We start from the raw sequence: 72,089 nt of genomic DNA, 5'->3' as shown, positions 1-72,089 counted from the left end.
GCTTCTCCCAAGCATTCAAAAGTCAATCAGCTGAGAGAGTGTGCTTGTGTAGCACATCATGATGCTCATTTTCCATAGTTTGACTTGGGAATTTTCTTACTACCTTGTGCTGGTATAACATGGAGGACTCTTGCCTCCACTGGAGTTGCTGATATAAAATCTCCATGAGGATCCAGGTGGTACTGGAGAGCAAGCACTACTGTACACCCTCCATCTGGTGTGCATTGCTTACTGACAGACAAAATAAGAGGAACCCTGAAGCACTCAGGAGTTGCCCTTAGTGTGTATGACTTCCTTCACAAGACTCTACAGACAACAGGCCATAGGCTTTTCACAAGCTAACCACATGGAGATGTATAGTGGCCAAGAAGTGGAAGAGGAGGACCAAGTCATGCCTTGAATGAACACTTTGTCCACTAGTAGGCAAATCTCAGTGCACAAAGTTCAACCCAAAAAGTTAGCTACTTCTCTGCCACCTCAGCAGGAGTCAGAGGCAACAGAAGTGCTTCCTCATATCCCCTAAGGGGAAGAGAAACAAAATCCATCAGCCCTCCACCCCATTACATTCGAAGACAGGCCCATCAGAAAGAAGCACAGATACTTTCCCTACAGGCTTCTAAACACCTGTGATGGAACTTCACATCTTGAACAAACAATGTTCAATTCCATTGTTGACCTCCCTGTCTAGAACTCAAGGCCACCCCTGTAAATAGTGTTGAAGGTGATTTGCACACGGTGCTTAGAATCACCTTCTCTGGGCATGAAGATGAGCAGTAGAGCATCTGCTTAGGGTGTTCAGGGCCTTGGATGGTGACCCAAGGACCACAGGAAAAGATCAACTTGCCCTTCCCAGTGTTTGGAGGTTGTATATACTAACACTCTTACCTTTTCAGGAAGATTCTTCTTTAAGTGAACTGTTCCTATGAGCAGACACCTGGGAGCCCCCATTCCAGCTTTTTAAACAGCCCCCAAAGAATTCCAGTTTATGTGCATATAACCTTGACTATATATAAAATCAAGGTGTGTCATCAAACATCTCCTGCTGAATGCCTTAGGTACTTGGATTTCAGTCACTTGCCCTTTTGTCTAGCTTTCTGAACTGTTCACACTGCCCTTAGTATAGGGTATGTACACACCACGTATGTACATATCAGTGACAGATGAATGACTGAGAGATATTAAATAATATGGACAAATGATAGATGACACATAGATTTGATCCATGAGAGATCCATCTCCTGCCACAAAACAAATGCCCATGGAGTTCGTGCCAAAATTTTTATTAAAAACATAAAATCTGGCACATGTAGGCCCTGTCCTCATTAACAAAAAAAAAATGTACTCCAAGGTTAATATCACAATTTACACAACTTCCCAATAGGAAAATTGGCTTTTTCTAAGTGTAATTATGAATTCTGAAGTGTTACTTTATTTTGTTGTTGTTGTTGACCTTTTGGGGGATTTTTGTTTGTTTGGTTTTTGTTTTTGTTTTGATACAGGATGTCACAAAACTCAGGCTAGTCTCAAACTGCTATATAGCCAAGGCTGGTCTTGAACCTTCTGTGCCCACCTAACAAATGCTGGGATTAGAATTGGTATATTCTAATATATGACCCTGAACTGTTACTTTATTTTTTAGTTGTTTTTCGCCTTGGTGCAGTAATTTGTGAAAGCCTAAGTATGTGGTCTCTTGACTGCAATATTTGTATGTTGTCTTCAGTGTGTCTGAAATTACTATACTTATATATTTCTAAATTATAGATCTTTATTACTTGCCAAACTATGATCAAAAACATCAATCATTTTGATTATCACTCATTGCAAAGGAATAAAATATTCTAGAATTAGACTTTTTTTTTTTCATTAAGTTGTTCAGGATAAAGTGGGCAGTGTTCTGGAATGTAATGGCACAACTAAGTTCTAAATAAACCTCCTGCATCAGACAGCAGACTGGGAAAAAACTTAGCAAAGAAACAGCACCATTGGGTTTACTCAGAAGACTGAGAAAAGTGAATGCAGCAGATGGTCTTTGCAACAAATGGCACTGTTTGCCCTGGTTCTTTATACATCTCCTTAGACCCACCACCTTTTCAATCTGAATCACACTGAAAATGTGGCCAACAGACAAATCAGTTGGAAATGAAATTGTGCCAGTTTCATTCAAAACTTTACAAGTATCCTGTAGGTTTCTGTTCACTTTGTGGTTTCACTATCTCTAGAAGTTAGTGTCTGGGTTTCCCTAGTGATCTCAAATACTTCACTATCAAGCTACTCCCAGCAGCCAGCCTAGATTTCCTGACTCTAAACCAACCCACAAACACACAAGTGGGTTTAATCAAGATAAAAAACATTAACAGTGCAGCCAGTCCAATTCAGTAGACTCCCAGATGGTCTGCAGACATATGAGGAAAATATGGCTTATCATTTCAGGCCACTGAGATTTTGAGATTGTTTTGTTATATAGTATTATTTAACTGATACATTCTATGTAGCAAAATATGAAACTCTAGGCAAACCTACTTAAGTTTAAGATTTTTTACTTAAACTTCCCAAGTTTAAGTACATATAACACTTTGAAAGTTTGTTTGGAAACATTAACTTCTAACTCTCCTTTCAAAATTAAAGCTGTCAGACAGAAGCAAAATATGAGATGAAATGTGATGGAGCAATCAGCTATCTTGTATTTCATATTTCATTTCATTTACTTGTTTGGAAAGGGGTGCCTCAGCACATGTGTGGAGGTCAGGGGACATTTGCATGAAGTCTGTTCTTTCCTTCTGTCATATGGGTTCCAAGGGTTGAATTCAGGTCATCAGACTTACTATCAAGTACCTTTACATATCTTGCCAGCTTACCAGCCATGTACTATGTATTTAAAGAAAAATGAGAGGTGAGGACACAGAACTCTAAGAGGCTGGACACAGATGAAGAGAACCAGAAATCAAGATATAATTACAATTTTTTGATCATGTGGTAGAATTCAGCAAGTACATCTTTGCACATGACAGATTTACAACTTACCAGTGACTTGGTCCCATCTTACAGTTTGGAAAGGATTACTTTGTCCCATTTCAACAACTTTCTAACAGAATTTCAAACTGAAGGCCGGGCGGTGGTGGCGCACGCCTTTAATCCCAGCACTCGGGAGGCAGAGCCAGGCGGATCTCTGTGAGTTCGAGGCCAGGCCAGCCTGGGCTACCAAGTGAGTCCCAGGAAAGGCGCAGAGCTACACAGAGAAACCCTGTCTTGAAAAACCAAAAAAAAAAAAAAAAACAAAAACAGAATTTCAAACTGAACAGATCATCCATATCTGTATTGTGTGATCTAATCAAACTTTGTAGAAGGAAAAGTCATCAGAAATCATGATAGTGATTGGACAGTTACTTTTAGCAATTGCTGCAGTTTTGGATCAGAACAGTTACTCTCATGGGCATTGATGGCGAATGGCCATTCCTCTGCTGTTGGTGTTATTTTGGGAAGTTGTGGAACCTTAGGAGAGAAGGCCAAGCTAAAGGAAGTAGGTCAGTAGGGGCAGATATTTGAAAGGAACCTGATCCCTGGTTCCTATCTTTCTTGGTCACCACTACTTCTGCTGCCATGAGAGCTCCACCATGCCATCCCTATCATGAGGGACTGAAACCCTCTGAGCTTAAAAGCCAAAATAAATCTTTCCCCTCTCATTTCTGTCAGGGACTGAAGTCAACACAATACAAAAGAATATTTCAATTTTTTTCTTAGAGTAATTTATTGTGTTTGGAAGTATGTATGTACATATATATATGTGTGTGCCATGGCACACAAATGGAGGACACCATACAGCTTGCAAGAGTCCATTCTCTCCATCATGAGGAACCAGAGCATTAACTCAGGTTATCAGGCTTGGTAGAAGACTCCTTTACCTACTGAGCCACTTCATCAGATGTTCCATCTTGATGTGGTCATGATCCACATAAAAATTAAGTGGTAAAGAAAAAGTCAACATCTATATTCCCCTGGACCATTTCCACATGTCACTCACTAGAATTAATTAGCAAACATGCTCAGTCCCTGAAAGTCTCCCAAATAGAAAATCATTAGTGCTAAGTTTTTATCTTTTCCTTGTCTAAGCTGAAACAAAACCATTCCACTGATGTCATGGTAACAAATAATATAAAAATGTTTATGCAAATTAAATTAAATTAATAACATTTTATCTGATGACAAGGTATCTCCAATTACCAACTGTGTCAAAATTAATGAAAAGGTGGTATTTCCTTAGTTTGTTTTAAATTGATTATTGTATTCTCAGCTCTATGAAGGAATATTAACCAATTAAATATTTATAGATATAAATAAATTTAGAAGAATGAAAGATGAGGGAGCTAATTTTCACATGCCAAATAGCTTAGAATTTCATATTTAAATTTACTAAAAATGTTCTGAACCATTCTAAATCAATAAGCAACCACTCGATCCTTAAGAGTTAGAATTACTGTAATTTTACTCACTGGACATGCTGTGATATCTGTAAAATTGAGTATAAATATATGAAAGACCACTTTTGCCTTTAAAAATCTGTTTTTTTTTATCTTAGCTATTCTTGCAGGTATAAGAAGGAATATCAAAGTAGTTTTGATTTTCCTTTTCTCTGATGGCTAAGAATGTTAAACATTTCTTTACATATTTGTCAGCCATTTAGGTTTCCTCTACTGAGGATTCTCTGTTTAGGTCTGTACTATATTTTAATTAAATTATTTGTTTTCTCAATATATAGTTTTTTGAGTTATTTATACATTTGACGATTAGCCCTCCTTCTGATGTGGAGTTAGAGAAAACCTTTTCCCATTCTATAGGCTGCATTTGCCCAACCAACAGTGCCCTTTGCCTTCCAGAAGCTTCTCAGTTTCGTGAGGTCCTATTTACTGATTGTTATCTTAATGCTTGTGCTATTGGTATTCTGTTCAGGAAGTTGTCTCCTGTGCCAATGTGTTCAAGGCTATTCCCCACTTTCTTTGCTATCAAGTTCAGTGTATCTGGTTTGATGTCGAGGTTTTTGATCCACTTGGACTTGAAGATTGTGCAGGGTGATAGATATGGATCTATTTGTATTCTTTTATATGTGATATCCAAGTTAGACCAGCACAATTTGTTGAAGATGCTTTCTTTTTTCCATTGTGTATTTCTGGCTTCGTTATTGAAAATAAGGGTCCAGGTCTGTAGATGTATGTCTGGGTCTTACTGAAGAGGATTTGGATCAAGGGGAACAAGCCTCCATTGCTGGTAGGAGTGAAAACTCATACAACTACTATGAAAATCAATATGGCAGTTCCTCAGAAAACCATGAATTGATCTACCTCAAGACCCATCTATACCACTTTTGGGCATAACCTAAAGCATACTCCATCCTATTACAAAGATACTTGCTCAACTATGTTCACAGCAGCTTTATTTGTAGTAGTAGCCAGAAACTGGAAACAACCTACCTGTCGCTCAACCACAGAATGGAGTATTAATTACTCAGCTGTTAATATTTGCAGGCAAATGGATGGAACTGGGAAAAATCATCTTGAGTGAGGTAACCCAGACCCAAAAAGACAAACATGGTATGAACTCACTTATAAGTGGATATTAGCTGTTAAGCCATTGATAATTGTGCTACAATTAACAGACTCAGAAAGGCCAAGTAACAAAGAAGGCACTAATGAATGGATCTGCCCAAGAAGAGGAAATAGAATAGATTTTTTTTAGGTGGACAGGAGATGGGTGGGGATGGGAACAGGAGGGATCAGGTATGGAAACCTAGTCCAGTAGAAACTCTCAGGATTCTACAATAGTGACCCTAGCAAAGACTTCTAGCAATGGAGGATTTGGAGCCTGAATTGGTCATCCTCTGTAACCAGCCAAGGCTTCCAGAGGTGGGTCTGTGAAACCAACACTGCCACAAAACCTTTGACTCATAGTCTACCCACTTGCAAAATGTACTGGTGCAATGGAGGCACAGAACTTGTAGCCAACTAATGTCTGGTCTAACTTGAGATCCACACCATAAGAGGAAGCCCATGCCTGACACTATCTGGATGACCAGGACTGGATGTCCAGGCTGGATAGCCCAGAGATCTATGATAGAAAAAAATCAATAAAATGCTTCTTAACAATATGCTTATATACTCATAGACTGGTGCCTAGCCAAATTGTCAGCAGAGGCTACCACCAGCAGCCAATGGGAGCATATGCAAAGACCTATAGCCAAACACTTAGGCAGAGAGCGAGCCCAAATTGAAGATATGGATAAGTACCCTACCCTTGGAGCTCAGAGAACCCTGTGGAAGACAGGGAGGAAGAAATATAGGAGCCAAGGGAGTGGAAGAACCAGGAGAACACACAGAAGACTTCCAACTAAGCAGAGCTCATAAGGGCTCACAGAGACTGAAGCTGCAATCATGGAGCCTGCATTGGTCTATGCTAGATCCTCTGCATGTATGTTATGGGTTTTGGCTTGATATTTTTGTGGGACACCTAACAGTGGGAATGGGGCACCTCTGACTCTTTCTTTTGCTCTTGAGACCCTTTTCCTCCTACTAGGTTGCCTCGTTCAGTCTTGATATGAGGGTTTGTGCCTAGTCTTATTGGGTCTTGTTATGCTGTGTTTGGTGGCTATTCCTGGGAGGCCTGCTCATTTCTGAAGGGAAACAGAGGAGTAATGGATCTGAGGGAGGGGGAAGGTGGAATAGAGGGGAAGAATGGAGAGGAGAAAACTGCAGTCAGGATTATTGAATACAAATTTTTATTTTGTTTTGGTTTTTTATTTGTTTGTTTTTTTCAAAACAGGGTTTCTCTGTGTAGTTTTGGTGCCTGTCCTGGATCTCGCTCTACAGACCAGGCTGGCCTCAAATGCACAGAGATCCTCCTGGCTCTGCTTCCTGAGTGCTGGGATTAAAGGTGCGCACCACCGCTACCTGCCGAAAACAATTTGTTTTAACAAAATGGTTTTTTGTTTTTAATTGTTTCATTTGTTCAAAACTATTTATTATACCTTGTCTCAGTGGGGCTTCCATAGGAAACAGACTGAGTCCCCAAACTGGGACATTTTAAAGGGAGATTCATTACAAAATTGTGTAGGGAGGACACAACAAGGAATAGTAACTGTGGGTGCAGCAGAGTTGCAGGCACCTAAAACCATAGATGCAAAGGAGCTTTGTCAGCTTGGCCCAACCATCTTCCTATCTCTGTCCTACCTTTTCCATTCCCCTTTCATTCAAGCTCCTTAAGTCTACTGCCATGCTGCTAACTTTATTTCTGGACTCTGCTAAGGTGGATCCTGTCCTAAATGCTGGATCAGCCACACTTCTTGGCTTTTATAATAGGCATAAATTGAAGATTTTAAAATCTTAATATTGTGTCTTTTTTCAGCTATCACTTCCTTCTTTGATTTTTTTTTTTGTGTTTTCAGATGGGCAATCATTAGTAGTTGTCTTCAGTACTGTGCTTTGAAATCTCCTCAGTTAAATGTTCAATTGCATTACTCATAAAAACCCACTTCTATAATCTCCAAGAACACAATTCACTCAATTTCTTTGTCACTTCATAACAGGACTATCCTTCTCTTCATTTCCATCACAATGTTCACTAAAAACACCCTTGATGTCTATGTTTTGTCTCATACTTCAACGTTTTTCAAAGCTCTAACCATTAGTAAATTTCAAAGTTGCTTCTACATGTTCAGGTGCTTCTCTATCAGCACCCGACTTTTTCATCCCCAAATCAGTGTCTCAGCTCCATGACAAAATATTGCCTTATCACAACTCTGGGGGCTGGAAGTACAAGGGATAGTACTATCGTGACTGAGTTCTGGTGAGGATTTTCTTCCTGGCTTTCAATGAGATGGCTATCTGATTACTGACCCCTCATATAAAAGGGAGAAAGAGAAAGAAAATTGGAGGGAGAGGTATTAATCCCATCAGGAGGTCTTGTGGCCTTATTTAAACCAAATTCTTTCCCAAAGGCTTCATTTCCAGCTATCATCATGCAGGGGCTAAGATTTCAACATGTTAATTTCAAAAGGTCACAATCCATAGTAAAAGAGGAAGATGGAGCTACCAGAAATCACAAGGAAAGTGTCTGTTAATAAGCATTGATCATAAGTGAGACACTCACTATAGAAAACAGTAGCCCAGAAGCCATATGAGGGGAGCCAGTAGCCAAAGCCATAAAAACCCTCTTCTTCCTTACTAATGCTCTCTCACTGGGGAACAAAAGGTACAGTGATGAATGAGATGCAGAAATTATCACTATCACTCAGGACATTTCAGTCAAAGGAACCACAATAATTCAATCTGATATGTGTTCTGGAGAGAAACATAGCTATGTAGTATCACAAAGAGCTGATAATGGAGATAAATTGAAATTTTAATACAACGATCAAGGAAGATATTGTTGTAAACACGGTGTTGAGTGATGATCTGATTGGAGTGAAGGAGCACACCATAGAGACAGAGAGATAGCTAAAAGCTGCAGAGTGAAGAGCCTGCCTGGTCTGTGTGAGGGACATCCAGGAGGCCACTGTGACTCAAGCAGAATGAAGGACAGGGTATGAGTATAAGTGATTATACTTGTTAGTGATATACTTACACACAAAGTACAAGTGATTGGGTTGGTCTTTATAAGCCACTTTGAAGACTTTGTCTCAACATTTGAAATGGGTTGTTAAGCAAGGACATAATTTGATTTAAACTTTCTTAGTATCTCTCTAGCTCCTCACTTGGGGATATAAAAGAAATACGATTGGGCCAGAAATACTAACTAGGAGATAGTTTCAGTGAAGGTAAGAAGGTAATAAACTCTTAGTGAAGACATTGAGAAGTGAAGTTCACTCAGGAAGAGTACAGAAAGAAGTTCTCAACCTGTGAGTAAACTACCCCTTTGAGGGTCAAATGACCCTTTCACAGAGGTTGCATATCAGATATCCTGCATATCAGATATTGATATGATGACCCATAACAGTAGCAAAGTTATAGTTATGAAATAGCAATAGAAATAATTTTATGGTTGGGGGTCATCACAACATGAGGGACTGTATTAAAGGGTCACAGCATTAGGAAGGTATAGAACCACTAATATAGAGGACTTTATTTAGAGGGATGTTGCTGTTTGTTTGTTGATGCTACCAGAGATTGAACCAGATTGATCTGCCACTGAGTTATATCCCTCCCCTCAGTGGTGAGTATAAAAGTTCTAAAGGTGATATTGAGCACTGCAATCCCTGGACACATAGCTATTTCATAATATATATTTCATGAAATATGTGTGTGTGTGTGTGTGTGTGTGTGTGTGTGTGTGTGTTAAAAGAAATTAGGCCATTTGGCTTAACAATGCCCCTCAAGAGCCATAAACTAATGAAAACCTCAATACCAGGCACAAGAAGCTTCCTTTAGAATAGTTGGTCAAAGTAGTCCAAGTAACTCCCAAAACAATACAGATTGTCAATGTAGCCCTTGGATGTCTCGTAAAGATTGAGGAAGGACACCTACTGCTGAGGACAGTGCACACTTATGACTAGGACTCAGGTGATTTGAGCTGGATCTAACCCAAAAGCCTCTTTCCTGTAGTCTAGCTTCCATGGTTCCAGAGTATTCTATGCAAGCTGCCAAGGGAGAGAAGCAATGAAACAGTCCTACCTAGCTGCAACACATATGAACCACAAGAATTACCAACATGGTAAGATATGCATAAGGATGCAGTAAGTGGCAGTCTCATGTCAGAAGCAATGAACAGGTTTCTGATTGGACTTAAGTCCCGCACAACAGGAGGAAAACCATGCAGTACTGGAAACACAGCCAGCTAACCCAGACTTTTCTAAGTAGTCATTACGATACACATTTTAGGGTTTGGAACATAAGTATGAGGACCTGCATTCAGATCCACAGCACACATATAAAAGTGGGGCACAGAAGGCAGTAAATATCCGTAATGCCAGCACTTGGGATGCAAGTAATCTGGTCCCTAGAGCTTGCTGGCCAGTTAGCCTCGCCAAATGGAGAGATCTTGCCTCAAAATATATGGTATAATGTAATGAAGGAAGGCATCCAATGTAGACCTCTCACCTCCACACACATGTGCACCTGCACACACATACACATACATACACACACACACACACGCATGCACACACACACACACTACACACAATCATACACACACATACTACACACAGTCATGCACACATGTACTACACATACACACAGACACACACACACTTAAATCTATATTATTCTCAATCCTTTAGAACATAGTAGAAGGCAAAATGAGCTATTAATAGTACTGAATTCCCATTGAAAGAAGCTGAGCATTGGGTTCATTCACTATTCCATGCCCTCTTTAGATTTCTCTAAGCTCTAGTAGGTGACAGGGTGAAAGCCCACCATGACAGTATCTTGGCATTAGAGAGTATTATGAATTATGCATGTGGGGGACCCCAAGGGTATCCTGTGTGTGCAGGGAAACATGCTAGCATGCTGGGCAGATGTAGCAGAGGGCAAGCAGATGACACATGCCATGCAGGCATGGTGGCAAGGTAGGTGGACATTCACAACCCAGACGCTGCACCCACATGGAAATTGTTTATTATAATAGAGAGACAAAGAGAAGATAGGAAAGAAGGAGAGAAGAGAGAGAAAGGGAGAGGGAGAGGGGGGTCGAAGGGTGCACACCTCATGGGAGTGGGGAGAGAGAGAGAGAGAGAGAGAGAGAGAGAGAGAGAGAGAGAGAGAGAGAATGGAAAAGAGAGAGGAAGGGGAGGGTTTTTTTCTTTACATCGGGACGCAGGATTTCAAGGGCAGGTTGGAATATTAACATTCCTCCGTTTTGATTATTATAAAAAGAGGTGAGTTAGGGAAGAAAGTGGGGGAATGTTGAGTTCTTAAGAGTCCTTAAATGGATTTTTAACCCTTTTTCCATGATGTAAATCCATTCCAGCTGTCTTACAGATACCTACAGGCTCCTAGGAAGTTTTGTTACTGCATCAAGAAATCTGGTCTGATGAAAACTAGCAATCTCCAGGGCCCATTTCTGACTCCATCTAATATATATAATTATTTTATTTTACAATACCATTCAGTTCTACATATCAGCCATGGGTTCCCCTATTCTCCCCCCTCCCACCCCCTCCCCTTACCCCCAGCCTAACCCCCATTCCCACCTGCTCCAGGACTGTCAGACACTCACAGTAACTACCTCTTTAAGCTTTCATGCTTACAACCTCATTATACATTTGAGATTCTTCTCCTAGAATATTTTCTTTCCTTTTCGCAAGTAAATGTACCTTAATCATAGAAAGCTGACAGTAGAGAAATATATGGGTTTATGTGCTTGCAGCCAGCATTTTAGTTCTGTTCTATATGATGAACCTGTAATTACACTGAAAGAATACTGCAACTTCCTTTCTGATTGACACCCTTACTTTTTCCAGTCTTGGGATAATGACACAGAATCATTAATGATTCTTTTTAGAGGAGCTTTTATTCTTCAGAGAAAAGTGATTTGTAGAGGTTTATAGAAACAAAACCTTAAACAGAAAAAAATACAGTTTCAACATCTTATTCTCACCCTTGGTGTCATTTTTTTCTGATGAAATCTGAAGTTGATGGCTACAAAAATGATGCTTCTGGTGATGAGAAGTCACAAGAAATATGTGAAATCAACCTGTCATAGTAAGTGACAAGATGTGTACTGGATATGAATGGATAGATGGATGACCGAGTGAGTTCAATCAGCACACGGGTAGCACATTTTGATGAAACTGAGACTGCCTGCTTTTTCCAGTAGGCAAATAGCCAAAATCTTCACCAGAGCACTGAGGGTTAATGTCTTCAGAAGCCTGTGTGTAAAAGGCATAGTCTCTAACTTGGAGCTTCAGAGAAATGTGGGAACTTTAAGAGGTGGGGCCTGGTGAGAAGTGCTCCACTCACTGGAAGCAAGCCCTTGAAGGTCCCCTCCTGACCTTGAATGGCTGCTTACAGGGCCTAGCACTGGCACTTTCCAGCAGCTTTTGTTTTATTACAAAGGGGCTTATGTTCCTTATGTTACATAGCTCACAAGAAACACCACCCTCTGTGGTCTCAAGACAAAGCATGTTTCTGAAGGACTAATGTCAGCAATACTGTGGAGTAGAAAGTCCCAGACTCACCTCCTCTCCACAAACACGAGCGCTGCAATAATTCACAGGAGGTGCCCTTAAAGGAAAATATCAGTAATTAACTGAAAGCCCTCTGCACCCCAGAAGAGTGTGAAGATTCACTGAGGCTGGGAAAGAACATCTCACCAGAAAGGAAGAGCTCTCTGGCTCCCAGCCCCATGAGGAAGGAGTTGGTTCAGTGTAACCAACTCCTCAGCCTGGGGGCTTCTTGGAAAACTGACTTCTACCTCAATAGTCTTTGTGTTCTGAAGAGTCTTGTATTGTTCTTCCTCTCACCTCAGGAAAAAGTTAGCAGAAAAACTGTTGTACTCAGCTTCCCCAGGAATGAATTGGTTCCCCAAACTCCTTGCAATTGTGTAAAACCCTTGTCTTGAAATCCCCAAGGCCTGGAGCCCTAATAGGCCCATTGCAACCAGCTCCAGGAACATGAAGGAGGCAGCTCAGGCTGGCAGGTGCTGTCTCTCAGTGCAGAGCAAGCAGATAAAACCAGAGCTACCTGCTGCTCCATGCAGAGGCCACAGAATCCCTGACTGGGTTGATGGGCTATGGTATCAAAACCACATTCAAAAATTACAAATTAAAAACAAGCGAATACGTGAGACAACTAAAATGTCTGCATAACAAAAATAACAATCAACAGAATAGCAAGATTCATAGCCTAGGGGTGGGAGAAATGTCCCTGTGCCACAAATCTCTTCATCAGAATCTCACATCCCAGGAATGAAACAACTAATAATTCAATTAAGAAACTGAGCTAAGGGGAATGGAGACATGGGTCAGTGGTTAAGAGAACTTCTTATTTTCCAGTGAACCAAAGTTCTGTTCCCAGCATCCATGTCAAGTAGCTCACAACCACCTGAAACCTCAACAGCGGGGGATCTGATATCTACTTACAGCCTCCATGGACACCTGAACCTGGCATCCATTCACAGACAAATGCATTGAGATGTGAATAAAGATAAATATTAAAGAAAAAAAAACAATCTAAGGACTGAAATCCATAATTGTCCAAAGACACATGGACTAGTCTACGGAAATTTCCTAACATCACTAAAACTCAGGGAATGCAAATCAAAATCACAGTAAGACACCATTTCACACCTTTTAGGGTGGCAAGTCCCCGAAACACAGAAGATAACTAACTATTGGGAAGAAGGAACAGTGATTGAAAGATTTGCATACTGTTAGCAGGTATGAAAAGTTGCATACTTCATATGAAAAACAGTATGATGTTTCTTCAAAATACTCAGAACAGAATGAAAATATAATCCAGCAGTCCCATTTCTTGATGTCTCTCCAAAAGAAACAAAATCAGGCTAACAAAGGGATGTTAATTTTTATAGTCTTTGAAGAACTATGCATAATAGTCGAGATGTGGGGGAAAATTTAAATATCTATTGTCATATAACAGATAAAGAAATGTGGTGTATACACTGAGAGTCTCATTTTAAAGTTAATTCTATAATATGCAACAAATTGAATAACACCTGATGATGGTACACTAATAATGCAGTCACAATGTTAACAGTACTACACAACTCCACTTATATGATGTGTGCACAAAAGTTGCGGTATTTGCAGAGGATTGGGAGAGGGAAATGATGAGCTAAAAATCAAGGGGCATATAGCTTCAATCAAGGAAGGTGAATAAGATCTACAGATATGCTGTATATACACCATGGCACATATACTCAAGAATGTCAGACTGCACACTTAAAAAACTCTCCTGGCAATAGATCTCATGTTAATTGTGCTTACCATAACAAAATTTAAATAATAAAATATATGCATATTTTTAGGAACAAAAAGTTCTTTGTAAAAAAAACAGAAAAAAAAAAAAAGAGGAGTGGAGGTCCGTGCCTGTAATCTCATAATCTCAACACTTGAGAGGCCATGACTTGAAGATCAGAGTTCAAGACCAGCCTGGGTTACAGAGTGAGCTCCAGAACATCATGCATTACCCAGCAAGACACCATCTCAAAAATAAATACACAAGTCAGTTAATTAAATTAAAAGATTTCTGGGTGTGGACTAGAAGCTGCTCACTTGTATGTGGTATGTGACTCAGGCAGGGAGAAGAGTCAGTGTAGGAGCAGAACCTATACCTTTGGAGAAAGGCACGTGATGTACTGACACTGACTAAGGCTTCAGTCACATGGCTCCCTGACGGGAAAGGGAGACAAGAGCCTCCCTTAGTAGATCCACAACAGCTGGAGAAAAGGCTGAAAGACCCAGCTTCCATCCCAACAGCCACATGGCAGCACATGAGTATCTGTAACTCCAGTCCTAGAGGATCTGTTGCCCTCTTCTGTCCTCTGGACACTACATATATATTTTGCACAGATATACAAGCAAGCAAAGCTCCCACATACATAAAATTAGTTAACTAAGTAATTAAAATATGAATATAACAGATAGACAACAGACCTAGAATTATAGAATAATCCTAAGCAACAATTCTATTTGGAAAGAACAGTTCCAAATAGAATTATTGATCCCCTCTGAAACGTCATGAGTTGACCTCCACTGTCCTCCACCTTTCTCTCTATATTCAAGTCATCTAAACTCTTACCAGAATGCCCCGTTAAAGTCATCTTACAGTATCCAGGACACTTCTGTCCTGCAGTTTCAAATACTTCCTCCCTTGTCTTTGCAAACCAGTCCCAAAGGCCCAAACCAGGTCAAGCTTATCACAGTAGTGCTGACTCTGTTTCTTATTGCTTTGATCAATACCTGACAAGAAAGAACTTAAGGGAGGAAGGGTTTAATCCGGCTTGTAGCATGAGGGGATTTACTCCATCTTGATGGGGAAGGCAGGGTAGAAGGAACATGAGAGAATTCATCACATTGGATCCATTACTAGGAAGCAAAGAATAGACAAGAAATGGTCTGGCCTACTCATCTTTAATGCTTATCTCTGGTGACCCACAAAAAATTCTGAAACCTTTTAAACCAGTGACACAGGCGTCCAAACACAAAAGCCTACAGGAGACATTTTACGTTCAAACCACAGTACTTATATTGGAAAAGGAAAAAAAGACAGCTCTTCAATGGTGCTGAGAAAATAACATATTCACATGCAGAAGAACAAAATTAAGTCCCTATCTCTCACTTTGCACAAAAATTAACTCAAAATTTGTCAAAGACCTTAATGTAAGGCCTGGAATATTGAAATTGCTGGAGGAAAACATACATAAAAGACTTTCAAGACACAGGCAAGGCAAGGACTTCTTGAAAAGGACTCAAGTAGCACAGGAAATAATCTCAGGTATTGACAACAGGATAATATAAAGTTAAACAATAAAGAAACAGTCACCTGGGTAAAGAGACAGCCTACAATAAGGAAAAAAATTAACAACACATCAGACAGGGGATTAATATCTAGTTATACATAGGGAACTTTGAAAAACAGGTCCAATTACTGAATGGGCTAATGAAGTGTCACTGGTTTTACAGGTTTAGAGAGGAGCAGCAAAGGAAATGTTTAAGCATCAAAGTAATGGAGGGAAAAAGAAGGAAAGGGGAGAGAAGGAAGGAGAGAGGGGGGAAGAGAAGATAGAATTGAGTTTGAGGACAGTGTGAGAAACATAAAACCATGTCTCAAAGAAAAAGTATTGTTTTTCCCTATGATTTTGAGTATTAAATAAGATGCTGTATGTGAGAGGGTACAGTAAAGAAACTGCTGACATGTCTGTCCCATTAGTGAGAAGGTTTTATTGTGACTAAGAGAGAGAATGTATTCAGATGGGCATGGAAGAATCCAGAGAAGAGAAAGAAGTAGACTGGATATGGCCAGGGCTAGGAGGCAGGAGAGCAGGAAGGAACAGTGGAGATGGCCAGACATAGAGATCTTGGTGGAGACCAATCATTTGGATTATAAAGACAAGTAGCTTGGGGACAAGACTTCTTTGGAGGATAGAAAACACATTTCACAAGTTCCTGAGGAATGTTGGCTTTTATCTAACCATCATAAATCCTCTGTGGTCCAACTTTAGATCATTTGTGAAAATATGGATTTCTGAAGACCTAACAGATACATGTTAAAATTATGTGTGTGGTGACTATGGGTAGCACTATCACATGGATATGACACTTCTAATCAGCACTGCTAACTCTTCCTAATGCAGGCATTGGCTGTCAGTCACTATAGTTCAACACTTGCAGTACTCTACTCTTGATTCCAATTGGCCAGTCTCTGAACATCTCTCTCCTTTCTATTAATGCTCTCTTCCCCCATTCTTTGTTATATATACCTCCAATCCCACAAATGTTCTCTCTACTTATTTATTACATCATACCTCTCTCTGTCTATTTTTTTAAAAGTTAATGCCAAGTCTAATTTATAGTTGAGCCCCAAATTGACCATGTATTGAAAAAAAAGTCAATCCATTTTCTAGCAGGGGAAGGGGATAGGGAGAAGTTTAGGTTTAACTTACCCCAACTGTCACGTTTATTTTTTTTTATTTTTAAATTGTGATTTCTCCTTGTCTGGCAAGTGTATGAAGAAACAGCAGGACATGAACTAAATAATGCAAAGAATAGTGTATAGTGTGATGAAGGAATACTCAAATGTTGAGTGGCCACAGAGAATACTCAATGAATGATTCACGGATATGGGGAATTTCTTATGCCTTTCTCCAATTTGATGAGTCACTTGAAATGTGAATATTTTATTGATACAGGAACTGGTTTTCAACTGTCACTTGTAACAGACTATAACCCTTAGACTTTGAGACAAAACCAACCCAGAAACTCATGGAAATCTATTTTAAGCTTCATAACAGGGCTGTTATGAGGAACAGGTAGGAAATTTAATGTATGGGTTTTACCTACTAGTAGATATAACTGGCACTTAAAAAAAAAAAAGAAAAAGAAAAAAAAAGCTTGATGATCCAGAGCTAGAGAGATGACTCTGGGGACCTGACACCAGCCCTAGCCCAGAAATGAACTGCTCTATCTCAGTCATTAGAGTGCTCAGACCTGGATAATAATTTACACATGTCCCCTATGATGACTAAAGAATCTTGATATGGAGCCAGGCATCCCTTATGGGCCATTGACCTTTGCTCTGGACTGCCTGGGAGATCCTAATGGCCTGCAGGTGAGGTAAGAATAGGATAATGGACTGTGAGGTATTAATAGCTGCCTTTGCTTCTGTAAAGCTTGCTCACTGCTGTAGGAAAGGGATGAAATGGTCTTTTTATTACTATATAGAAGGAAAGAAAGAAACAACTGGGAAAAGTAAAACAATTTTCCTGCCCAGTTGTGGATTCCATAGATAGTTCTAGTACACACCTTTCTGGTGCCCACTTTAAAACCCCACCCTAACTCCCCTTCCACACAGTATGCTGTCTGGCTCTAAGGCTGCCATCCTTCTGCTGGCAGTAGGAATAAATTCATTTAATCTAAATTTGAATTGAGCCTAAATCTTTGGTATCTCACTGTGGATTCAAACATCATAACAATTCAGCAGGCAAGAGTATGTACTGTTCCTACCTAGGACCAGAGTTCAGTTTCCAGCTCACAACCACCTGTAACTCCAGCTCCAGGGGATCTGATGCTGTCCTCCTCAGGTACAACATTAAGACATGCAAACTCATGCATGGGCCCTAGCTAGCTGAGGAGCTATTGGCAGCTAGTGAAAGAGGGAAAATCTGTTTTCATCATGGATGTGGCCCCTAGTAGCTTGACCATGCTGTGGTGGATTGCCTACACTCATAATATAAGCATCACTAACTATATGAGTGAGCTATAAAAAAAATAAAATTTAAAATAAATTTTTAAAAGAGGATATGAAAGTTGGGAAAGAGATGAGTGGGAGAGCGATCTAAAGGGAGTTGGCTGAAGGGATTCGGGTATGTATACAATCAAACTACTTGTATAAAATCCTTAAAGAATAAATAAAAATTAAAAGAAGGAAAACTGTGTGACAATCTTAGTATCAAAATAGAAAAACAAATTGTATTTGTCCTTAGTCTGGTTGTTAACAGACAAGCAGTAGCCTAAAATATCTACAATTAGAGCACATAGGTCTTTGGTATAGAATACACTGCCAGGAGGTGAAGTCTGGCTATGGAGAGAGACTGTTTTCCAGATTACAGCAGCATTTCCCTCACCTGCCTTTCCTACATTAGCAAGGCAGCCAATCACCTTATCTTCTTTTCTAAAATATGCAAACATCTTCAGTCTGACTGAGCCCGGATGGGGCAGTCATTTTGTCTCAGTAAGTTGATTTCGCTTATTTCAGAACAGCTCAACTTGCTTCAATCTATCAGTATTTCAACCCCCTGGGCCTGCATATTGTTCCTTCAGTTCTAAGGCATTTGAGAGGCACCTCACTGCTATGAGTCCCTCCCCCTTGCCAATGAATAACTACATTCAGGAAAGGAAATGTCAGTATGCCCATTATACCATCTACTTCCTCTCCTGGGTGGGAATTCACCTACACTTGTCTTTTGAAAATCTAAGGGACCTCCCTCAGGCATAGAGCAGCAGCCTTAGAATAGCACCCCAAAAATACCCTCAAAGTCCCTGACTAATAGCCAGATATAAAGACTACTAGACACTGATCTCAAGAGGTTAAAAATAAAGTTTTAAGAACTGGTGATGAAGGGACTAAGCTTAGGTTTTTAAATTTTCATCCTGCTGTGTTTACACCACTCTAGATATCTCAAAATGGCAAAACTTGGAATGAACACCGTAAAAGTTGGTGTGTATCAGCCACTGTACGTTGATGGGTGTGTCTCATATATCAGTTCTCATAGCTGGTAGTTAAGGACTGAGTTAAGGACCTGAGCATGCCTGTTGGGGAATGTACAGCTAGGGTACAAAATGGAAGATATAAATCAACAAATGTAATGGAGTGTGAAGAATATTTAGGAAAGTGGTGTACAGAGCCTATAGCTTCTTCCTAACCTAATCCCCTTGTGATACCTCAGTAAAACCCCCCCACTCTATCTCCTACAGACAAAGATAAGCTTAAACCAGGATTTGTAAGTGTAGATAAGAACTTAGAGCCCTTTTCCCCAGGTGGCTGTATCTGCTACAGGGACTTTGGAAAACACAGTCAGGATATTCGACCAAAAGACTAAAAAGGGAGGCAGGTTAAAATAAATTATATGGTCTGTGCCTTTAAGAACTAGCCTCACAAAGAAAGGGGAGCACTCCTTCCAACCTCCCTGCTGTGAGTGAGAGATTTGGAAGAACCTCCTTGGAGGCTTGTAAACTTAGAAAACACCTTACTTTTGCATTCTGTACCTAAAGTCTCCAGTGGCGGCTTTGGGGACATGATCTTGGCACAACAAGATCCTCACTCTATTGTCTCAAAAAGGGGGCCTTAGACAAAGATATCTCAATATAGATAGACCCAGGCCAGTTTCAAGTCCCCAGAAATGATGGTGCCAGCCCCAGGAACAAAAGAACAGAGTCAGGATGTCTGATGGTAACCAATTAACCACGAGATGCCCCCTCTGGAAATAACATGACCAGACCCCAGAGAGGAGTTGTAAAACTCCTGACAGGGCAAGCAGATAAGCTAGAATAAGATAAAGTCCAGGCCCGGGAAAAACTGGACCAATCAAGGATGGACCGGTACTAACCCCCTCTCCTCTAAGAAATTTTATGGGTTTTGCCTATAAAAACTAACTTCCCCAAGAAAGAGGAACTCCTCCCTGCCTCACTGTGTTGGGTGTAGGAATGAGTCCCCTGTCTAGCTAGACTTGTATCTGCAGGATAAACCTTGCTGTTGCATTCTGGACATCCAATGTCTTTGGTGGTCTCTTTGGGGGGTCACAATCTGGGCATAACACCCCTAAGGCATATCGTGCTAAAGCAACAAATGTAATGGAGTGTGAAGAATATTTAGGAAAGTGGTGTACAGAGCCTATAGCTTCTTCCTAACCTAATCCCCTAAGGCAGGCATATCATGATTTTGAAGCAGCAAGGGATGAAGAATAGAACCAGGTAGTGGATTTTATCCTTGCCCTGCTCAGTTTCCCTCCCTTCCAGCATTGGAGCTTCTCAGCAACAGAGGCCATGTGTTTACTCCGGTCACAATGACATCAGCAGAAAAGACCAAGGATCTGCAGTATTGCTCAGGTTTCCCAGTTTACATGTATTACTGACCCACTTACTAACCACCTCAGAAACCCTCTAAAATGCATCCTTTGACACACACAAGGTAACAGAATTTTCCCAAGTACCCGTGCTGAGAAAATCCCTCCCAGAGTACTAGTGAAAGGAAAAAATCAGTAGCCATCTTGAGAGATGCTTCTCCTTCGCCTCCTCCAAAGGTATTTGCTGACCAGAAGTTTTAAAAGTGATCAGAAATTGAACTTATAAGGCTGGGATAATAAATCTATGTATCCTGGACTTGGCAAAACAAGAGTAATAGACTCAACTGATCAGAAGTTGACCTTAGAGGAATATAGGACTACAACAATAAATCTGAATGTGTCAACAAAAGCAGGACATAGGTAAAAGACCACCACCAAAGACCCAGAAACAGTTCCCCCACAAACCCGAAAGAGCTGACTAAAGAGATATCCTAAAAATAAGCAGAACTGAGTCAGTTTCCCCTTTCTGGAGAGGGTGAAGTCAGGTGTTTTCAGAAGAACAAAGTCAGGATGTCCGGTGGTAACTGATTAACCACGAGATGACCTTCTCTGGAGATTACATGACCAGACCCCAGAGATGGGTTGTAAAACTCCTGACAGGGCAAACAGATAAGCTGAAATAAGACAAAGTCCAGGCCCGGGAAAAACTGGACCAATCAAGGATGGACCCATACTGAGCCCCTCCCCTCTAAGAAACTTTGTGGGTTTTGCCTATAAAAACTAACTTCCCCAAGAAAGAGTAACTCCTCCCTGCCTCACTGTGCTGCGTGTGGCCAGTGAGTGCTTGAGATGAGACTTGTAACAGAAAAAAAACCTTGCTTTTGCATCTGGTACGCTCGTCCTCAGTGGTCTCTCTGGGGGTCACGATCTGTGCACAATAGGGAATAAAAATGTATGTCTCTATAGATACCCTGTTAGCAATTAGTAACCTTATGCTTACCTCACCCTAGCCCCCTCATCCAATCCCAAGCTGCATGTAAACTTTTCCTATATAAACCCCTTAAAGTGAGTTCTCGGGGCATCCTCCTCCACCTGCTGTGTTGGATGTTGGATGGCGGACCAAGCTTGCTTGTTTTGTTGATTAAAAACTTCTGTTGCATCAGATAATGGCTCTGTGTTGGTCTTGCTTGGGGGGTCTTGCAACCTGGGCACAACACTAGGGAAGATGCTGCATCCAGCATGGGGTCTCTGAGGGGAAGGAGTCTATGTACACCATGCTCTCTCTCCATTTACTTTATTCCTTTATGACAAAACTCTTATCTACATAGCTTCAATTCCATCCGGAGTCTCAGTTCCTCTTTGTACTACTTTTTCTGTCCCCTCATAGCCCTGGTAATAACTAAGCCCTAATGCTTTTGGTCTCATCTTTGTCCTCTGTTCCTTTGTCCTTCCTGGCTTCTTATTCCTGGCCCTGGTAAACTCTTCAAGAGATCTGCCTTACCCTCTACAGAGTCTCTGTCCTCCTCTTTTTTCTCTGCCACATGGTTCTGTGTTGCTTCTGGAATTCCGATCCAGTTCTTACTGCACCTAGTCATGCAAAAAGCCCTGTGGTCCTGCAATCTCTCTGCCATGCCCCTAGGCCTGAGCTTCATTTGCACAAGAAATAAAGCTATGCATCTAGGAGCCAGGTTGCCTCCAAAAGGATGTTTTACCTTAGTTCAGGGGTTTCAGGCTATTCTGTTCCTTCAGTGCTTTGTTTGAAGCTGGCCCAAACAAACCGGGATATTTGCAAAAGGCAGATACTCAATTCAAATGTTAAAAAGGGAACAGGGAGCTCTCAGGCAGAAGGCCCCACCTACTGACCTTATCCAAGCACTGGTCCAGGCAGAATGCTCATACATACACGCTCTATGGGAATTATGAGCACAAGAAATTCATAGCAAGGTGCAGCTGAATATTAAAGCTGTATAACACCAAATATTCTGTGATAAATGGCTACCTATTTGATGGACCCTTGGTCAGTCAATGTATAGCTTATTATATACAGCTGGACTCCCTATATCATTTTCTTGTGTCTCACCATGTTGTGCCCAGATCGTGACCCTCAGAGAGACCACCAAAGACGAGCATGCCAGAATGCAAAAGCAAGGTTTAATTCTGGATATCCAAAAGCAATACAAGCCTAGGCAGGGACTTCGTCCAATACATCCAACGCAGTGGAGGCTGGAGGAAGTGCCCACCTATCTGCAAGCTCAGTTTTTAAAGGGAAAAGTCACAAGGTTACATCATTTAGGGGTGCTAGTACAGGTACAATTCTGATTGGCTTGTGTCTAGGAATTCCAGAAATCACAATTCAGTTTTCCTTCTAAGGAAGTAGTTGCCCACCACCATTTTTCATTGGCTGCCCCCAGATGGGGGCATCTGGTGATTACACAGTCACTATGGAAACTAGGGTTGGGACATTCTATGGTTGCCTAGGGGGCCAGGGAGAGGACATTCCATAGTCCGGCAGCCATTACCTCCTGACTACCTTGTGACTCTGTACTTTTACACTTCCTGGTTTCTGGAATCTGAACTGACTGGTCTCAGTAACTTCTGGCCTGTTCTCAAAAGGAGAAATCTTAGGCCTTAATTTTAGGGTGAAAGCATTTTGGTCTTATTTCTAAGATGGCTCATTTTGGTCTCACATTTCCCCCTTCTCATGTGCCTAATGGAACCCAATCATGGGTTTTGGACAGTTAGCTCCTAAGTATCCCTCTCTAATAATGGCCACGTACAGTTAGCCATCTTGTCTCTATGCCAGGGAATTTCATTTTGACCCAGCATTTCAGCCTTTTCTAAACAGGGAACATGGGTGACGTTCTCTTCTGGAACTGCTTCGAGCTGGCATTGGGGTGCCTATATCAGGGGGCCCCAAAAGGCTGAAAAGCTAGTCAAAGACTGGGCAAGGGGGCATTTGTCAGAAGCATGTAGCTGCCTGACCCCATAGGGACAGGGAAGAACCATGTTAGCTGGGCTGGTCCACGTCAGCTTTTAGCAAGTCTGGAGCTCACAGTCGTCTGGAGCAGTGGAGTCAGCGACTGAAACCTGGAGGTGACTGCCAGCTGAGTAGAAATCTGTTGAGACAAATTTAAACTAGGAACAGAAGTTAAAATTTATGAACTTATTTGGAAACCTTAGATCCATACCCTTAGTAATGGGAAAATCAGTAGTTCCAAGACCAGGAGAGAGGAAAAATACCATCTTTAGGAATACTTATCTGGGGTCCTTTTGACCTCTGTGAAGTGGGTCTAGGTTTTTATGGCTCTTTTGATCCTTTGAGGCCTACTTACAAAATGACATAAAAGTTTTAGATACATTAGTATTACCAATCTGTACTGAAATCCATATTGTAGACAAAGCAGGTAATGGGTATCTTGTAAAACAGCAGAAGTGGACTCATACCTTTGAGTCCCAACAAGTTATATTTAAATATGACATCTAAAACAAATCCAAAATATTGAGCTTGTGACTGAACAGTAAGAAGTCATTGCTCTACCAGCTCATCAGGGCTCCTAAATGCTAAGCTCTGAACCATAGAACAGGAGAGTAATCTGAAACATATCTCATTTTAGACTCATATCTGAACCTTTATGACTTACTTAAACTTTTATATCTTAGAACATTTTCCTAAAAGTGAGCTAACAAGAAAGCTATAGCCTTGTACGAGGATCTGGTTGATGCTGCCATGCTGACAAAGTTAGAGCTAGCCTGGCCATCAGTACTGTCAGAGATCTGAGAAGGATAAACTATATCTGAGTGCAGACCAAGAAGCTTCCAATCCTATAAATTACAGGGACCAATCCCTACCCAGGTCTCCATAGAGTTGGAGGCACCAGTCAGAACAGCATAAATCTTCTTCTGCCATCAGGCCCATAAGGCAGAGTATTTTTTCCTGTGGAATAGGGACATGGAAGACTGACCTTGATCAGGCAAAAGGGTGCAATCAATTCCAGTGTCCTACTGCTTGTCCACAGTCTGGGCGGGGTCCTGGCAGCAGGCGTTGCATTGGGGCATCTTGCCCTATGGTCAGCGTTGTCATATTTCAGGCAGAGACGTTGTGGTGTCTCATACGTAATCTTCTTTGGAGACCTTGGGTCACTGCTAGGATCTGGAAGCCTGTCTGATATAGTAAGCTTTTAGATCAACATTTAAATGCCATATTCTGCAGATCTCTGAAGTATGAGGGCTGTCCAGGCATATCTGAATAGACAAACTTTGTTTCTAATTACTTGTTTCAAGCTCAACCCTGAAAATATAACAAACTTAACAAATACAAGGAGGCTAGACAACATTCTTAAGCCTGAATGTACCTTGGGTAAGGAGAAACATTTTTTTAAGCCATTGGTTTCTAACTATAAAAACTGTTCTTAAAAGACTGAGATCTCTCAAATGTCTTCCACCACTGCAAATAGACTCTTTTTGGAACTCTAGTCCTGCCATACATTTGCAAACCTCAGCTGTTTCCTATGATTCCTTTATGTTGCAAAGTTTGGCTGCCAGAGCAAGGTATATTCCTGTGAATAAAAGCATTGATGTGCAGCTTTAATATTAATCAAATACCTTATTTATTAAACATATGTTGCCATCTATTTAAATTCTCTAGAAACTTGCTGTTGAACACTTGGTAAAGACATAAGTATTAGGAGTTAACCCGAGTAGATCTTTATAACCTTAGTAAAAGATGGCTGCCAGCCACATGGCTGCCCATGAGATCACCAGCCAAGATGGAGGGAGCCACGTGGTTGCTGTTTAAAGCTCGTTTTTCTAAACAATAATTACTTGCACACATACACACAGTTGGATCCAAGTTACACACATACATACATACAGTTAAAGCTTGCTTACATTTTCAAGTCATATGCCTGTATACATACACACATAAGCAGTTTGCAGAATCATTAGCCATTTTTAAGAAGAAAACCAATAAGAATTAACTTTCAAACTCAGTATTTGCAGGTATAAGAAACCATAACAAACAGTTTACATCACATCCCCTCTGACCTTCTACAACCTTCCATATACCCTCAGTCTGTTCCTTTGATCCCTCAGACATTTACTCCAGACAAATTCCGCTTTTTCTTATCTTTTAAAACAGAAACTCTTACCAAAGTCCTTCTTGTGATTTCCCTCAGTACTCTAGAATATATTGTAAAGTTACAATAGTTTAAACAAGAACAGAAATACATGCATATACCATAACAAGAATAACTCTCAATTTGCATCAGCACTGTACCGCAGACAAGAAACTGTTGGTGACATTCCATTCTTGGAGCCAGACCTTGATCAGGTTTTAGCCTCAGGGCAGGTCTTGGGAGCCCCACCCAACAGTATGGAAGAGAACGGGAAAGTGTGCACCATGGAGACAAAAGATTGCTGTTAACCTCAGACCCTCAAGTACACGAGAACGGCAGACTGAAAGTGACTCCATGCCCTGGCTGGGCCCACAGACCTGTAGGCCACTCCTCAGCTGTGACCCTGGAGGGGCAGTTAGTTCTCCACCAGCCCCCACACTGAGCTCCTTGAGGCTCCTGCTGGCTCCCGCCAGCTCTGCCCCATGTCCACACAGGAGCCCAGCCAGAACCTGCTAGCCGTATCTGGGCCCCACAGTGCTCACAGCCCGCTCTAGCACAAAGCCATGCCTAGTTCCCATGCAGCCAAGCCTCTACTCCACAGCTTTTTGAGCGAGCTGGGGCCCCGAACCCGCTGCATCTAGGCCCCGTGATGCTCACGGGCCGCCTAGCCCTCTCAGCGGTGCCCTGGGTCCCCGAAGTAGCAGCTGTGCAGCCCTTGCCTGCCGGACTCATTGCAAGCTTTCTGCTGCCTGTGCTCTGGTCAGAGAGAGCAAGGAAGCAATGTTAGGTTAGTCTGTGCAAGTTCAACCACCGAAGGGATCTCCATCCCTTCGGCTGGCAATCGGTCCACAAGTCCCAATGCACACACAAGCTCAGGCATAAAACACTCACACATGTGGCCACAGTTCTCACACATTTATACATTTATGAAGGTATAACAAATAACACTGACGAACAAGATAGGCAGACAAAAAGGAAGAACAAGGGCCCTACAGATGGTCCAGGCAGACAGACGAGAGTCCGGAGAGGGAGCCTCAATAATGCCAAAGACCTACGGATGGGACAGGGAGAATTCAACAGAGTCTCCCGATCCCCAGACGGATCCCTCTCAGGTGTCCAAACAGATGGACCCCTCACGGGTATCCTAACAGACGGACCCCTCTCGGGCGTCCTATGACGGGGGGACCTGTGAGGACCCCCACGTCCTGATGAGGGGTTGGAACGTCTTCCAACTCCTCCAGGTCACCTTACAGGCATGTCTGCCAAGGTGAGCCGATCAGATTCAACCGCTGGCTTCGGATAAGAAAAGGAAAACAAAGACAAGAAAATGGAGCGCTCTTACCGATCGGTGCAGATAGACCTCCGGAGCTCTTAGGGGTCCCGGCGGGGGGTCTCTGGGGATCCCGGACGAGCCCCCAAATGTTGTGCCCAGATCGTGACCCCCAGAGAGACCACCAAAGACGAGCATGCCAGAATGCAAAAGCAAGGTTTAATTCTGGATATCCAAAAGCAATACAAGCCTAGGCAGGGACTTCGTCCAATACATCCAACGCAGTGGAGGCTGGAGGAAGTGCCCACCTGTCTGCAAGCTCAGTTTTTAAAGGGAAAAGTCACAAGGTTACATCATTTAGGGGTGCTAGTACAGGTACAATTCTGATTGGCTTGTGTCTAGGAATTCCAGAAATCACAATTCAGTTTTCCTTCTAAAGAAGTAGTTGCCCACCACCATTTTTCATTGGCTGCCCCCAGATGGGGGCATCTGGTGATTACACAGTCACTATGGAAACTAGGGTTGGGACATTCTATGGTTGCCTAGGGGGCCAGGGAGAGGACATTCCATAGTCCGGCAGCCATTACCTCCTGACTACCTTGTGACTCTGTACTTTTACACTTCCTGGTTTCTGGAATCTGAACTGACTGGTCTCAGTAACTTCTGGCCTGTTCTCAAAAGGAGAAATCTTAGGCCTTAATTTCAGGGTGAAAGCATTTTGGTCTTATTTCTAAGATGGCTCATTTTGGTCTCACAACCACAATAAGGCCTTCTGAAATTGCTTCACATGGAGACTATTAGTGGGACTACTGTCTTCTGGGCTTTTTATTTCAGTTGTTCGCATCGGCTTTGCTTTCTGTAACATTATAAAACAAGAAGAAACAAAAAATCAATCCTGCACATGTCCATCCTCTTTAGCATCTGCTGCCACAGGCCCAGCCCAGTGGCACCCTTGGCTCACCCAATGCACATGGTCACAGACTTGTGAGCATTCATTCAGTAGCCTCCCATTTTCCCTTTCCCTTCCCAAGTGGTTGCCAGGAATTTTACTGAATTAACTCACTATTTGGGCACCAGACACAACATTTTTCCTCCTCTTGTCTAATAGGTTTCTCTTTTGTCAAGTCTGCTTCATGTAAGGAAGTCTGGAGAACAAAGAAGCAACATTTTCTCAAGCTCAGAAAGACTCCAGAATAGCTATCCGGGACAAGAGTGGGAGGATAGATGAGTGCTGTCTAGTCAGAAAAAGGGAGGGACAGCCATGGGAGACAGAAATAGGAACAATACACTCCAGGAAGATATGACTTCTTTAGGAAAGTACAGGTTTGTTAATAAAAAATAAATAAATAAAAAGAAAAAATAAAAGGAAAATGGTACATCTGGGACTGGAGGAAAGGTCAAAAGTAGAATGGATATACAAGCCTAGATACCAACTGAGGGGGTAAATTTGAAGCATGTTCAGCTGCTGCTGTGGCTTAGAGTGGACAGAAACGTTGAGGGTTATACTTCTTAGCCTCTGCTGCAGCACTTTGTAGGAACAGAATCTGAGGGCTGTGTTGGTGGATGAATGAACAAATGAACCAGTAGTAAGGGTGTCCTTTCTGTGTAGCATTTCCACGTGGCACCTCTGATAAAGCAGTTCTTACAAGAAAAGTAAAACCTAGTCTGTGTTGGGAACCTTGAATACCCTGATCACATCTCACATAGGTGCCTAGGGACCTGGAACAGAGGTAAATAACTCTGAATGGAGGGTAGACTCCCTTTGGGAGATTTCCAACTCAATCAATCTGAATCCTGAGTGCTGGCACTCAGCAGTAACTTCTATTCTGAATTTCATCTTCTAAGCAGCATGGTGAATGGAGAGTGAAGTGGCTGGCCATGGCTATCGCAGCGGAGGTTTGGTCAGCACTGAATACTGTGGGTATATGGCGGCACTGGTGTCTGGCCTGTGGTGGCCAAGGCAGTAGAGGAGAGCAGAGGAATCACAAGCCATGGTTACCTTTTTAGAGCTTTATTAGGAGAATGAGAGAGAGAGAGAGAGAGAGAGAGAGAGAGAGAGACAGAGACAGAGACAGAGACAGAGACAGACAGAGACAGAGAGACCACAGAGAGAGAACACATGGGAGTACACATCAGCTTTTTAGGCTGAGATACTGTCACAGGCTGATGGCGTAATAAGGACAGAATCCTTACATCCCAGACTTTTGTTTGTTATAAAAAAGCAAAGTAGATGGGAATAGGGGCATCATTCCTCTCAAAAAACTGCTTCCAGCTGACTGGTGGACATCGGTTGGCTCTTGGGGGAATGGGGAAGGGGAGGGGGTCTTCCAAAGAAGACAGGCGTTGTGGGATGATGGCTGCCTGCTGTCCATTGCTCTGAAGACATGCATCCCTCTTGGCTGTGGCTGGGAACCTTTTGTCTGACAAGATGCTGATGACACAGAAAAAGCTTAGAGAGAAAAGAATCATTATTATTATTATTATTATTATTATTATTATTATTATTATTATTTGGAGTGTTCCAAGACCAGGTGAGTTGGCACTTATCTGAGGTAGATCTGGCCTGTCCAGATGGATTTAAGCTGGTTTCTGGAGCTTGGGAAAAGTTTTGAAACATGTTAAGAAGCAGCCATGAAAAGATTAGTGACCACATGTAGTATTTAGTACTCTGCTTATATTGGTTAGTGTTAATGGGAGAGACAGAGAAATTAGAACATGTTAAGCTTTATCAGAGACAGATTATTTTAAGGCACCTGTTTTCTTTATGAGTTTGGCATCCAGGAGACAGGTGATCAATTGTTAAAAGCATTTCACAATAATAGATGTTTATATTAAAGTCTGTTTTTGTAGAGTTGAGACACTTTTGGGTCTGGGGGTATAAATACCTTTTAGCTGTTACAGTTTCTTACTTGATGATCTCTGGACTCTGGTTCTGTACCATTAGCTTAACAGTGAGTTAGAACAGGGAACTGGGAAGAGAAAAGCTTGTGGTGCGTGAGAATTTATTTATTTATTTATTTATTTATTTATTTACTTACTTACTTACTTACTTACTTACTTACTTACTTACTTACTTACTTATTTTTGAATTAGGGACAAGGCAAAGATCAGGGCACTGTCTGTGTGCACGTGAGAAACACAGGTGAGTAGATCTGGAGTGAGCCTATGAAATGAAAGCTCCTATCTTAGCTGGAAATCTTTTCCCATTAAATAACTCTGAAAGTGCAATTAAATCTGGTGAGGTGGATAAGGCTGTCTTTTGTACCCCAACAATAGGGAAACAAGGAGAGGTGACATCCCAAACTCCCAGGACCAAGTCAGTGGTTTTGCTCAGTGGCCCAGGTCTTATTTCAAAGCCTGATTCCTAGTTAACACTTCAAGTCTAGTTCCAGCCACAGTGAGAAAGGTCTAGAAATTTTTCTGAGATTCTCATGCCCATGTCATTGAATAAATGAAACACTGTTGAAAGCTCCCCAGCATAGTAATATAATCATGTCTAATGTATTACAGGCTGGAGCAATGGCTCAGCAATTAAGAAGGAATGCTGTTCTTGCACAGGACCTGAGTTCAGCTCCCAGCACCCATATCAGAAAGTTCAGTCACCTGTATCTCCATGGGAATCAGACACTCTGGCCTCCCCAGGCATCTACATCTCCCTAGGCTCCCTCCGTCTCTCTCTCTCTCTCTCTCTCTCTCTCCCTTTCTCCCTCCCTCCTTCCCTCTCTCTCCCTCCCTCCCTTTCTCCCTTCCTCCTTCCCTCTCTCTCTCTCCCTCCCTCCCTCCCTTTCTCCCTCCCTCTCTCACTCTTTTTCTCCTGCTGTTTCTCTCCCTCTCCCTCCCTCTCTCCCTTATCCTCCCTTCCTCTGCCTCCACCTCCCACTCCTCCTTCTCCCTCCCTCCCTCTGCCAGTCTCCACCCTCTCTCCATCTCCCTCTCCTTCCCTCTCTCTTTCCATCTCCCTCTCTCTCTCCATTTCCCTTCCTCTCTTTCCATCTCCCTCCCCCTCTCCCTCCCCCTTTCTCTTTCCCTCTCTCTCCCTCCCTCCCTCTCCCTCCCTCCCTCTCCCTTCTCCCTCATATCTCTCTCTCTCTCTCTCTCTCTCTCTCTCTCTCTCTCTCTCTGTCTCACACACACACACACACACAAATAGAGGAATTATTTAATTTTGGTCATGGTTTCAGAGAGTTCTATTCAGGTTTTTTTGGCCCCTCAAACTTGGGCAGGACATTGTGGTAACTGGAGCACACAGCACCTCACCTCAGGTTGACAAGAAGCAGAGAAAAAGAATCCAAGAGGGCAGGACAAGATGTAACCCCAATACACATCCCCAGTGACTCATGTTCTTCAATGAGGCCCCTCACCTTTGCCACTTTCAATAATACCATCAATTATTATATTTTAAAAATATATAAAACATTATATGTATTTCTGGTGAACGCATCAAGTGATTAATACTGTCATCTTGTCTGAGCACTCATGATCTAATTGTCTCAAGAAACACCCTTGCAGTCACAGCCAGATATATACTTTATTAGTCTTCTGGGCATTCTGTAATCCAATAAAGTTGATAGTAAAAACAAGCCATCACAAGCAGTAAGTGTGTCCACTGTGTGTCATTTGAAAAGCCCCTAGATGCCAAAGTTTAGGCAGCACACTATAGAAAAAGAACAGTGAACTTGGCAAGTGCTCAAAATTGGCTAAAGGAGAATGAGAAAAGGACTGTATCCTCCACGTGAGCCAGAGATTTGCGACAGTAAAGATAGAAGTTTCCAGATGACAGATGATCAAAGGCATCTCTTGGTCCAGAGAGGATAGTGGGCTTCTCTATATAGGCACATGGCTTGTTTCTGGGGGAACAAATGAAGAGATGGAGCCACCTGCGGGCTTCCTGGATGAGTGTAGTATTTGATCATCTGCTTGACTTCCTTCTGTCTGCATGCAGCCATGCAGCAGTGAGAGCTCCAGGGCCACATTGTTCACATGGAGGCTGTACTACCCATAACCTGTTCCTACACTGCTGCTGGGAGCATTTTCTTTCTTTAATTAAATCCCTTAGGTAAAAGGATCTTTCCAATTTGAAAAACTTCTGGAATGTTCTGCCAAAGTAAGCAGATTAGAGAGTGGGGGTGGGGTGAGGGTGGGGAATAGGACCAGCCAATTATTTGTTAAGAGAGTAGGAAACAAGAGCTATTCTTTCTAAAAGATTGTCAATCAGGGTGCAAAACATTCCTAATAGTCATTGGCATTGTCTTCTTTACAAAGTCTTTGAAGAGAGAATCAATGAGCTTCATTGCAGAACAAAGACAAGAAGGGGTTCTCAGGCTGTCACAGAGAGAAAAGCTGCCGTTCATTAGTGTGAGACTGGGCATTTTCCTCATATCAAAGTCAGTGTGCAGGCTCTTGTCTTTACAGTCCTTTACTTAGTTGCTTGTCTACTTTACCATTATTAACTAAATGGAAGTTCAGCAGAAATACAGATTACTTATCCATAATTTGTTCTTTACCACTCATCTTTTATCCCAGAAAGTTAATCCTGGGTTGAATTTCTTCCTGTTATCCACAATTATCATTAATGAAATTTACCTTCCATGTATATGTATACAATGCTACTTGATCAAGCTGTGTCAATAGTTCTGAGGTAAATAACCACATGTCTATGTCCTGCAAGACTTCCAAATTCAGGTGATTGATGCTTGGCAGGGGTGAATTGCATCTTCCTGACTGCCCAAATGCCTGTCTACCTTTCACTCTTCCTCATTCTAATGTCAGTTATTAATTTCTGTCAATGTTAAAGAGGATTTATTCAAAGAAGTCAGCAGCTGCCTCAGCTCTTAAGAGTCCTAGTGGAAGTGCTTCTGCCTGTCACCCTACAGCAAAGGATCCACAGGACAAACCAGGACAAAAGAGGAAATGCATACTGACTCCGTAAGAGAAACTATCCCGTGTAATATTAATGTCTAACCATTTTCTTTCTCAGCCAGGAAGAAGAGTAATATAAGTAATAAAAGCTAAGATCCCTGAATGGTGATGCGAGATTGGAGTTTTCCTAACTTCATCTTTGTTTAGCTTGGTTTAGTTCTGAGTCTTTATGACTATCAAGTCAGGCTAACTTAGCCTGGAATTCCCTATGTAGTCCTGTATACTTCCAAGTTTTGCTCTAACTGTTCTCTTGTGCCAAGATGATGGTTTTCCCCCAAACACTGGGCTGGCAGTTGGCTAAATCTTTCATGAGTTACCTTAGTTTTAGAAGGGGCATGGTGCTACACACCTGTAATCTCAGCGTTCAGGAGGTCAAAGCAGGAAGATTACATAATCAAGGTCAGTCTGACATATAGCAAGATGGCATCTTCAGATAATGAATTAACATAAAATTAAAATACAATCGTGAATTTCATCAGTCTATATCAAACAATATTGCATTGTGCTTCATATAACACAAGGCCAGGACTTCATTCCATCACAGTTCTAGATCAAGTTTTGGGTGTCTGATTCAGGAATTTTTGCTGTACAAAACACACTGGAAGAGAAAGGAGTATAGAGATAATTCCACTTAGAGCACTGTTAGCTCTTTCAGAGCACTGGTTTGTTTCTCAATACTCACATGGTGGCTCACAGCCATCCATAACTCCAGTTCCAAGAGATTCAATGCCTTCTGATATCCACATGTACCTGGTACACACATGATCCATGAATATACATGCAGAAAAAGCACCAATAAAAGAAAACTTTTAAAAGTCTAAAGTTTGAACAATGGGAAACCATGATGGGAGGTAGATAGAAAGGAATGCTATGTGCTTACAGGGCAGAGGAGCAGAGGCAGGCAGACCATTCCCACCAAGGCCTTCTGCCATGCCACCAGTCCATTCATGAGGGCCCTATTAGCCCCACAACTTAATCCTCCTTGAAGAGAAAAAAACAAGGCATAAATGGACTAAGAGCTTCTCAAAAGTAATACAGGAAACAGACAAGCTATGATAGATACTGGGTAACTCAAAGCTTTTGTGATAAAATCCTTAAAAATATTCATGGCACTCACTGGCAAACTTACCATCCTAGGGCATCTCTCCTTTGAAATTTACATGTTTTCTGTCAAATAAGTGGATTCTGATTTTAGCAAACTAATGAGGAATTGCCCACGTCACAAAATTCTCATTGTAAATAGTCCAAATGGCTTTTATTTTTTCTACAGCTGCGTTTTATATAAATGTTTGGAGAGGCCCTGGTGGATTTGAGCCAATGTGCCCCATGGCAGGTGAGGGAGAGACACCATGCAGACATGGCAGGAGATAGCCAAGGGGGCATGGTAGAAAGTCACTCACACCATGCAGACACAACACCCACATGTAAAGTTTTACTGGGGGGGAAGGGAGAAGGGAAGAGTGGGAAAGTGGGTGGGTACTGAGAGAAGAAGAGAAAGAAAAAATGGAAGAAAGGGAGAGAGGTGTGCATTACCTCGTGGCAGGAAAGAGGAAGGGAGAGAGCGAGAAGGGGGAAGAGCTTTCTCTTAAAGAGGACTTTATGTGAGATGACATTGTCAAGAAGCTTGATGGGATCCCCAGGGGGCGGATCTGAATGCTAACACTGAGTTCTCTGAAGTATTGAGTTATCTGTAATGCCTTTGGTTCCTTTTTTCAATGAGGACCACTAATCTCTAGGAGTAAGCCACATGCCTACCTTTTAATTGCTATGAGATGTCATGCATTTGGTCTGTTGGAACAAAAATATGCAACCTCTGATGGGCAGGCTGTTATCAATGGAAAAACAGCAAATGTTAATGTTTGCTGGACATCTAGTCCATACTCAGTATTGAGATAAATGCTTTGAGAACACCTAAAATACATGCAAAGGTCTTTATTGTTAAGCCAAGATTGTGGGGACCCCCAAAAGACCACCACAGAGACTGAATCCCGTATGTAAAAGCAAAGAGCCTTTATTTCAAGCTCAAGCTTGGTCTCTCTGTCTAATACAGTGGTGAAAGCAGAGAGCACCAAGCCCAGGAGGGGTAGGGTTTTTATCATAGTAGAGTTTTGGGGTGAGGGGATTTCCAGGGTTCAGGACCCTGGTTGGCTGACATCTTGGTGAAAGGTGTATAGGTATGTGCTGGGCTCAGGCATCTGGTAATCTCTATTATGGTTAGAATGTTAGGTATTTTCTCTGGAACATTAGGTATTTTCCCCAGGGATGCTGATTAGCCCATTCCTGGTTAGTGTCAGTTTATGGCTTTTCCTGGGGACCAGGTGGTACCTGCCAGTAAGCCTGTCATGGCAGTTGTGTGGTCAAGCTGTTTTGGGACCCCCACACTTACCTTTGACAATTCACAACCTAACTGGAAAAATCAGACCCATACCTATGAAATAATTCTTTATTAATTTGTTTGGATTTTGGCACAGAGTTCTGCTATGTAGCCCAGGAAGGCCTCAAATGTGTAATCCTCCTGCCATAACCTCATGAGAACTCAGATTATAGACATGCAGCATCACAGCTGCACTGAAATAATGAGGATTATGTAGAAGAAATTATGCTATGACAAAGGTGTTGAAAATAAGAATGGTGAATTGTGAATTCCTACAATGACTCAAATAGTAATTCAGATCATGTGAGATTTTGTTTGAATTTACTATGGACTCCATCCTCAAGTTTAGATGTTTATAATTCATACAGGAAAAATAAGTACCTAGAAACAAAAATAAAACAGTAATAGAAGGTAGAATAGCTGTTCTCAACTTGTGGGTTATGACCCTTTTGGAGGATCGTATATCAGATACCCTACATATCAGATATTTACATTATGATTCATAACAGTAGCAAAATTACAGTTAGGAAATAGCAACAAAATAATTTTTTTTTTTTTTTTGTCATTGGGGTCATCACAAGATGAGGAATTGTATTAAAGGGTCATAGCATTAGGAAGGTTGAAAACCACTAAGGTAGGATTGAGGTGCTCAACATAGAAAATCAAAGTTTTCATGAAAGAGATTCTAAATAATCCAATTTGGAAAGCTGGAGTGCTATTCAGAAGATAGAGTATAGAGAGAGGCTTCCAATGAAAATTACATAGGCATGCATGTGGAAACACGCATGAGTGTAATTTTAAAACATAAAGGGGAAGGTATGACATTGCAACTGGTTATTATGGGTTGTTGAAGTTCAGGGGCTTTCTGTTTACTCCTCATATTCTACTTTTTCATGTAGTAAGCAACAGGATGATGTCCACTGTTCCTTTATAAGCAGAAACCACTTTGTTCACTTTCAAAGCACTTATAATTTGGTGAAGAAACATGATGGCTGGTAGAACACATATTTTTGTCTTGTTTGTAGTGGGATGAGGCACCATGGGATGTGCCCTATGTTGTGGGCCCCAGCCCCCTACTGTGAGTGGCTGCCGCCTTGCTTGCCGACCTTGACCAGATGTCCTCCCTATTCAGATTCCCTGCCGGTTTCCTTCTCACCTAACAATCACCGGAGGTTCTTTGTACCTGTATCCTGCATTTTGTGTAAACAGCTTAGATGCAAGAATGTAGAACATTGGGTAGCGAACTTCTGCCCTCCGGGGATCCTCCATTGTGTTGTAAGCCTGTATTTAAGGTTTTCTCCCTCTATCAATAAACAGCATTTGGCATTCGGCATTCAGCCGTGGTGAATGACTCGCTGTCTGTTGTCTCTATTTTTTAATCCTCAGCCCCTCGCTCAGACATGGTGAACGGGTATCAGGGACGTGGGTGCTACCGCAATAAATGGAGGTCCCACCGAGATCTGAGAAAGAAGGAACAAGCTGACAGACACTCTTGGAAGGCCGGCCGGCATTTTAAAGAAAAAAAGAAAAAGGTAAGAGTGAATTGAAATGGGTGCAGTTAGCTCACAGTCAGTTAATTGAACTGTTGAAGCAGGAAGGCACCAAAGTTAAGTAAGGGCAAGACAGCTAAAGATTTCAAATAAAAAAGGAAATCTTCCCAATAGAGAAGAGGGAAGGAAAGGAAATTTCCCATTAGAAAAGGGAAAAAAAATTTAATCAAAAAAGAAAAGGATTTTCCTGGTAAAAAGGAAAAAAAAAATTGAAACTAGGCCTAAAGATTGGGGCCCTGTAGAGGAAGGATGACCAAAAGAGAGAAGCCTCTTCCCAATGGTAATGGAGGATGTAAAGACTTTTTCCAGTTGTAGAGTTTTCAGCTATCCTGAAAAAGTTTTTTCTTCCTGCCAGTACAGAGCGGCTGCATCTAAATTACAAAGAATCAACAGGTAGGCCTCATTGCTGCTAGCTGAACAGCAAGCGATCCAGAGATTAAAGTTTTACTGTCTGTTTGCTTAATTTTGGTTCAAATGTTTTTTATTTTTCCCTCAGAGTGGAAATAATTCAATATTTAGGATCCCTTCATGGGAAATGATTTCTGTTTTTCCCTTATGGTGGGAATAACTTGTTATTAGATAGTCCCTTCATGGGAGTAGGAAATTTAAATGTGAGTTTATGTGTACGGGGCGCGGGGCAGACAAAGGCGTGTGCAGCGCATGCAAGATGGCCCAAAGCAGCAGGCAGACAGGTATGCGCTGATGGGAGGCAGAGCTGAGATGCAGCGTGTCCCTGACATGCACAGGCAATAGAGCCCTAGCAATGGTCAGAGCAAAGCTAAGCTACAGCCTCAGCTCAGCAAGCAGAGGCCAGGAAGGGACAGGCATTAAAAGTTTAAACTGGGCCTAACTTCTGGTGAAAAATGGTTTCGGTCAGGATATTGAATGCTAAGTCAATGCTGTTTAAATAAAGGATGTTCTGTTCTTTTGATTGTCTTAATAAATGTTTGGATGAATGTTTGATCCTCATAGTTGATGAACTAAAGGAACAAGATTCATAATTTTGAACTATATATTAGGTATGCACTTGTCTGTTGATCATTTCTGAAAGTTTGGCTTTGTAATTTAATTTGCTTTCTAAAAATTCTTGGTTTAATTCTATAAAAATATAACACCTAAAATAAATTGGGTTATTAGCTTATTAAATAATGTTGCTAAGATAAACCCATAAATGATAATCTCTTCCTGATAAAGAGGTTACAAAATTATTTTTCCAGTAAATAAAATACAGGTAAATTGTTTGGTCCACATTGTTAATAATTGGCTATTTGTGCTAATGTGTTATTTGGGATCTATAAAAAAGGGTCCTCTTTTTAAGATTTTATAAAAATACTCCAGAGTATTACCTAAAGTTTACCTTTTCAAATCCTATAGAGATTGTATTTAATGCTTTTATAATTAACATATATAAAAAGGACCATGGAAACAAAAGCTGATGATAGAATTGCTCAATTATTATTACTTTCATATTTTAAATTCAAAATGGCGCCGATATATAGAACTGGAGACTTTAAAAGTACAAAAAAAAGGTGTTTTGACAAACAGTTATCAATGATAAACAGCCTAAATTAAAAATAAAATTATATGGGATTGAGATTAAAAGATTATTGGATTCTGGTGCTAGATATATCTATAATTTCACAAGAATCCTGAGATCCCAATTGGCCCCTTAAAAATTCTACCTCTAACCTACAAGGTATCGGCACAGCTCAGACTCCATTACAGAACAGGCTACTTTTAAATTGAAAGGATGAAAAAGGTCATACAGAAACCTTTCAACCCTTTGTGCTACTTGACATTCCAGTGAACTTATGGAAACGGATGTGTTAAATGGTATGGGAACAGTGCTTACTACACAGCCTGTACAACAGATACTAAAGAGTCAGGGCTACTGCCTGGACAGAGGCTTAGGAAAAATGTTGCAAGGAGACCCACTCCCTGTGACAGACAAAAACTGTGTCACTAGAGATTCTGGGGATGCTAGAGGATTAGGGTCTTTTCCATAGAAGTCACTACACAGCAGCCTTCAATAATACAACCAATAAAAGTCACTTGAAAAAATGATGACCCTGTATGTGTGGAGCAATGGCCCCTTACTAAGAAAAAATTGGAGGCTGCATATACATTAGTTAAGGAACAGTTAGATGCTGGACATATCATTGCTTCCACTTCACCTTGACACTCACCTATATTTGTTATTAAAAAAAAAAGTCAAAAAAAATGGAGACTATTACAGGATCTTAGAGCTGTAAATAAAACCATGCTTCTCATGGGAGCAACACAGCCTGGCTTGCCTGCCCCTGTGACAATTTCTAAACATTGACACTTAATTGTGGTTGACTTGAGGGATTGTTTCTTCATCATTCCTTTGCATCCCGAGGACAGTCCTCGCTTTGCTTTTAGTGTTCCTTCAAAAAATCTTAAGGAACCTTATCAAAGATATCAATGGGTGGTATTGCCTCAAGAAATGGCAAATAGCCCTACTATATGTCAAATTTGTATGTCTTTGGCCCTAGCTCCAGTTCAAAAAGCTTTTCCAGGTGTTTATATAATTCACTTCATAGATAATATATTAATGGCTGCTAAATATAAAAAACTTGTTTTTGATGCCTTTTCTAATTTACAAGAGGTTCATAGCCTGGCTAATTTACAGATAGCCCCAAAAAAGATACAGGTAGCTTTTCCTTATTATTATTTAGGTCATAAATTGTTACGCACGGGCATGCGTCCACAAAAAGATTACTCTCCGTACGGATCAGCTACGGATCAGCTACGCACACTTAATGATTTCCAAACCTTTCTGGGGGATATTCAATGGCTTTGGTCCACTTTAAAAATTCCAACAGGTCAGCTTCGCCCTTTGTATGATGTCTTAAAGGGTGACCCTGACCCTTATCTCCCCGTAAATTAGCAGCTACAGGACGTGTAGCCCTACAATGTGTGCCAGAGACCCTGGAACAGGCTCACATGCAGTATATAGATCTTAATTCTCCCTTATTGTATTTGATATTTTGTTTTACTCATTCACCTACTGGAGTGTTTTGAGAAATAGGTCCTATTTCTTGGGTACGTTCCCCAGCTTCTCCAACAAAAATCACTCCTTATCTACAGGCTGTCGCTCAAATTATATTTAAGAAAATCAAGATCAATGTTCAAACTTTTGGTAAGGAGCCAGATATTGTGGTGACCCCACACACCCAGTCTCAACTAACATGGTTACAAGCTAATGATAATGATTGAATCATATTGACATGCTCCATGCAGGGTCGGTTTGATACTCACTACCCCTCCAATGATATGTGTCAATTTTTAAAATTACATCCTGTTATATTTCCCAGATAGTACAAATGACTCCTATTCCTCAGGCCCGTGTGGTGTTTACTGATGGCACTTCACATGGTTTTGCTATGGTGGTTTCTGGTAACATAGTAAAAAAAATAAAAGTTCAGGACACTTCTGCCCAGATGGCAGAGGTACAGACACTATTGCTTACTTTACAGATGTTTTCTGATGAGCTTCTAAACATTTATACTGATAGTCAATATGTGACATATGCCATTATGCCTTTGGAGACAACAGCCTACATACCATCCATTTCTCCCATTCATAAATATTTATTACAAGTACAAGGACTTATATGGTCCCGCTCACATAACCTTTATATGTGACATATTAGAGCTCATACTCAATTGCCTGGACCTCTAAGTAAAGGTAATCAAAGGGCTGACGCCATTACTCGTATGGCTGTCACATTAGTTTGTTCTGCCTTTGATAAGGCTACTCAGTTACATCAACGTTATCTTCTTAATGCTGGATCTCTCCGTCATCATACAGGCATTACCCAGGAACAAACCATCCAGATAGTTAAATCATGTCCTATTTATGTGGAATCTTTACCTGTTCTTCATTTGGGAGTTAATCCACGAGGACTTTTACCTAATCATGTGTGGCAGATGGACGTCACACACGTGCCTTCCTTTGGAAAATTACAATATGTCCATGTGTCTATTGATACATATTCTTCTCTAATTTTTGCTTCTGCCCATTCAGGGAAAAAGGTTAAGGATATAAAAAATCATTGTCTTCATGCTTTTGCTTACATGAGAGTGCCAAAATACATAAAGACTGATAATGGTCACGCATACAGCAGTACAGGATTTTCAAAATTCTGCCAAGATTTTTCTATTGTTAATAAGACTGGTATTCCTTATAATCCTCAAGGACAGGCTGTAATAAAACACTTCCATCGTACCTTAAAAACTTATATTGCTAAAATAAAAAGGGGGGAGCTAGGGGCTCATCTCTCCTCTCCACATTCTATTCTTTCCCTTGTTTTATATATTTTAAATTTTTTATTGGTGGATTCTGCTGGAGAATCCGCTGCAGATAAGCACTGAAGGACTCCTGTTGCAAATCATCCTCTGGTGCGATGGAAGGATCTTTCTACTGGCACTTGGAGGGGACCCGATCTGGTGTTGGTGTGGGCCCAGGGATCTGTTTGTGTCTTTCCGCAGGACAATGCAGTTCCTCTTTGGGTTCCTGAATGCTGTGTGCACCCTGTGGCTGCTGCTGAATCCCAACATGGCAGAGACCTATTGGGCCTTCGTAAAAAACTCTCCCCTTCTGATGCCAATGGGGATTGAGAGCCCAATACAGTCAGCCTTGGCAAACATTATTGTAAGCCTAGGAACTGTAGCCATGTGGCTGGATTCTTCAGAAGGTAATGTATGGTAACTTTTTTCAAAAATGTTGAGAATGTGCCACACCTTAAAGATTAAGGATAACTCTGAAGGTCAATGAACTTCATTTGCTAACAGTAGCATGCCAGCTAAGCCTTTTTCGCATTTTGCAACCCTCCTCAAGCTGGTGTAGTACCTACTTTTCAGGAATGGCTCTGTACAACATTTATTGGCCTCCTGAAATTCATCCAGCCTTTTTGAAGATACCTTAAAATTTGTGAGCCTAAATGTAGTCATTATTGAGACCATTAGTTCTGCTCCTTGTTTACTGTTTTTGTTTTCTTTATGGTTCTCAGTTGTTCTTTTGCAGACCTGCCAGCCTAAGTAGTGCTGGAATCAAGAAAAATGGGCCTTGGTGGTTCGTGTTCCTGGAGCTGCGTCCATGCCAGTGGACCATGACAGTTAGACACAGATGATGCTCACACGCTCCAGAAGAGACTCTGACATCGCTGTTGCCATTGTTGCTGTTATAGCAGTGGTGGCCACTGCTGTTATTGCTTCTGGGATTGCTATTTCATAATTTGTTACTACAGCTAGCACAGTGGAGACCCTGGCAGCAAAAGTAGCTACCACAGTTAGTTAATCTTTCATCTTATTGAGCATGATAAATTTAATTCCACTATTATACATTATAATTGGCTTTGAAAGTTGTAAAAAATTATTTAAAACTCAAGTTCCATTTACTCATGGGATACCACCTTACAAGGACTCCAATTTGCATAAGGCTCATTTAAAAAGGGAATGGTTCAATTGCCTTTAGCCTCCTGGCTATGGGTGGGTTAGGACTTCTGTTGGTCTTTTCTGTGTCGCACAGATTGCAAGCCCAGCTCCACTTTGAGATCTTTGGCAGCAGTTACTCTACAGCTCACATGGTTGAGTCTGTATGATAATGAGTATTCAGAGATGGGTAATGCTTGGGGGCGGTCATCAACCTAAGACAGAGCACTTGTGTGGGCTGGGCAGGTGTCTCTATGACGGGTAAGGTGACCTGCTGACGTCCCACGCAATCTAAGTCAGAAGCTCATTTTTTTTAATAAAAAGGGGGGACCTGTGGGCCCCAGCCCCCAACTGTTAGTGGCTGCCGCCTTGCTTGCCGACCTTGACCAGATGTCCTCCCTATTCAGATTCCCTGCCGGTTTCCTTCTCACCTAACAATCACCAAAGGTTCTTTGTACCTATATCCGGCATTTTGTGTAAATAGCTTAGATGCAAGAATGTAGAACATTGGGTAGCGAACTTCTGCCCTCCGGGGATCCTCCATTGTGTTGTAAGCCTATATTTAAGGTTTTCTCCCTCTATCAATAAACAGCATTTGGCATTCGGCATTCAGCCATGGCTGAATGACTCGCTGTCTGTTGTCTCTATTTTTTAATCCTCAGCCCCTCGCTCAGATATGGTGAACAGGTATCGGTAACGCGGGCATTACCGCAACACTATGTGACTTCCTTCACCATCTGGAGTTGAGCAATGGACAGCTGTCAGTGTTATCACTGATGTGGTATTCAGGAACTGATCTCTAGATAGACCCTTCAGGAAGCACAATACTGAGGACATTCCAGACCTGCTTTCTGCTGTCTCAATTTTCTTAGGGACCATTTACTCTTCCCCTATTACATTCTTAGTAGACTAGCAAAAACTTTAGGTGACTTGTTTGTCAGTCCAGGTACCTGTGAAAGTAAGACAAAACTTACAGGCTATTGATTTGCTGAGAAAGGTAACCACTTAGCACTGAGGTGGAAAGATAATGTAATGGTGTGGGTGGAAAACACCACCCCCTCTTAAACTCAAGTGTTTGAATACCTATACTCCAGTTGGTGGTGCTGTTTGGAAAGGTTGTGGAACCCTTAATGGGTGGAGCCTTGCTGGAGGACATGTGTAACTGGGAATATGCCTTGAGATCTCATAGTTTGGCCCCACTTGATTCTAACACTGTGCTCTGTGAATGTGGCTAGCAGCTGCCATGCCTCCCTGGCCATGATGAGCTGTATTCCCTCAAACTGAAGCCAAATACAAACTTTACCTCCCTGAAGTTAATTCTTTTCAAGTATCTTTTCATAGCAATGAAATAAGTTACTAATATAGATGAGATGTATTTAAGGTGATTCACTATAAAGCCAGTCAGTAAGCCACAAATAGTCACTCAACTGCTAACACTTCAAGGTAACCTGGATGCTGACTCAGGATCACTCATCAAAAGGAATTTGCTTCCTTGCCCATCTGATATCTCTCATTCGGCCAAAGTTTACCCACAAGGAATGTTCTGTGGTCTGTTTTCGAAGTTGTACAAGAAGCCAGGACCCACAGCCAGGGGCATGAATTAGTTATATGTATAGCAGAAAAGAAAGGTACTTGCTTCATAGAGGCTACTGAGTCTGGTCTGCACATAAACCATAGTGAGACTCATTATGGCAGAAAAAGCTCTCTAGGTGTCAGCTAGAAGGCTTTCCATGATTTAATGGCTGGAGACATATAGGTATGTTGCCCTGAGGGAACCTGAGGCATTATTTAAAATGTGTTCAGTCCAGCTCTTTCCTTAGCAGGGCTACACTTTGGAAAAGTAATGTGATTGTAGGCAAGAAGCAGAGTCTGTGTAGCCTTAGCCTAAATGGATATGTCTGCTTCTCCAGCTCATAGATGTTGGGTTGGATGTGGAAACTCTGCTCTGGATTTCATTCATCCTTCTGGATCTTATGAACTCTGAAAGGCATGGTTTTTGATGTTCAGGTATGTTTCCATCTTTTAGATGGAGGATAGGTTTGGTTTGGAGGTGTTTTCCCAAGAAGATTGGAGAGGTAGGCAAGAACACACAAGCCCTTGAGGTCCCGGATCAAACCTCCATACACCATCCCTTCAGCCCATATCCCACTAGCCCAAACACAGCACACAGCCATACCCAAAGTCAAAGTTAAGAATTTTCATTTGCCAAGAGGCAAATAGGGTATGAATATAAACAAAAATGAAAAACTGAAATCAACAATATTCTGGTTCAAATTCTAGATTGGGAGAAGGAAAATAGAGATATATAAGACAAAGGCTAGCAGGGACATAAAAGTTGATAAATGTTTGATTTATTAGGATATAGCTGGTGATACAGAAGATCCTATGTTACATTATGTGTTGTTTGTGTATTGTAATAGAGGTTGCCAAAGACACCTCATTAGAGCAGAGGAGGGGAGGCCTGAATGATGACTAAGGAAGTAGTCACAGGGTTGGTGGAAGAGCCAGAGGTTTGCTTTAAAGGAAGATGTCACATTTACTACTAGTAATGGGATGGATGAAATAGATCAATGGGCAAAGGAGCTGTCTGCCACGACTGACAACATAAATTCAGTTCCATGTGGTAGAATGTGAAAGGTGACTCTCACAAGTTGCTCTCTGACCTCCAGATACACACCATGTGGCACACATGCATACATACACACACACACACACACACACACACACACACACACACACACACGAACATTAGTCTAAAGCCTTTCACTTGAATTGTCTTAAGTTCATCACACCATTATCCTCATTGTATGGCCTAGAAATGGAACCAGATAGACTGTAAATAAATTATGCAAATTCACCCAGTGACTGAGGCATCTTGATTCCAGTACCACACTCTGTATAGTGAGAGTGCAAAAGACAACATTTAATTTTCCAAATGATAAAAGAAGGCTCTATAGACTTCATGGAATTTGCCTCAAGTTCATTCAACTTGTGTCAGAGGCAGGAAATGAGCCATGGTCTTTCAATCCTATGGTTCTTGAACTGACCTACTATAGCCAATGTGGTGAATGTAGTAATGATCAATCTTTCCACACCTGTGCTCACAAATGCACTCCATCTAGAGCATGCGTTCGGCACCAAAGCTTGAACAAGCCATATATCACTTTTCACATAGCATTTAGTGAATGATACTTAAGAAAATGAGAAAGAAACAGGTAATTTTCCTTTCTGATAGACATGAATTTCACACACAAATAACGAATAAAGACCAAGGGCTGGTAAACACTAGCCAGGCCACTGGAATCCATAAGAAATCAGGCATGGCTTTGCTACCAAATGCAGCTCAGTCTTACTACTTATGTACATATGAGAATCACCAAATAATAGAGCTTTCACAGCAGAGAAATGAAATTTTTTGTATATTTATGCTAAAATTAAAAGCAGGTAAATAATATTTGGGCAAAGATTGGCAGATCTTCTTTAAAAAGGGAATATTTATTGAGGAATCTTTTTATTTGTAAAATTTTCATTATGATTTCCCTATAATAATTTCTATTCAGTGATTAAAACCTTGCAATTGTTTTACTGAATGGCTTTGAGTCTACTCTGTAATCCCTTTTGCCTTTGAACTGGAAAAAATATTTACAAAGATTAAGAAAGAGTTGCTGTCTGTTCCCATTCTATATTTACATTCTCCTGGTTTTTGTTTGTTTGTTTTGCTTTGTTTTGTTTTTCCTCATCTGGGGTCCTGCAAAATCCAAAAGTCCCTCCAGCAGCTCTGAGCTAGGAACCATCCAGAGCTTACCTACACTCTACCTGGTCTTTTCTAGGTTGTACCTTAGCTCTGGATCCTGGCTCTTGACTGATGTAGAAACCCCAAAGCTAGCTCACTGCTTACAACAAATGCTAAAGCCATGGACCCCTAACTGGGACATTTTTAATCCCAGGCCTCACACATTTCTATCTCTCTCACCCAAGACACCCTCACTAACATGTCTTAGGGAGAGATGCCAGTCTTATCCCCAACACTGGCATTACTTAGTTTTCTTCTAAAATATTCAGTGGCAGAAATCATTTGAACTTACTCTGATCCTCTCCAAATTGTATTCTTGACTTCAAAAAATGCAACATTAGTCCTCACAAACTAAGCTATCCACAAAAATATAAACTCCAAAGCAGCAAGCATGGTAGAAGGCACTGTGGCAGGCCGTGTTCCAAACAGAATCTTAATTCTAAGAAGATCTTTTAAGTGATTCATTGTAAAAGTTTGAGATGTAGTGCAGCACCCAGCAGCCTGTCTTCTGAGTTGTTTAGGTAGTTTCTCTACTTTATACCTTATCCTTACATGTTTCTTTCAATCCATACCTTCCCCACTAAGTAACTTCAAAAGGAATCCAAAACACAACCATTATCATTATCTTAACAATATATTTTCTTTGGAAATTTTATTGTTAATTCCAGGAGTCTTTCTGAGCCCTGTCTGTCCTTTTGGGAGTTCTCCCATACTTTCCCTTGTAGGTAAAGTCTTTGCTCCAAGTTTTGCAAGCTACCACAGCATCTGGCACACATTAAGTGACAAATTGTCTTTTTCAGTGAGACTGTTTTTGTTTTGCATACATCTATCTTTATGATGTGCTTCCCTTGAGATGTTGAAAAATCTGGGAAGTGGATACCTTGTTTCACCTATCTTTATTTTGTCCCCCAACATCTAGCAGAAAACCTTTGTTGAGGTCTGGCTATGTCCCTTTGTTTTCTATTGCTATGACAAATGGCATGACCAAAGGAAATTGGGGAGAAAAGATTCTATTTGGCTACACATCCCAACCACAGTCCTTCAAGGAGGGAAGGCTGGGGAGGAGGCTCAAACAGGGTAGGAACCTGGAGGCAGGACCTGAAGCAGAGCCAATGGAAGAGCATTGCTTCCTGGCTTGCTCAGCTAACATTTTAATTCAGCCCAGGCCCAGTCGCCTAGGGGTGGCACTGCCCACAGTGTGCTGGGCCCTCCCTCATCAGTCAGCAACTAAGAAAGTGCCCTGCAGATATGGACTTGATTTGATGGAGGAATTCTTTCAATTTAGGATCCCTATTCCCAGGTGACTCTAGTTTTCGTCAAGGTGACAAAAAGTAACCAGAACAGCCCTACACAAAATGAGTCTGTGTTGTGTAAAATGGTGGTTTTTCAGACAGTGCTTTGGCCCAGAAGACACAATTTTACAAGCAATTTTTTACTCTATTTTGAGTGTGAAGGCTAACAACAGCCCACAGACAGACTCAAGCACCACCACCTGTCTGGTACTATCCACACAACACAGACTAGTTGTTAATAATACTCCTGGGAGTAAAAAGGGTGCCACTCTATAAATTTGTCAGGGGTAAATTGAGACAGTCGGGGTACATGAATATATTAAAATAATTACAATGAAATCATGCTCAAGAACTCACTGGACATATCAGACTGAAGAAAGGGTATAATTCCCTCACCCAAATACCATAATGTGGCAAGAGTTCCTGCAGAGTTCTGCAGCTGGTTTGATTCTGGAGTGTTAGCACCTACCATTGGTCTACCTTTGTGACTGCTACCTTTTATGTCCAGAACCTTCTGTTTGACGTATGTAAATCTTATCAGAAGTTTCCCAAAGGTTCAAAGCCTATGCAAAACCTGGTTACAGGAGGACTCAACAAACTGAGATGTCCTGTGGCTTTGGAATTCGCATTGGCATTGTCTCTTTGAGGAACTTAGATAAGAGCTTTTGGTATACAGAAACTGACTTGCTAAAGATGTCAATTGTATAACAATAAACAAGCCCTTTGCAAAGCTACAGTCAGTTTGTCTGAGGCTGATCCTTCTGCAGCCCAGCCTCTGTTGCTTCTTTCCATGGGCTCCATCCACAACCCCCAACCGCTCATGCCCAAGAATCCACATCCTATACAACAACATAAAGTAGTGGACACTTAACACTTTGATAGCAATGGCCCCACATTATCCTGTTGTCAGATTGCCAATGGAATCAAAGGCCAGCAGAGAAACCCCAACATGGCCTGGGCCTTCAGCTCTGCTCAGTCCTCCACTGTTGGCACAGCCCACAGCCTGTTCAGCTGCTGTCTTTCAGTCCACCTGCTCTGCCATCTGCACCTGAACCTGCTGTTCTTTCTTATCCACACCTGATTTCTCCCTTCATCTCAGTTCCTGACCACATCTTCACTCTCACCGTGACTCCCTTGTGTCCTGATCTCTACAACAAGAGTCTTAAATGGTACAGACTCTATATATGCTCCTATCTTCCCACTTCTGAAGCCTTGAACTCTGCTGTAGCCCACATATATGCACAGAGAGAGATTTCCTATAAGATGTAAGAGTGAGTATTGGCAATTAAGATTGGAATAAAAGAACCTGCATTCACCTCAGCCAGATTACCAAAATAGCTGGGATTATCTGGCAAATTACTGCCATTGAAACCTCTGTGCATTGTCAATTCATTGTCATTCAGTGAACTCTGACATTATGGAAAGACACCTGTTTGATTGTCTGTGTTTCCGAAATGGCATGCTCATGAAACCCTGCATGAAGTAACTGCTTTCTAAATGCTCACTTAGTTGAAGACAAATGATCCCTGGGCATTAAAAAACCGCTGTTTATTGTCCACATTGGACAATTTAATCTGAGAATACACCTCTGCCTGTTATCAAATAAGTAGGGTTAGGAGGCATCAGTGAGAACAAATTATTATTATTAAATATAAAGGGTGAAATCTTGCCTGAGGAAAAGAAAAGATTACATATTAATTTTTTGGTGACTTGGTGAGTTCAGGGTCATTTCTGGACTCTGGTCTTTTTGTTGTTATGCAAACAGGGAAAATCCAACTTCCCTTCAAAATATTGTGAAGTCATGGAAATGCCTTAGGCATTTCCCTTGAGTGTGAAGCTGGATCTGTTCGGGGATAGATGCAAGGATATAGCAAGACTCTACAGGACAAGGGCTCAGCATAGCCCCAACACAAATTAATTTCATTTCAAGTCTTGAATGACTTCAATAAACAAAGAAAGGAAAATGAACTCATAATAAATAGTATAGGGAACAAGACAGAGGTAGATGTGATTATAGTACAAGATAACATCCTAACTAAAGCAACTGCAGCTCAAGACTGTTGTAGATTTCCTGGGTGAAGTGATATTCTCCTAGCTGCCACTTTTTTCTGCTTGTACCTTTAATTTATTTTCCACACAGACAGTTTTTCTTGTTAATGTCAACCAAAGCATATTTCTTCTTTGTTTGAAAAAAATGTTAGTAGCTTCTCTGTAACAAATACAACAAAATCTGAACTCTTGTAATATAGTTTGGGACAGGCTATCTCCATCTTTATTTTTCACTTTTTTCCTCTTTGATTACACACAGTCAGCTTCATTGTCTTAAAAAGTTGACTTTTTCTTTGCCACCCACTGTGGTGGTTTGAATAGGAATGGCCCATAGGCTCATATATTTTAATGCTGGTCATTAGAAAATTGTGCTACTTGAGAGGGTGTGACCTTGTTAAAGTAGGCATGGCCTTGTTGGAGGAAGTATGTCACTAGGGTGAGCTTCTTCAGAAGCCCAAGCCAGACAGAGGATCCCCCGCCCCCTCTCTCCCCCTACTGGCTGTGGATCCAAATGTAGAACTCTCTGATCCTTCTCCAGACCATGTCTGCCTGCATGCTGTCATGCTTCCCCCCATGCTGATAATGAACTAACCCTCTGAAACTTTAAACTCCAATTAAATGCTTCCTCTTACAAGAGTTGCCATGGTCATGGTGTCTCTCCACAGAAATAGAATACTGACTAAGACACTCACATAACTAGGATCACTGTTACTCATCAACTAGACAATGCCCTGTGCCATGACACATGGGAATACTATCCAAGGCCAAGCAGAATCATCTGTGCCAAGACCTAGACACGACCTAGCATGTGATAACTGCTCGATAAAATCACAACATGCCCAGGCAGGGTCCTTCTGGTCATCAAAACACCACCTTGTACAAACCAGGGACAAAATTCAGGAAGCCATTATTGTAATAGATGAATGTTAGAGCTCAATTAGATACACAGAGAGTGATACAGTAAAACTATTAATATCCAGCACACTATCCTAAAGTAAAAACCCACCATATCATGTATAGACACAACCTGAAATGGGGCTATTAGTACTGACCACACCTGACTACTTAGGATTGCTCAATAGTCCTCTTTCTTCAGTAGCACTACTTGCCCACCTCCCTCAGGAGTTTACAGACTCACTCAATTTAACTGCTTCCACAATCCTTTCATAGCCATAAAAAACAAACAAACAACAAAAAAAAAAACCAACAACAACAAAAAAACACCTTTGGGAAGGTGTTTGTTTGTTTGTTTGTTTGTTTGTTTAATGCTTCAATGCTTTACAAGAGAAAGACAGCACAGCTGTCCATTTGAAGCCACCACATTACTCCCATATCATACTTGAGGCAAGGACATGAGAGGAAATAAGCCCAACAATATTGCTCAGCATTGCCATTGGTTGATACTTGTTTCTGAAAGTTCATTTCTTGCAGAAATACTTTTTGCTGGTCATCTTTATAACTGTCCACTGAATAGGTAAAGGATTATGAAGATATTTGAAGGGAAAGCCTTATCTCTGAATAAATTTATCAGTCAGCTACTAAGTGATTTTTTAAAGACAATTCTCAGCTCTTTGAATTTATGTGGCTGCACATGTATTTCTAAGAATTCATTTAACCTGAATATTATAGTAAATAATTATCTGTGTACTTTTATAAAATTATTTACTTATTACTATTTTATGTGTATTGTGAGTGACTACATGCATATCTGTGTACCATGTAGATGCCTGATATTCATGGAGGTCAGAAGATGGCATCCAATCCCTTGAAACTGGAGTTGTTGGCAGTTGTGAGCCACCTGGCATGGGTACTATAAACTGAATTTGTGTCCTGCAAAACTATTGAACCATCTTTCCAGCTCTGATCTGTATTCCCCACAAACACATATTCTTACTTCTTTTTGCAATATTTTCATTATTTCTACTTTTAAAGTATATAATATAATTACAGACTACCTGGGAATCTGTTAGCCATGCCAGCTCAGGAAACAGGGAAGAGGAGATCTTCAGACCTTCATTCACCCTCTTCTCCTCCAAATCCAATCCCTGTCTCATTCCCAGCTCTGTAGTAAAGTACCTACTATGGCCTTTTCTCCCTTTCTGCACCAATTCCTTGAAGACTCAGCAGATCCTGGTGACACAACCTCCTTAGCTCCCCCCTGTGGGACCCCTCAGCCACCCCACCTTCCAACTTCTAGCCCATCTCTACTCCTAAGCATCAGTTCCCAATATGTTGGAGTCCAGCTCCAATCTGTCAAAGGGTTCTTGGAGGGAGGAGAGAGGAATGAGGAAATATTGGATAGAAATATGGACAGAGCCAATGAGAAAGACAGAGACACAGCATAGCTTCAGGAGGGTCCTAAAACCCAAATGCCTAGACACCAGCATAAAAATCAACAGCAGATAGAACAGTATGTCTCCATTAGAGTCCAACAACCCTACTAAAGCAGGCCCTCAGAAATGCAATACAGCTGAAGAACAAGACAAGTGCTTCAAAACAGACTTTATGAATATGTTAGAGGTCTTTGAAGAAAAAATTAATAATTCCATTAAAGAAATCTATAAAAAATAAACAAACAGTGGAACGAAATGAAGAAAATAGTACTAGACTTGTAAGTGGAAATAGAATCAATAAAGGAAACCCAAACTGAAGAAACAATGGGAATGAAAAATTCAGAAACATCCAAGGGAAGCCTCATCAACAGAATAGAGGAGATTGAAGAGAGAATAACAGGCATTGAAGACATGATAGAAGAAATGGCTACACTAGTCAAAGAAAATGTTAAGTCTAAAAATCTCCAGGAACAAAACATCCAGGAAACCTGAGACACTATGAAAAAAAACCAATTCTATTAAAAATAGGAGAAGAAACTCAAGTCAAAGGCACAGAATTTATTTTCAACAAAATCATAGAAGAAAATTTCTCCAACTTAAAAATGGTGTCAATCTCTATCAAGGTATAAGAAGCCTACTAAATAGACTGAACCAGAAAAGAAATTCTCCACATGATACATTATTATCAAAACACAAAATGTACAGAGCAAAGAAAGAAAATTAAAATCTGAAAGTGAAAAAATCCAAATAACTTTTAAATGCAGACTTATTATAATACTCCTCACTTTTCAATGGAGAATCTAAAAGCCAGAAGAGCCTGGACAAATGTTTTACAAACTCTAAGAGATCACAGTTGCAAGCATGGAAATACTATATCTAGCAAATTGTTCCATCAAAATAGATAAAGAAAAACATTCCACAATAAGACCATATTCAAGCAGTATCTACCTATAAATCTAGCCCTACAGAAGGTGTTGGAATGAAAACTTTGATGTTTTCATTCCAATCAGTAACTCTCACTGGTAACTCTCAACATCTACAGTCTCAATTTACCAATAAAAAGACACAAACTAATAGAATGGATGCAAAAACAGGATTCATCTTTTTGCTGCATCCAAAAACAGACCTTATCACCAAGGACAGAAACTACTGCAAGGTAAGGGAACAGAAAAAGATATTCCAAGCAAATGGACAAAAGAAGCAAGGTTGTATAGACATTTTACTGTCCAACAAAATATACTTCAAACCAAAGGTAATCAGAAGAAATAGAGAAGGACATTCATTGTATACTCATCAAAGGAAAAGTCCATGACAGGACGTTGCAATTCTTATCAGCTATGCACTAATTGCAAGAGTTAATAATAATAATAATAATAATAATAATAATAATAATAATAATCTACTATAATCTAAATCATATATTGACACTCACACACCGATAGTGGAAGACTTCAATACCCCACTCTTTCCAATGGACAGGTCATCCAAACAAAAACTAAACAGAGTAATAATGGAGCTAACTGACGTTATGAACCAAATGGACCTAACAGATATTTACAGAATATTTCACCCAAACACAAAAGAATATATCTTCTTCTCAGCACCTTGTGCAACTTTCTCCAAAATTGAGCCCATACACGTACACAAAGCAAGTTTTAACAGATAAAAGAAAATTGAAATAATACCCTGCATCCCATGAATTAAAGATGAATATCAATAAAAGCATAAACAAGAGAAAACTTCTGAACTCATGGAAACTGAACAACTGTCTACTGAGTGAAAAAATGAGCAAAACAAGAAATTAAGAAAGAAATCAGAGACTTTCTAGAATTGAATGAAAATGAAATCACAATATATAAAAACTTACAGGACACAATGAAGGCTGTTCAAACAGGTAGATTCATAGCATTAAGTGCCTACATTAAAAAAAAATGGAGAGATCTCATTTACTGACTTAACAGCACAACTGAAGGCTCAAGAACAAAAGAAAAAAAAAAAAGAAATCACACCCCTAAAGAGGCACATAGCAAGAAATAATCAAACTCAGGCCTGAAATCAACAAAATAGGAACAAACAAACAACAACAACCCAAAGGAAAAAAAATACAATCAATGAAACAAAGAGAGGGTTCTTTATTTAGAAAATCAATAAGTTCAACAAACCTTTAGCCAAATTAACTAAAAGAAACAGAGAAAAGATCCATATTAACAAAATTAGAGATGAAAAGGGCGATATAACAACAGACACCAAGAGAACACAGAGAATCATAAGGACATACTTTAAAAACCTGTACTCCACAAAGTTGGAAAATCTAAAAGAAATGGATAATTTTCTGAATACATACCACTTAACAAAGCTAAATCAAGATCATATAAGCAAGTTAATCAGACCTATAACCCCTAGAGAAATAGAAGCAGTCATTAAAAGTATCCCAACCAATAGATGTGAAGAGACGAGGAAATAAATGGGACCAAGATACGTTGTGTAAAAAGACACATAGACTAAATAAAGAGAAAAAAAGAAAAAAAGTGTTCCAACCATAAAAAAGCCCAGAGTCAGATGGTTTTAGTAGAGAATTCTACCAGACTTTCAAAGAAGAGTAAATATCAATGATCCTCAAATTAGTCAACAAAATAAAAACTAAAGGAATATTGCCCATTTATTTTAAAAGGCCATAGTTACCCTAATATCCAAACCACACAAAGACACAACAAATAAAGAAAAGTATTGACCAATTTCCCTTGTGAACATAAATGCAAAAATTCTCAATAAAATACTTGCAAACCAAATCCAAGAACAAATAAAAATGATCATTCACCATGGTCAAGTAGACTTCATCCCAGAGATGCAGGGATAGTTCAACATACCCAAACTGATCAATGCAATCTACCATATAAACAAATTGAAAGACCAAAACCACATGGTCATCTCATTAGATTCAGAAAAAGTCTTTGCCAAAATCCAACACCCCTTCATGATAAAAGTCCCAGAAAGATTAGGGATACAAAGGATATACCTCAATATAACAAAGGTAATTTACAAGCCCATAGCTAACATCAACTTAAACAGAAAGCATTTCCACTAAAATTAGGAACAAGACAATGTCATCCACTGTCTCCATACCTATTCAATATAGTATTTGAAGTCTTAGCTAGAGCAATAAGACAACTGAAGGAAATCAAGTAGATACAAATAGGAAGAGAAAAGGTCAAAGTATTGTTATTTATAGATGATATGATAGCATATATAAGTGACTTAAAAAAAATCCACCTGAAAGCACCTACAGTTGATAAACACTTTCAGCAAAGTAGCTGGATACAAAATTAATACACTAAAAAACCTTTGCCTTCCTTATGCAAATAACAGTCTAAGAAAGTAATCAGGGAAACAAGATGCCTCAAATAATATAAAATATTCTGAGTTATCTCTGAGAAAGCAAATGAAAGACTTGTATGATAAAATCTCCAAGGCACTGTAGAAAGAAACTGAAAAAACTGTCAAAAGATAGAAAGCTCTCCCACACTCGTAGATAAGAATGATTAACACAGTAAAAATTGCCATCCTACCAAAAGCAATCTACAGATTCAAAACAATCCCCATCAAAATTCCAAAACAATTTTCAGCTTCATATGGAAACACAAAATACTCAGGATAGTTAAAGCAATTGTGAACAATTAAATAACACCTGGAGGTATCACCATGCCTGACCTCAAATTGTACTATAGAGTTGTATTGGTACTGGCAAAAAAAATAAAAAAAATAAAAATAAAAAATAAAAACAACAACAACAGCAACAAAAAACCAGACATGTTGTCAATGGAATTGAATTGAAGATCCAGACAAATTCACACACCTAAGGACACCTTCTTTTTGATAAAGAGACCAGGAATAAAAATAAGAGCATCTGGGCTGAAGAGATGGCTCAGTGGTTAAGAGCACCAACTGCTCTTCTAGAGGTCCTGAGTTCAATTCCCGGCAACCACATGGCGGCTTACAACTACTTGTAATGAGATCTGGTGCCCTCTCATGGCCTGCTGGGACACATGCAGGCAGAATACTGTATACATAATAAATAAATCTTTTAGAAAAAAAAAATAAGAGCATCTTTTCAGAAAAAAACCTTTGACAAAATCCAACACCCCTTCATGATAAAAGTCTTGGAGAGATTAGGGATACAAGGGACATACCTCAACATAAAAAAAGGCAATTTACAACAAGCCCATAGCCAACATCAACTTAAATAGAATGTATTTTCACTGAAATCAGGAACATGACAAAGTTGTCTACTCTCTCCTTACTTGAATAAAAGAGCATCTTCCACAAATAGTTCTGGTGAAACTGAATGGCTGTGTGTAGAAGAATCCAAATAGATCCATATTTATCACCCTGCACAAAACTCAACTCCAAATGTATCAAAAACCACAACCAGATACAATGAACCTAATAGAAGAGAAAGTGGGGAATAAGTTTGAACTCATTGGCACAGAAGAAGACTTTCTGACCAGAATACTGTTAACACAGGCACTAAAGTCAACAAATAATAAGTGGGACTGTGCCGGGCGTGGTGGCGCACGCCTTTAATCCCAGCACTCGGGAGGCAGAGGCAGGCGGATCTTTGTGAGTTCGAGGCCAGCCTGGGCTACCAAGTGAGCTCCAGGAAAGGCACAAAGCTACACAGAGAAACCCTGTCTCGAAAAACAAAAAAACAAACAAACAAATAAGTGGGACTGCATTAAGCTAAAAAACTTCTATAAGGGAAAGGATACCGTTAATGAGACAAAGCAGCAGGCTACAGAATGGGAAAAGATTTTTACCAGTTCTACATCTGATAGAGTACTAATTTCCAAAATATATAAGGAACTCAAAAAAAAAAAAAAATGGACATCAAGAAAACAACCCAATTTTAAAAATGGGGTGCTGAGCTAAAATGAAAACTCTCAAAAGAGGAAACTCAGATGGCTGGGAATCACATGAAGAAATGTTCAACACCCTTAGCCATCAGTGGAATAAAAATCAAAACTACTTTATGATTTCATCTTACACCAATGAGAATGACCAAGAACAATAAAACAAATGACAACTCATGCTGGTAAGGTTGTGGTGTACTCCTTCGTTGCTGGTTGGAGTACAAATTTGTACAGCCACTATGGAAATTATAATGGGTGCTCATCAGAAAGATGGGAATTGACCTACCTCAAGAATCACCTATACTGCTCTTGAGCATATCTCCTAAGGATGCTTCATCCTGCTACACAGACATTTGCTTAATCATATTCATTGATGTTCTATTCATAAAACCCAAAAATTAGAAACAAGCTAGGTGTTCCTCAATTGATGAATGGATAAAGAAAATGTAGTATATTTATATAATGGAATATTACTCAGCTGTTAAAAAAGTAAAATCATAAAAATTGCAGGTAAATGGATAGAACTAGAAAAAAAGCATCTTGTGTGAGACAACTCAGATCCAGGAAGACAAATATAGTGTGTATTTGCTTATATGTCGATGCTAGCTATTAAATCATTGATAAGCAAGCTATAATCCATATAGGCACAGATGTTAGGGACCAGTAAGGGACTGGGAAATAGGTATGGATCTTCCTAGAAAGGGGAAATAGATTAGATAGTTATGGATGCATGGAGGCAGTAGGGACTGGAATGGGAGAATAAAATAGAGAGGGGGAGGAAAAAAGGTGGTAAGTGAGGGAATATGGGGAGTGACAGCTAAAACTAAGAGCCATTTGAGGTTTTATATGGAAACATAACACAGTAGAAGTTTTCTATAATATATGCATGTATAATATATACATATATATATTATATACATACCTGATGTATCTTAATCTGGAACAAATCTATAGCCTCTGGCTTTCTGTGGAAACAAAAGCAGAGCCTCTTTTCCAAAGCAACATATACTTATATCCAAATTTTGAAGTCAAGGTACCTTTAAAATTTACATTTTGGCATAACTCAACAGCTTTTACAATCAAATGTTTTTCTTCAGTTACGAATATCAAAGAGAACATAATCCAGATTCTCTGTGTGATAGCCATCTTTATGTGGCTTATTTTTTATATTTATTTTACTGTCTCTTTAAAGATTTTATAATTGTTTTGTTATATGTTTTGTTATATGTTGTTTACTATGTTAAAGTTAAAACTTTCCTTTTTGAAAAAGAAGAAAAGGGGAAGTGCTGTGGATATCGCTCTGTATAAATAAACATTGATTGGCCAATAACCAGACAGGAAGTATAGGCAGGACTAACTGAGAGGAGAATTGAGGAAACAGGAAGGGAAGGGAGAGATTGCCTGGAGTCGCTGCCAGGACAAGGAAGATGTAAGGTACCGATAAGCCACGAGCCAAGTGGCAAAGTATAGATTAATAGAAATGGGCTAAATATAAGAGTAAGAGCTAGACAATGATAGGTCTGAGCTAATGGCAAAGCAGTTTAAATAATGTAAGAGTCTGTGTGTTTATTTTATAAGTGGGCTCCAGGACTGGCGGGACTTGGCGGAGACGGAGAGAAATTCTCCAGCTACAGGTAGATGGAGATCTAACTGAACAAATCTCATCACCAAGTGAAGTTTTCAGCACTGAGAATAGGTTACTTCTAGTCAAGTAATTGACCAAAGGAGTCTCATAGGAACCGCCAAACAATCTAGGCTATTGCAAGGTTATTGGTGTCTCTCTACAAACCAATGGTAAGGCCCTATTGCTGAAGACAACACCTACACAACTGACTAAACTTGGAGAAGTTGAGCTCATGCCAACCTAGAGCCTTCTCCTCTACTTATTAGTGTTCATGATACTGGAAGGTACTCTGCACTCTACCAAAGGAGAAAAGAAAACAAACCCTTTGACCTACCTAAAAGATATGATAGTGTAATAGTAGCACAATGCTTGTGAGAGTCACCAACCAATGTCTGATTCAAATTAAGACTCTCTCCATCAAATGGAACTCAAGCATGACACTGCTCAAGAGGCCAAGAACCAAAGACTAGATAGACCATAGACCTGGGGAAAAACCAAATACTATTGTTTTGCTAAAGATACATAGCAATGAAATGACTCCTGAGACATTCTGCTCTACTCATAAATCTGTGCCTTGTTTAGCCACTCTCAGTGATACTTACTCCTAAAGCATGTGGGAACAAATACAGAGAACCCCCAGTCAGACAATACACAGAGCGTGAGAGACCTTAGAATCCTCAACACAAAAAGGGATGTCTCCATCAAATACCTTCCCCCAGGGCTCTGGGAACTCTATGGATAAAGCATGAAAAGGGTGTAAGAGCCAGAGGGAAAGGTTGACACAAAGGAATCAAGGCATTCTAGATATAACAGGATTGATTCACATATGAGCTTACAGAGACTGCGACAGCATGCATGGGACTTGCCCAGCTCTGTACCAGATGGAGTCCTAGAATTAAAAGGTGGGTGCATGCCCCCATCCCTAACCCAGAGGATATCACCTACTGACAGCCACTTGCAAGTGAAAAATTAATTTTCTCCAGGAAGAGTCTCACTGGGGAAACAAACCACTCTTCAGGGTAGGCCTATGTTCATCAGCAGATGACCAACATGAAATGAACCCAGCAGCATACTTTTCTCATAATGTTATGTCAAAGCATTTTTTGGTTTTTAACTTACAGGTCCTTTGCATATATGTTATTGTTGGTTTTTAGCGGCACTCTTACCCTGAGAGGAAAAGTCATAAAACATGATAGAATCCACTAACAGGAGTTTTATTAAGATGAGGAGAAAAGGATAGATGTGATCAGGCCTGCTGAAAGGACAAGTGTGTGAAGGGGGCGGGGGAACATGGGGACTGGCTTTTAAAGGCCAAGCCACACCTGCCATCAAACAGGTCCATGTGGCTATTCCACGCATGCGCATAGAGCATGTGGTTGCACTGCACACTTTACACAACCATGCAGCCACGTAGCCACAGGGTCATGGGTAACGCAGGATGTATGACCGGGAAATGACTAGGTGGAAATGACTAAGTGTCCTGCGGAGCATGCGTGACCGTGGGGGCATGGTGGGAATTTCTATCAGTTATGGCTTCCAATGTTGTTTTTATAGGATGCCTATGTGGGCTAACATGTGTTTCTGTGAGTCTATATACGTTTCTTGTGCTTTATCTCTGGCTCTTTTTCATTTGGTTGTTTTGTCCTATTCCAATTTGTTTGTTTTATTTTATCATGTATTGCATCATTATTCCTTAATTCCTGCTTGCTTTCTAACAGAGACAGAAAGGGGTGGATCCAGATGAGAGGAGGGATGGGGAGGAACTGGAAGGAATCATGGGGAGGGAAACCACAGTTGAGAATGTATGGTGTGAAAAAAATCTTTTTCAATATAGAAATAATATAATTACATCATTTTCTCCTTCCTCTCCTCCCTTTAAACTCTCCCACATGCCCCCTTCTTACTCTCTTTTAAATTCATGTCCTCTGTTTCCATTAATACTGTTACATGCATATATGTGTATACATATATATTCCTAAATATAACCTTCTCAGTCTGTATAATGTCCCTTGCTTTTACATGCTTTCAGAGTTGACCATTTGGTATTGGATAAATACTCAGTGTGCTCTCTCCTGGGAAGGGCTATGTCTCTCACTCCTATCAGTCCTTCATTTCTGTGGTTCTTAGAGTGGAAAAGACCACAAGTTCTGATTGGCATTTTTATCCATTGCTGTGCACTCATCAATGCCATGGAAGAAATCTCTACAGGAGATTTTAGTTGTTAGTAAGGTCAAAAGAAATGATTGGTAACATGGAAGAGTAGAAGCCTCAGTAATGAAACAGGGGCCGGGGAGGCAGTGAAGATAATGCATAGAAAGCTTTTATTCTTCAAGGGACAAGGTCTGTAATGAACTTACTAAATCAGAGGTGAGCTGTGCAGTGAAGCAAGAAAGCTAAGGCCAGATGGATACCCTCTCTAATCAGCAGAACTCAACTGACCTGCCTGAAAAAGTTTCCCAGGGAACAGCAGTAGGGGCTGAAAGGGTAGGACTGATCCTTACACACATTAGACCTACAACACCAGGAAAGGATGCTATAGATGTTAGGGTTCCCAGAGACCTACCAATACAGTACCTACAACCTCCCGTCTCTTCTTCACATACCAGACCCCAGACAACACAGAGACTAGGGCTCCTATTCTCTCTGCTTGGTCATGACACCACCTGGAGCCTGACAGAGCCAGATGGATCAAAGACCCTCACTTTCAATTCATCTCAGCAGTGCCAGCAATTCACTCTGTAAGTGCTCTTTTTAAAATGTATTTTATGTGTGCATGTATGGGGGGGGTAACTTCAGAGGCTATAAGAGGGTGTAGAATCTTCTGGAACTGAAGTTACAGGTACTTGCAAGCTATCTAATATGGATGCTGGCAACCAAACTCAGATTCTCTGCAAGAGCAGTAGATGCTTCTAATTGCTGAGCTGTCTTTCCAGTTGGCTTGACTTATTTTTTAATCAGCTATATTCTTTCAGCTGAAGCATTTGTAATGACTTAGATGTGGTGAAGTTGAGTGTGTAGCTCAGAAAATAGTTCCTCATTCCGGGAACTGAAGGTACCTGGTGTAAACTCTGTATTATTCCTTGAGTAGAATAAAAAGTTGTAGAGGATCCACAGCTTCTGGGTGTTACCACCATGGAAATACACTAGTTAGCAAACAACAGGCCAGTTTGACTTAATTAACTGTGGAAGAATAAACAACCAACAATAGTACAGAAATAAATAAGTATTCAACAGCATAACTAAACAAAGCAGTGAAACAACAGCATATCTGTAAATTTCAATACAATTACATAAGAAATATAAAGAAACCACCTCGACTACCAACAACAACAACAAAAAACACACTAACACAATGTAATTCCTCCAAAAATTACTAGTAGCATCTATCGAGAGTGAATTAAGTGAAATCCCCAGACAGGGGATCAAAACAAATGATTTTAACTGACCAACAGCTAAACAAAAAAGGAAGACAATGGAAAGAGGAACTTAAAAAGAAGATGGAACTAGTAAAGGAACCAAGAAATCAACTGAAAATGATGGGGGGAAAACAGCATTTCAAATAACTCCATGGAAAGGCTTAACCACAAAATGAATTAAGGAAAGAACAGAATATCTGAGCTTGAGACACTGCTGGGAATTTCAAGATATATGAGACTTTCTAAAACTCATATTTATAGGCTACAGATTCAAAAGTATCATAACAAGCCCAGCTGTGGTGGTGCACCCCTTTAATTCCAGCACTCAGGAGGCAGAGGCAGACAGATCTCTGTGAGTTTGAGGACAGCCTGGTCTACAGAGTGAGTTCCAGGATAGCCAGGACTGTTACAAAAAGAAACCATGTCGTGAAAAAAAAAGTATCAGAACATAAAACTTTCCCAGAGTTAGGAAAAGAGATGCTGATCTAGATATAGGAGGCATTTCAGACACCAAACAGACAGACAAGGGAAGAACCTCCCTTTATTGTGATTAACACACTAAATATACAGAACAAAGTCCCATGTAAAGACAGGCTCATCAGAATAAAACCAAATTATTCCACTGAAACTTTAAAAGCTAGAGGGCTCAGATTGATGGATTTCAAAAATCTAAATGATAACAACTGCCAACCAGACTACTATACCCAGCAAAGCTATTTGTCATAACTGATGGAAAAACAAATGTTTTCCATGATAAAAAATAAAGTAGATTAAAGGTATTTATAACCACTCATCCAGCTCTCAGATAATACTTGAAGAAATTCTTCATACTGGAGTGAAAAAGCAGATCTATCCATAAAGCCACAGGAAAAAAAAATAACCAGTCTAGAATATTATGTAAACAAGAAAGGAAGAGAGAAATCCCAAATACTACTGAAGACACAATACTCTGGTTGCAAGACACAGAGAAACCAACCCCAAATTAACCAGGATACTTCTTCTTCACTGGCTATCTTTCATCGTACAGGAAGATGTTATGCAGGATTGGGGGGGGCAGTGGAGGTGGGGGGAAGGGAGCACATATCAGTGTTCTTATCCAGCTCTGGACTCAGCATGCCACAAATTTGACCTGCCAGGCAAGATGAGCCTACTGGTACAATAATTACATGGCTGTTAAGAGGTAAACCAATGATTTTGTGATTGGATTTGGATATAGTCCACAAGAGGAAATTTATTCCTGGTACTGTAAATCTGGTCCAAAGCCCAGAGCTAGAAGTTTATAGGCTATAGAGGAGACCTAGTACTATTTATTGTTCTGCTAAAAATTCATGTGGTCAAGTTGCCTCCTAAATATGTTTATGTTTATACCCATATTAGTGCTGTTCTCGATATTGATCAGAGAAGGTTTTTTGTTTTTGTTTTTGTTTTTAGTGAGAATAAGTGACTATTGACTATTCAACCCTAAATGGGATGTCTATATCATCCCCCACCACCACCACCAAGGCTCAAATAACATCAAAGAAAAAGGGCAGAAAGAATGTAAGAGCTTGAGGATACAGAGACATACTGAGAAATGCTGTCTTCTGAGCATGACGTGGCCATTGAACTCAAGAATTCATGTCAGCTGGGGTAACCTACATAAGACATGTTCAAGATCAAGCTAGTCTACCTTCCATCATGAATGGAGAAGTGGCTCACAAGGTCCTACTCCTAGATGAGGAACCACTGGAAATTGATGGCTGATAGGCAAGGGGACAGTCAATTTTCTTTGGGAGTATGGTCCCTTCTAGCTTGCGCATGCTCCGGTGGATTGCCCTCTACCCATGCATATATACACATGCAACAACACATATTGGACTCAGTGTTATTTTATGAAAGTGGAAGGGATGTGTCAGGCAGGCCAGGAGGAGGAGAGGGTAGGGAATAGATATGATCACGATACATTGTATACATGTATGAAATTGTCAAAGGATAAATAAAAATATTTTAAAGGATGATATCAATAAAAAAAATTTATCCAATGCCATTGGACAAGGCCCTTATCTGCTATATCTTCCCCCATCTTTCAACAGAGATAGGCCAGTTTGAAGATCATTAAGGTTTTTTGACTATGGAAAGTATCTAACAACCTAAGAAGAGAAACAGACATTGCCAAACTGTTATGAAATGTGATATGAGCAACAACATAATGACCAGGAACTGGGCACTCCTCTTCTGGGGATGCTGAGAAGAAAGCTTTCAGGGTTAAAAAACAAATGGCTTTTGAGCTGAGGTCTTCAAGGACAAGTAAAGCTGGATAGAATGACAATAGGGACAAAGTCATGCCAGGTTAAAAACCAGTTTGGGCGAAAACCTGGAAGCCTAAACCAGCATGTGATTCCAGAAAACAGCCAGAGCTTGGTTCCCTCTGAAGCTTCACACTAGAGACAGGTCTACAGGAAGCCAGCCTGCAGAGTAGACTCAGGCTGGACTTGATTTATGTTATGTAAGGAACTTGGAGAGGCAGAGGCAGCTGTAAGGGGTTTATTTTATTTTTCTCTTCCTCTTTCAAATTAACAAATTATTATTGTTCTTAGTATTGTTCATATTTATAGGGTACAAAATGGTTTTCCTATTTTTAATGTCATATGGCCTCATTAAATCAAGCTATTACTTCAAATATTTAACATATTTAAAGTAAAACTGTAGCACGAATTGTTAGAAGGTCTTATTAATGAAAACAAACCCGGGAGCCATTGGGATGAACGCTGAAAGATCAGAGAAACAGAACGAGCCACATCCAACCTCATCTTGCCAATTCCTCAGCTGATCCTGTTTCCTCAGACTGGAAGCCTCTGAGTCCTCATCTGAATCAATCTCAGCTGAACTGCTGCTATAAGTCTAAAAGTTTAACAAACCTAAAAGCCCCCATTTCCTGGCTTTATATGCCTTTCTGCTTCCTGCTATCACTTCCAGAGATTAAAGGTGTGTGTCACCGTGCCTGACTGTTTCCAGTGTGGCCTTGAACTCACAGAGATCCAGATGGATCTCTGCCTTCCAAGTGACAGGATTAAAGGTGTGTATGCCACCATTTTCTGGCCTCTATGTCTGTCTAGTGGCTGTTCTGTTCTCTGATCCCAGATAAGTTTATTAAGGGCACACAATGTATTGGAGGGGGGGGCATAATATCACCACATAAAACCATTTGAAATTTTCTCTCAGTAACATTGTACAGCATGGTGAGTATAGCTACTAATTAAGTTAAAGGATAAAGGGATTTTGAGAAATAAAAACATATATACAGTTTGTCATCATAAAAGCTGTCACTCAGGGGCTGCAGAAATTTAAAAGAACTTAATACTCTAGCAGAGGACCAGAATTTGTTCCCCAGCATCCACTTTGGGCATCTCACAACCAACTGTAACTTCAACTCCAGCTCCAGAGACTCCAACTTCCTCATGAACATAAATGTGTGCACGCACACAGACACACAGACACACACAAACAAATAAAATATTTTAAAGGAATCATTCTGAAATAATGATTGAGGATACAAAGAAGGTAGGAATAGTTGGACACAGGAAGTCCAGCCAAGACTAGTAATATGAAGTTGTAAAATGATGAATGGCAGTGAGAACTGAAATTCAACACACACACACACACACACACACACACACACACACACACACACACATTTAATAGTATCAGAACAGAAGAGCTAACTGTGAGAGAAAGAGCTAAGGCAGGCTCCCATGTGGAGAAAATACAGAATTGGTGACACACAGCGTAAAGGGACCCAAAACAGTGCATCTATGGAGAACAGTCTGGAAGTTTTTGAGAAGATTAAATATAAAATATAGCTGTGAAATGACCCAACCATTTCACTCCTACAAAACATGCCATGGCTCAGAACACGACACCTCAAAAGTATGTCACCTGTGCATGCTGGGAACTTTGAGCTGAAGATTGTAGGAAGGCCTCACATGCTTGTCTCCATTTTTCCCAGACTCCCATTTCCTGTTCTCTCTCTCTCTCTCTCTCTCTCTCTCTCTCTCTCTCTCTCTCTCTCTCTCTCTCTCTCTCTCTCTCTCTCCCTCTCTCTCTCTCTCTCTCTCTCTCTCTCTCTTTCATCACAGAAGGCAGAACACCTCTTCCCAAAGTTTGACACAACACACATACACCACAAGCAAACCATAAAACCAAGAAAATTAACTTTGCCTTTTTCCTTGTAGACTCTCAATCTGGTAGGGCAATGCCACCCAGATGGCAGATAGGTCAAGAAGAATCCCAATGAAGTTCCCCTACCACCCATCTTTTTGCAATGGTCACACCTATATGTCCCATCACATTCCTGCATAGCTGTTTCTCATTCATCCAACATAATCATAAAACTAAGTAGCTTTCTCAAGCCCTTGGGTCTTCATAACTAAAGGTCCCTATGTCAAGGAAAATATTAATTAAATAATACTGTTTCTTCTGCCAACCTGCCATTTGCTATGGGGGTTTCAGCTATGACCCTTATAAATGGAAATGTACGTGTCCAGAGAGATTTGTACAAAAACATTTATGGGTCAAAGTCATCAAAAAAGTGAAAACTGTTCAAGTATTCATCAGCTATAAACAGATCTAGAAAACCTGGTGAATATGTGATGGGAGTCATAAGCCTAAGCGACCCTTGACCCCTTGACACACATGCTGCCATATTTGGGTTTCTCTCCTCTTTTCTTAGATCTAGGCCTTGCTTAAGTCTCCATAGCACCAGAACCTCTTCCCACAGATACCAGAACCTATTCTCAGATATCAGGTGAATGAGCTGCAGCTAAGCAATTAGGCAGTTAGACAAGGGTAGATAGATAACCCTCAGAGCAACATTTCCTGCTGGCTGAACCGTCCATAATTAAGTCCCTTCCTGCTTGCAACCCCCATAATTAAGTCCCTTCCTGCTTGCAACCCCCATAATTAAGTCCCTTCCTGCTTGCAACCCCCATAGTTAAGTCCCTTCCTGCTCTCAACCCCCTTTGCCTACCTATATATGCCTTGAGAGTAAAATAAAATTTTGGAGCTTGATCAGACGTCCTGTCTTGCTCTCATTCTTTGGATCTCTTGTCCCTCTCATTCGCGGGCCTTCCCTTTAGGTCCCTGTTGAGGACCCTGCTAGCCGGGACACCTGGCGCCCAACGTGGGGCTGAAGCTGCGAAGGGCTTGGCGAACGTCGCACCCAGGCAAGCCGGCTGACATTGGACCCCCGCCACGGCACATTGGTCGTGAGTGAAGGTCCGGAGAAGAGATCACCGTGGGACCGCCCACGAGACAGATCCATGACATTGGACCGCCTCGGCCTATTTGGTCGTGAGTGACACCTACCCCACAAGACAGATCCGAGGAGAGACATTTTGTGTGGATGCAAGGTGAGTGAGTCACCATGGGACAAGCATTTAGTAAATAGGACCTGTTTATTTCAGGTTTGAAAGAATCTCTCAAGACACAAGGAACTAGGGTAAAGAAAAAGGATCTTAAAAATATTTTTGACTATATTGGGAACATTTGTCCTTGGTTTCCTCAAGAGGGAACTGTAGATGAAAAAAGATGAAAATGAATAGGAGATTGTTTAAGAGATTATTATCAAACTTTTGGCCCTGAGAAGGTGCCTGTTCAGGCCTTTTCTTATTGGAATTTGATAAATGTTATCCTAAAGGTTTTTTAAAAAAAAGAAACTAAGGAAAGATTTAGGAGACCCTTAAAAGCAGCCAACCTTATAAAGCAGCAGAGAGTCTAACCCCTCCCTTTAGGGAAAAACCTGCCCTTACTTCATTCAGGGTCTTACAAGGAGGTTACACAATGTTATCACACTACCAGACCTCCTGAGAGTGTAAACTAGAACTAATGAAGTTCACTATGTTCTCCATAGTAGCAGCAGCATCCTGTTACCAACAGTCTTTTTTGCTAAAACTATTGGAATCTAAGGGCTAACTTGAGCCCTAAACTTGCCCTGAAGCTAACTATGAGCTCTGCTCCAGCAGCCTTCATTTAAATTAATACAAGCCTTATAGCCATTAAAAACTAATGGCAACTCCCAGCTCTCCTAAAAAAGTGTCCTTTTCTCTCTCTTTCCTCTTTTTGGCTTGACTTTTAAGTTCTTGGTAATTTACAAAAATCTTGGTCAAGTACAAGAACTTCAGTTAACCCATTTCAAAAAAACAGGTCCTGGTTAGGGGACGCCCTACCTACGACCTGCATGGATTCATCAGACCTCCGAAGATGTTTGGGGGTTGGAATCCTAAACATCTGCCTTCTTCTCTCTGAACCTAACTATCTGCTATCTGCATCTCCGCTCACTTCCACCCTTCTCCTCACTTTGCCATTCTTGCTGGCTGTCTGGCTTGATACAGACTGGACAAACAGGCTGCAGCTGCTAAAAAAAAGAAAAAGAAAAAGAAAAAAAGAAAATCCTCCTCTATTTTAATATAAAATCTAAGTTCTAAGTTTACAGAGACTTATAAATTGTTAAATAAGTCTACTTTAGTTAAAGATAATTAAAAAATAAAACTTATTGATTGATTGGCCAACCTAAACTGTAAACTATTAAGGATAAGTTGTACTTAAGCTATAAGCTATTAGTGATAATTATTAGGATACAAATTAAAGCATGATTGTTTTATGATCAAATTCTCTAATGTACACAAAATCATATTTATATACATTAAATTTCATATAATTAATTCATTATTTAGCCCCCTAGCATTTAAAAGTTTAAGCTTTGGACAAAACTGCCATACCCTTTATTGCCAGGGTTTTGTCCAAACTATACTTTGAGATCATTTAAATTATATCCCCACTTACCAGGCCTAAAAGATAATTTGCCTTACTATCCAAATTCATAGAAAAGATAGCTTGCTAAACAGATTTCAAAATAATCTTTGACTGTTCCTTTGTTTAAAGGAATTCACCACATTGGCTGCTCTCAGTAATCAATCACCTATATCTCCTTATGAATTAAATACAAAAATGCTTTTAGATGTAAAGTTTTTATAAGGATATGAATGATTAGATATAAAAAATGTTTAAAAATGTTAAGAAATAGTTTATTACATGTGTAATGCAAGTCATTGAAATAGAAAAATATACATATAAACATCTAGATATGTTATAAATGATACATAAATCTCACTAAATAACCTAGAGATACTGAGGATGTATACCTAAGTTAGATCTATGGATAAAGTTTTTTTTTGAGGTCTGAGATAGATATATAGGCTTTAAGAATGAACTTATGTATGCCTTAATACAAGAGTCTATGGACCTCCCCAGAAGGGACATTGGAGCTAATTATAGGCCATAGCTCCTCTGCTGTACAAGGTGTAAAAACTGTCCCAGGAAAGGTTGATCCTGACTTTACTGAAGAGATTAAGATCATTGTACAACCCCCTACAAAAAACAATTCAGATTCATACAGGGCAACACCTAAGGGAGCTGCCAATTTGGATTCTAGGGATATGGCTTTCTGGGTTCAGAAATTAAATATTCCAGACCAACTGAACACTTAAAATACAGGGAAAGAGACATAAGCATGGATATTTCTTATATTTCAGGAAAAGATTGGCCAAGTACTTAAGACGACTATTACTCCTTCGTCTCTTATAGGCCTAGGTCAAGCTAATAATGTAGCCACAAGGTCAGGAAAATCTAATACTCCCATCTGGATCAAACAATGGCTTTTGAATACTGTGAGAACTGTAACTGTAACCTGTCTCGTGAGGATAAACTTAAAAATAGGGCATATAAAGCCTCCCACCAGCCCTTGAGTCACCCCAATATTTGTTGTTTAAAGAAAATCAGGCTTATAGACTGCTACAAGATCTTAAAAAATTAAATAAAATTTATTAAAGCCAGGGAAAATCTCACAGCCTGGCTTGTTATCTCCCACAACCATCCCCAAAAATAAAAAAATAAAAAATAAAAATAAAAATCATCATAGATATACAAGATTGCTTCTTTGCCATACCTTCTCAACCTAAAGATTGTCAGCATTTCACCTTTAGCTTGCCTACTCACCCGGCCATGATGGAGGCCAAAGCTGACATACAGAGCAGGAAAAGGAATTCTGTTTATCCAGGACTCATTCATTGAGCAAAGTTCCTCATTATATATATAGATTAACTATCAGAATTGTCAATTATAGCTTCCTCACAGTTCCCCAACCTATATGTATATATACATATCTTACAATACATTTATTGTACAGATGATATTATATTTATATCAAACTATAAAACTTATGAGTCTATAGAATGGCAAATAGCTCTACAGGATATACTGGCGCCTTTTCATGTGTCTGTCCAACAATTATAAATTCTCTCCCTATGGAAGCTTACCCACGAGGCTTAAATCCTTATGATTTATGGTTATGAAATAAAAAGTAATACACCATTTTTTCACTGCTTTTTAATTTTAGGAATGCCTTGAACTCATATATAGACAACAGCCTTGCATATACTTCAAGAGCTCTTAAAAATTCGTGCTTAATTTTTCATATCCACCACTAAAGGTATTCCTCATCACCACCAGGCCAAGCCACAAAGTTATACCTAAGCCTCTATGATCCCCTCACTGGTATTTAAAAAGGTCCTGATGTTTTCATAATGTCAGGAGGAGGATACATGTCTTTATAGGACATTGACCTGCCTTTATGAATCCTGGATTGCCTGGTCACACCACATACTAGGCAGCTGCAGGACAAAGGCGCTCTAAAGCTGCCAGACTGAATACAGGCTGATATTTACCTCTAGATTCTTAAATATTGAGCCTTGAATATGAATAAATTGATACAATTCCAGACCCTCTTGAAGAACTGTTCATCAATGATATCAAAACTTATAGAAATATGATTAGAACTAATAATTCTGTTCTAAATGTATTTTATTAATTTTTGTCAAAAATATATGAGACTTGAGAGATATATAAATGACACATTTCAGATTTCATTCTCTGGCTATCTTGATGTTTTGTTGAGGCTCCAAGGATTCATAATTTTGCTCTGATAAAGTTCACCACTGTTATATTGCTAACATGTCTAAGATTTTGTCTATTAAGAAGGTTCTTATAAGCTTCAGGAGATCACACCGGTGGTGGTGGTGCGAGATCAACATTTGCCAATGCCCACAAGCCAAGGACTGGGAGAAATACAACCTGACTACAGTTTATATCTCCCACTTACAAACTTTTTTTTCTTCTCTGGGGGTGGGGTCAGACTGCCCATAATTGCAAAATTTATTAGAGGGAAGAAAGAGTAGGATGCCCCTATTCTTACTGCAACATTCATGATGCCATTCCTCCTGCTAAGGGACAGGTAACTGGGAGAGGATGGACCGGCTCAAGCAAATAAGAGCTGTCTTCTTGCCCCTTGTGGCCGGAATTTCCCTGACCACCTCCCTGGTCTCTACAGGCCTGGCAGGAGGAGCCCTGGGCCACTCCTTCATAACAACAGCTCTCCTATCCCAACAACTTCAGGTAGCAATTGGGGCTTCTGCAGCATCCCTGTCCTCCCCCCAGAGGCAGCTAACCTCTCTTGCACAGGTTGCCCTACAAAACCGACGGGCCTTGGACCTGTTGACAGCAGAAAAGGGTGGGACATGGCTTTTTCTGAGGGAAGAGTGTTGTTATTATATTAATGAGTCTGGAGTGGTAGAAACCCAGATAAATAAGCTACATAAACTTAGCCTAGAGCTACATAAGCAGTGATTCTCTGCCATGGCAGATGACTGGTGGAGATCATCCATGTTCTCCCTTTTGATTCTTCTCACAGGACCATTAGTCAGCATTTTGTTATTGGTAACTTTGGGTCCTTTTGTAATTGGCAGGCTAACCCGATACATCTATCATTGGCTTGTTCTTGCCGATCAAGGCCACACAGAGCCTTTGGGACTGTATTTGGGGAACTGCATGAAAACCCAGAAACATGCAAGCTTGCCCCACTTGGGAAGAGCTTGGATACCAAGGAAGGTGCGAGGCCAATGGCACTGCAGGGGGAGGACCAAGCTTTCTGCCTCTGGGTCCCCCGAGGAATATCCCTGATCGCATAGGGGTTGGTGTCTAAAGATGAAAATACATCCAGGGCCCCTCCTTTAACAAAAGACACCTATAATAAACTAGGAGGATCAGGGCAATGTTTCCCCTCCTTGGTTAATGCCCATCGCTGCCAGGTGAATTTGTAGCGCCACCTTGGACCTTCATAAATAATTGAAAGGGAGGAGATGACAGGAGCCATAAGCCTAAGCGACCCTTGACACACATGCTACCATATTCGGGTTTCTCTCCTCTTTTCTTAGATCTAGGCCTTGCTTAAATCTCCATAGCATCAGAACCTCTTCCCACAGATACCAGAACCTCTCTTCAGATATCAGGTGAATGAGCTGCAGCTAAGCAATTAGGCAGTTAGACAAGGGTAGATAGATAACCTGCAGAGCAACATTTTCTGCTGGCTAAACAGTCCATAATTAAGTCCCTTCCTGCTTGCAACCCCCATTACTAAGTCCCTTCCTGCTTGCAACCCCCATAATTAAGTCCCTTCCTGCTCTCAACCCCCTTTGCCTACCTATATATGCCTTGAGAGTAAAATAAAATTTTGGAGCTTAATCAGACGTCCTGTCTTACTCTCATTCTTTGTGTCTCTTGTCCCTTTCATTCGCAGGCCTTCCCTTTAGGTCCCTGTTGAGGACCCCGCTGGCCAGAGCAAATATGCACAATAAAAGGCCAATGAAAAGGAGTGAAATGCTAGTATATGCTGTAATGTG

Source organism: Peromyscus leucopus, chromosome 16_21 (assembly GCF_004664715.2).
Source record: "Peromyscus leucopus breed LL Stock chromosome 16_21, UCI_PerLeu_2.1, whole genome shotgun sequence".
Lineage (NCBI taxonomy): Eukaryota > Metazoa > Chordata > Mammalia > Rodentia > Cricetidae > Peromyscus > Peromyscus leucopus.
The sequence above is the reverse complement of the archived record's forward strand: the minus strand, read 5'-3'. Positions refer to the sequence as shown.